At 35.8% G+C, this 65925-nt stretch overlaps 3 protein-coding genes across 6 annotated transcripts; 1 reads left to right on the top strand and 2 right to left on the bottom strand.

Moving 5' to 3' along the window:
* Positions 1-11251: 11251 nt before the first annotated feature.
* Positions 11252-13809, bottom strand: LOC149933413 (uncharacterized). Its single transcript, XM_090157292.1, has 7 exons — positions 13795-13809; positions 13088-13123; positions 12969-13019; positions 11998-12056; positions 11904-11929; positions 11729-11832; positions 11252-11666 (listed from the first exon to the last, which is right to left on the bottom strand). Exons 1-7 carry the CDS (start codon positions 13807-13809, stop codon positions 11553-11555), a joined length of 405 nt encoding a protein of 134 aa, XP_090013418.1. The 3' UTR covers positions 11252-11552.
* A 1171-nt stretch (positions 13810-14980) lies between these two features.
* On the bottom strand, positions 14981-19996 carry LOC149933412 (uncharacterized). The gene is made up of 5 exons (XM_090157291.1): positions 19902-19996; positions 19774-19840; positions 18455-19718; positions 15778-18169; positions 14981-15701 (listed from the first exon to the last, which is right to left on the bottom strand). The coding sequence occupies exons 1-4, from the start codon at positions 19994-19996 to the stop codon at positions 16353-16355; spliced, it is 3243 nt and encodes a 1080-aa protein (XP_090013417.1). The 3' UTR covers positions 14981-15701; positions 15778-16352.
* LOC149933411 (uncharacterized) lies at positions 19421-43444 on the top strand. 4 transcript variants are annotated; one of them, XM_090155833.1, is made up of 6 exons: positions 19421-20025; positions 34892-35116; positions 37564-37620; positions 38117-38276; positions 39873-40068; positions 40913-43444. In XM_090155833.1, exons 5-6 carry the CDS (start codon positions 40011-40013, stop codon positions 42715-42717), a joined length of 1863 nt encoding a protein of 620 aa, XP_090011959.1. In that variant the 5' UTR covers positions 19421-20025; positions 34892-35116; positions 37564-37620; positions 38117-38276; positions 39873-40010; the 3' UTR covers positions 42718-43444. The 4 variants fall into 4 exon arrangements, with proteins under 4 accessions (XP_090011959.1, XP_090011958.1, XP_090011957.1 ...); XM_090155832.1 differs by lacking the exon at positions 34892-35116; XM_090155831.1 differs by lacking the exon at positions 19421-20025 and having other exon boundaries at positions 34314-35116.
* The last annotated feature ends 22481 nt before the right edge of the window (positions 43445-65925 follow it).

Raw genomic sequence — 65925 nt, 5'->3', positions numbered from 1 at the left:
ATCTTCACGGTTAATTTGTTTATTAACTTTTTCAATTTTATAATTTCAATGGATTCACGCATAAAACTATTTTTTGCACTTTTGACGAGTGTGACATCCCTAGTATTGAATGTATGACCTTGCTGGTTGGCATGGTCAGCTACCGCTGATTTTTCAAGTCTTATCAGCCTAATATCGGCTTCGTGTTCTTTAATACGTGTCTTAAGATTGCGGCCTGTTTGACCAATGTACGCCATACCGCAACTGCATTCTAATTTGTATACCCCCGGTTTTTCCAGAAAATCCACTTTATCTTTTCGTGAAGGTAAAATTTGATTAATATTCCCTACACACTCAAAACTTACCGTTGAAAAAACAGCAAATACGGTTTATAATTTACAGCATGGTGCAGTTGAAGTGGGTTAACAGCAGTTTGTCGTGAAATTTACAGCTTTCTGCTGTATTTTGAAGCAAACATTAGCGACTGTAAATATTCATATTCGTACTGTTTTTAAAATGACAGTTATATTAAAACAAGGTGGCAAGCCAAAATATACCTCTCCTCGGAAGAACTGTCCCTAGTGGTATTAATTTCTCGAGACGACCCTTAAAGATATTTCCGCAATTCAGAGTTATTTACTTAAAACATAATCCCGGTTCAATCCCGCCCGGTATAAAATTTTAATTTTAATTAAAATAATTGAGACGAAACAACAGAGTTTAATTTATTCAGAATAATATAAATTAAGTAGTTACAACAGCGAGTTAGACGTACTAAAACAATGCACAATTGAATTTAACCCTGTTTACAGAAAAAGTTTATCAGTTAAATATAATACGAAGCAAATTTTAATGAAAGAAATATCTACAGAGGCTTTTTGTAATTTTCTCGCTTACGAAATACTTGCCGCATCTTTGACGCTCATTTTATTTCAACACTCGCCCTTGATGAAGATACCGTAGATATCTGGTAGTGGACGACTCGTAGACTTCCTGTTGACGTTGTGACACATACCACATGAAAAAGACCAATACCGTCCAATTTCCAATATCATATAATGACTCGCACACCCAGGAAATCAATGACTGCATTAGGAATCGTAGATGTCCAAATATCCACACCAATAAAAAATGAATTAACAAGAAGCGAAAAACTTACCATTCACAAAGCACAGAAAGCCACTTGACTAAACGACAGCTGATATATCAATAAATGACCGTAGACGGAATAGTTAGGGCTCTTTATAAATAAACACAAACGAACCAAATTGATGAACTGCATTAAACATCTTAATCAGTCGAGAAAACGTTTAAAATAAATTACGAAGTAATGACGACCGAGTTGAAAACCAGACCAACTCGATATTTTCGTCATAAATGAGCTATTACAGTTGAAAACTAATAGGCTAAATAAAAAAAAGACTGAAAAAACGAATTAAATTACAAAAAACTAACGGATTCTACCCTTTATCTTATCTGCTGACTGCGCTAAAACAAGATTTGACCTTTAAATTTTCATACGTAAAATATTTAGACTTTAACAAGTTCACAAAAATTAACAAGTTGGCAAGCCAAAATATACCTCTCCTCGGAAGCATTGTCCCTAGTGGTATTAAGTTCTCGAGACGTCCCTTAAAGATATCTCGGCAATTCAGAGTTATTTACTAAAAACGTAATCCCGGTTCAATCCCGCCCGGTATAAAATTTTAATTGTAAAATAATTGAGACGAAACAACCGAGTTTAATTTATTCAGAATAATATAAATTAAGTAGTTACAACAGCGAGTTAGACGTACTAAAACAATGCACAATTGAATTTAAACCTATTTACAGAACAAGATTATCAGTTAAATATAATACAAAGCAAATTTTAATGAAAGAAATATATACAACGGGTATTTGTATTTTTCTCGCTTACGACATACTTTCCGCATCTTTAACGCGCATTTTAATTCAACACTCGCCCTTGATGAATATACCGTCAATAGCTATATTCGACATCTGGTAGTGGACGACTCGTAAACTTCCTGTTGACGTTGTGACACATACCGCGTGAAAAAGACCAAAACCGTCTAATTTCCAATATCATATAATGACTCGCACACCCAGGAAATCAATTATGTCCAAATATACACCAATAAAAAATGAATTAACAAGAAACGAAAAACTTACCATTCACAAAGCACAGAAAGCCCCTTGACTAAATAATAAATGACCATAGACGGAATAGTTAGGGCTCTTTATAAATAAAACAAACTAACCCGATTGAACTGCATTAAACATCTTAATCAGTCGAGAAAACGTTTAAAATAAATTACGAAGTAATGACGGACGACCCAGTTAAAAACCCAGACCAGTATGTAAACAATTCGATATTTTCTTCATAAATGAACTATTACCCTTGAAAACTAATACGCTAGATAAAAAAGACTGAAAAAAACGAAATAAATTACAACAAGTTGGCAAGCTTGCCAAAATATACCTCTCCTCGGAAGAATTGTCCCTAGTGGTATTAATTTCTCGAGATGACCCTTAAAGATATATCTGCGCAATTCAGAGTTATTTACTAAAACCGTAATCCCGGTTCTATCCCGCCCGGTATAAAATTTTAATTATAGTTGAAATAAATGAGACGAAACAACCGATTTTAATTTATTCAAAATAAAATAAATTAAGTAGTTACAACAGTGAGTTAGACGTACTGAAACAATGCACAATTGAATTTAACCCTTTTTACAGTAAAAGTTTATCAGTTGAATATAATACGAAGCAAATTTTAATGAAAGAAATGTCTACAGATGGTATTTGTATTTTTCTCGCTTACGAAATACTTGCCGCATCTTTAACAACACTCGTAGACTTCCAGTTGACGTTGTGACACATAGCGCATGAAAAAGACCAATACCGTCCAATTTCCAATATCATATAATGACTCGCACACCCAGGAAATAATTGACTGCGTTAGAAATCGTAGATATCCAAATATCCACACCAAATGTATTTACAAGAAGCAAAAACCTTACCATCAACAAAGCACAGAGAGCCACTTGACTAACCGACAGCTCTTAAAGCAATAAATGTTAAATTATCGCCTTTGCATTAACACAACTATATATAGGTCGATAAGAAAACCCGTAAATAAATTACAAAAAACTAACAAAGTGGACCACCCACAGGGTCTACCCTTTAACCCTCTTATCTCGGCTTACTGCGCTAAAACAAGATTTGACCTTTAAAATTGCATAAGTAAAAAATTTAGACTTTAAAAACCATTAATATACTCTTCCGCTAAGCTGAGTTTATAATTTTCAAAGAAGCCTAATATCTATCGGTGGTTCAGAAGGGCTCGGGTTCGGAGAAGTGAAAAACAAAGTGCAATAAACAATATATACAGATATTTTATTCATCCGTTTAGTAAAAAACCCGCCTTATCATAATGGTTCCTTTACTTTTTTATTTACCCAAAGGAAGTCAATGGCTCGGCAGTGAACTATATGCGTTGAAACGATGCGCCCCGAGTTCAATTCCTGATCACGATCAAATTGTACATTAAAATACTAAAATATTTAATTAAATATAAGATTAATGTAATTTATAAATATTTAATTAAATATAAGATTAATGTAATTTAATAATATTTAATTAAATATAAGATTAATGTAATTTATAAATATTTAATTAAATATAAGATTAATGTAATTTATAAATATTTAATTAAATATAAGATTAATGTAATTTATAAATATTTAATTAAATATAAGATTAATGTAATTTATAAATATTTAATTAAATATAAGATTAATGTAATTTATAAATATTTAATTAAATATAAGATTAATGTAATTTATAAATATTTAATTAAATATAAGATTAATGTAATTTATAAATATTTAATTAAATATAAGATTAATGTAATTTATAAATATTTAATTAAATATAAGATTAATATAATTTATAAATATTTAATTAAATATAAGATTAATATAATTTATAAATATTTAATTAAATATAAGATTAATATAATTTATAAATATTTAATTAAATATAAGATTAATATAATTTATAAATATTTAATTAAATATAAGATTAATATAATTTATAAATATTTAATTAAATATAAGATTAATATAATTTATAAATATTTAATTAAATATAAGATTAATATAATTTATAAATATTTAATTAAATATAAGATTAATATAATTTATAAATATTTAATTAAATATAAGATTAATATAATTTATAAATATTTAATTAAATATAAGATTAATATAATTTATAAATATTTAATTAAATATAAGATTAATATAATTTATAAATATTTAATTAAATATAAGATTAATATAATTTATAAATATTTAATTAAATATAAGATTAATATAATTTATAAATATTTAATTAAATATAAGATTAATATAATTTATAAATATTTAATTAAATATAAGATTAATATAATTTATAAATATTTAATTAAATATAAGATTAATATAATTTATAAATATTTAATTAAATATAAGATTAATATAATTTATAAATATTTAATTAAATATAAGATTAATATAATTTATAAATATTTAATTAAATATAAGATTAATATAATTTATAAATATTTAATTAAATATAAGATTAATATAATTTATAAATATTTAATTAAATATAAGATTAATATAATTTATAAATATTTAATTAAATATAAGATTAATATAATTTATAAATATTTAATTAAATATAAGATTAATATAATTTATAAATATTTAATTAAATATAAGATTAATATAATTTATAAATATTTAATTAAATATAAGATTAATATAATTTATAAATATTTAATTAAATATAAGATTAATATAATTTATAAATATTTAATTAAATATAAGATTAATATAATTTATAAATATTTAATTAAATATAAGATTAATATAATTTATAAATATTTAATTAAATATAAGATTAATATAATTTATAAATATTTAATTAAATATAAGATTAATATAATTTATAAATATTTAATTAAATATAAGATTAATATAATTTATAAATATTTAATTAAATATAAGATTAATATAATTTATAAATATTTAAAATGATGTAGAATAAATTATAGTACCTAACGTTATAACTTTCTAAAGGACATTCGCCAAAGCTGTTTTTTAGAAAAACACCGTAAAATAACAAGCGTTGGTGGCTGAGTGGTTAGAGTACATCTCTTGCACGAGGCAGACCCGGGTTCGATTCCCGGCCGGCGCTTAAAAATCGTAAATTGATACTAAGACGAATACCGTGGAAAACCTGCCATTGGACGCTGAGAGGTTGAATAACAGTCAGCACTCGGTCCGTCCCAAAGTCATTAGGTAGGAGAGAAAACGCCCATACACAACAGTCTCAACATCCACAACCATCTTAACACAGCAAACTCAACACCCACAACCGTCGAAACACGAACTCAACATTCACAACCGTCACAACACGAATTCAACATTCACATATCCAATCAAACTGTATTAAAACTGTCGCGACGGTGAGCGTTGACGAAAAAAAGACCAACCAAACCAAACCGAACCGCAAATCAATTCGTTAACGCCCACCGTCACACGGTGGTTTTGCCAACCCTCCGAGAAACGGCGAACGCAGAAATTTCGAGAAACTGCGTACGCAATGATTAACCTTTGCACGGATAACGCGTTCGCAGGCATGACAGACAGACCCACCCACAGACAGACAGACACGGTGATTGTATAACCCCTCCTAGGGGACTTTGTCCCCTCGGAGAGTTAATTAACAATATGAAACCGTGGTTGACTTTTTACTTAAAAAATGCGTAAAAATATTTTTATATACTCTTTTGTATAAGTAGCATCCCACGCAAAATGCTATATTAATTACAACCCTTGTTCATCGTGTGCTTAATAATTTTAAACCAAGTCAATAGTTTACTTTCCATTGGTTTTCCCTATAACTCTAAAATACAAAGGCTCGAGCTTAACGTGATCATGGGCTAAGAAATGATTTATCATTTCTTAGCCCATGACGTGATCAACTAGAGTTGTAGTCCTTTTTGATATTTTCGATTAAATTTTGTTATTGGATTATGAAAATATTTTATCAAAGTTATTGTTATAATAATTTTAATAATTGATAAAAAATTTGATATATTTCTATCATGAATTGATTAATAAAATATTTGAAATGTTCTCATTAAACCAACGTGATAATTGTTTAATCCGAAAAAATTTTGATGACATTTTAAGGCTGTGAATGGGTTCTGTACTAAATACGTTAGATAACTAAAACTACGGCAAACACTGCAATTTTACTGTAAAAACTGCATGCATTTACTGTATTAAATACGTCTGGAATGAAGGTTAAATAAACACCAATACTCTGTAAATATAATTTTATCTTGCTGTAAATTTAACAGGAAGCATGACAATAAAAAAAAACAGTCAGAGTTGGTTGTGAAATTAACAGCATTCTGCTGGCATCTATGCTGACCGCAGCTTACTGTAAAATTTTCAATAATATTTTTCTGTGTGTAGTAACAACAAACACAAGGAGAACACAGCTACCCTTTAAACACGCTAACGCAGTGTTTTGTACAAATATCATTGGACGAGCATTTACGCTGAACGTTTTACGGGCGGGGGGGGGGGGGGGGTGGGGAAGATAATTTTAGAATTTTACCTTTCCGACGGCCGCAGGCGCTAAAGCGTCTATCTAAGGAAATTTGTCCTCAAGAAAATGCACGACTTTGGTTGGGTTGCGTTATCTTTGTGTGGGGTGCTGTGTTTGTTGCTCCTTCGGTATAAACCATTTTCGAACCCCACTAGTGACATTATGTGTATTTTCATTTCATTTATTTTGAAAGAAATTAGATCCGCTTTTTCGAGGAGAGGTTCTACCAATTTAGTCCGAGAACGTTTCCTAGAAAAATTTAGAAAGGCCGCAGTCAGGGTGGCCGAGGGGTTGATGGCGTCAGATTTAAACTCTGATCCTAGAAGGAGAGCGTGAGTTCGAACCCCACTTCGATAAAATATTATTTTCATTTATTTTATCCGCTTTTTCGAGGAGATAGTATACGAATTTGTCCGTCGTACTAGGGCGTCGCAAAAACCGAAAACGGCTCTTTCAACAAAGACCTGAGCGGAGCGAGTTGGAAATTCACTGGTGAATTAGGCTTAAGTTAATGATACCCTCACCCCAGCAGAAAAGGAAAAGCGGTGGAAAAAGAAACTTCCGAAATAAATTTAATTTAAAAAAATATGTTAACTTCCGAAATAAATTTCATTAAAAAAAATATGTTAACTAAACAAAATAAAAAGAATAGGCCTTTCAATAAAATAAGCCACGCTTGCTGAAATTGTTTTTATGTAGCTCATTCGTCATGAATACGTAGTTCAGTTACGTTTATGCTTAAAACAGGGTGCCTCGTCGAATTTACTCTTATGTCCAGAGTTTTTCTTAGTAAATCGTCATCGATACGTCACCCGTGACGCAGTAGCAACATCGAAACAAGAAGGCCAATGTTCAGGGGCGGATTAATCCTTACGGCACCTTTAGGCACAGAATAATTTTCCGCCCCTGGGCATTGTCTAACGGGCTGGTCAGCTAAGTAGGGGCAACCCACGTACTTCGAGCGTGGGGCTTTATCACAATTTTGGTGCCCCTAGAAAAATAGCGCCTTAGGCACGTGCCTACTAGACCTAATGGTTAATACGCCCCTGCCAATGTTACTTTATAGATAGGCCTATACACTCTTTTATTTTAAAAAGCAATGGAAGCAGCCATCTTGCCCGTGGGTTCAAGCATTAATAGTACACGTACAAGAGCGCCATCTATCAATATTTATAGCACTTTAATGGTTTATAAACGGTATCTTTTTAACGTCCGGCACGAAATTTACTTTTATCGTTATTATAGGTTTTTATTCTATTGCACTATTAATTATTAGTATATTAATTTCAGTGTGAAACGGTAAATAAAAAAATGGATAAAAGTAATTTTTCAGCCCTAATTTTTGGTAAGAATATCTTTTATTTGATAAGCCTTGGTAACTCCCTTATAATTAACCTTGTTAATATTTTGTTTTTGTCAAAGATGATCAAACTGTCCTTCCATATCCAAAGACAATTGGTGATGATTTATGGATAGATAATATGAAGTTATGGCCAAAATTGGATCAACCACATATTGTTTTTTACTTAGTTCAGTCTAAAGCATGTGATTTCAGAGAAATAAAATGTTACACAAGCCTTCAATCTGTGAACCAGCTAGAAAGTGGATGGGTGCAAACAGTTTATGTGTATGCTATTAGGAAAAACATACGATATTTAAAATGTTTAGTAACCCCCACCCAAGCTTTATCTAATCCTCCTCACAATGCTTGGGTATGCATACGCTTAAACGGTGAAAATGGTGAAATATTGAAAGGTGGGTGCTCCTGTATGGGTGGATTAGGAAAGACTTGTAGCCATGTTGGAGCGCTTCTTTGGAAGATTGAGATGGCAAATCAAAAGGGCTTTGTTGGTGTTGCCGCAACTGACAAAGAAGCAAGATGGAATATGGGCATAAAAAGAAACATTGAGCCAACGCTGCTTAAAAATATAAATTTTAAAAAGGCTAAACATGGTGATGAAGTTGCACTTCATTTGGCCCAAAATAATGATCGAAGCAAAACTTTTAATTTCAGTGGTCTCAACAACAGTAGCGGCGCTTGGAGGGGGGGGGGGGGCAGGTAGGCCACTGCCTACCTTAAAATTTGGAGGGGCCCCAAAATCCACCTATAAGGGGCCCCAAATTGATCTATAAAGGGTCTCAAAATTGTCCCAAGAGATAAAATTATTTATAAATAACAATAAAAAAAATTTCGATAATGTATTTAGACATTTTTTAGGTATATCATGAATATCCAACCCTACGATATAGCCCTTCTATCATGTCGATTTGATTTGGGTGGCAACTTTCGAGACCAGAGACGCGTTGTCAGCCAATCAGGAGACTGAAGGAAATGACGGCATGCTCCTCACTCGGTCGGAGCAGATGTGATTGATCACGTGACTAGATAAGCCCAACCCAAATTTTAGCGGGAGGTTAGAGAGGCTATTGCTATTGTATATTCATAGCTAGATATATTCATGGTATATCCTAGTAAATAAAAACAGCTCTGTTATATTTGGACTCGTTTTACTGATGTTAGAACTTTTTTGTTGATCATGTACATCACTACTTTATTTTATTGAAGGATTTCGTTGAGAAAAGGTGGGTCTCGGGTCGTGGGCCCATTTATTTGGTTTGCCTACCCTCGCGAAAATTCCTGGTGCCGCCACTGCTCAACAACCCCAAGTATTAATAATAATAATAATAATAATAATAATAATAATCAGCTAGGCTAATACCCAAGGCACCACCTTAGGCCTAAGTCATCGAGCGACTTTTGAAGCCTTTAATTCAGGTGGCCGGGTGAGAGAAGATAAGAAGACTACGAATAAACCTTTGCATGACCATTCCGATGTTGAAAATCTACCTCACTCTTGTCATTCATGTAATGAATATTACAATAAGTATATTAGCTTATCAAAGAGTAAAATAGTGGTGATTTGCAGAGAGACAGTTCAACAGGCTAAAGGTACTAGGTATCAACTTAATTATTGGAGTGAAAGCAGACGTTTGAGAATAACGGCTTCATCTGCAAGTAATGTCCCTAAACGTGCCCAGACTGACCCAAAAAATTTCTCTATCAGAAATTATATAAACCATTCATGGGTAATAAATATACCAAGCATGGACTAGGCGAGGAGGAAAATGCCATCATACATTTTGAAAAAATAACGGATTATTCTGTTCGCAAAAGTGGAACTTTCATTTCGAAGAATGACCCTTGGCTTTCAGCAAGCCCAGATGGGTTGGTTCACGATGACTATATATTAGAAGTTAAAAGTCCTTATCCAAATGGACGAGGAATTGAACTCTAAAAGGTGGATTTGAGAGAAGATGGAAATATAATATTAAACCCTAAGGGTGCAATGGGTTATTACACTCAAATGAAACTTACAATGTATTGCACTGAAAGAAGAAACGCCCACTTTTTTGTTTAAAACTCGACAGATCCTAGCGAATCTCATTGGATTGATTGTGAATATGATGAAAATTCAACTGCGGACATCTTAGGGAGACTTCGGTCCTTTTATTTTAGTCACATGCTCCCAAAAAATGGTAGATGATCATTATGTCAATCATCTAGTTATAAATCATAACTACAAAATGTTTGCTTCCCATAAATAAATTCAGTTTTTAACTTTTCACTCATTAAACTCATTTTATAAATCAAATTTTACTTGTTTCCAAAATTTTTGCAGCGTTTAAAATACTATACTTTTTTGGCCGTTAATTATGCTAGCCAGGTACACATTTCATGTTTAAAAAAATATTTTAATCCCTGTCCCATTTCTAACATGAATCAATGATTTAATGGTTTTTTTCCTTTAATCAAATTGGATTTAAGGTTTGATAAACTAGCGCATATTATTAATATATTATCAACATTATTTGCTAGTTTATTAAGGTGTAGCTCTTGTTTTAGAATTCTGAATTCTTTTAATCTTTTAATGGCTCGTTCAACATGTATTCGAACGCTGGGTATCCTTCTACTACTCACTACTTTCTGTTCGGTGAGTAGTTTTTTTCCTTTGGTGAATGAGAAGTGTGTATTTTATAAATTGTGAATCATTAAATATGAACTTATCACTGGCTCTTCCACCATAACACTTTGACAAGAACATGAAGAATCCATTGGGAGCGACTCCAACCAGAAATTTTACAGTATTATGAGTCTTATATGAACTGTATGTTTGAGCTCTTGCACGCAGAAGGGATGGCCGGTTAATAAAGATTTCTGAACAGTCTATGATGCAAGTGGTGTTTGGATAGCACTCTTTAAAGCAGGAGGGTAGAGTGGCTTGTATCCAGCGCCGGCCCTAGGGTAGAGCAAGCGGAGCGGTCGCTCTAGGCGCCAGGACAGCGGCCAGGTGGAAAGGGGCGCCAAAATTCCTTTTGAGAGGCGCGGGGCGGCGTGGCAACAATCGAAAAACAATCTCGCTCTACCCTGACCAAGGGCTAGGGACGGCGCTGCTTGTATCGACTCTCTAGGCATCCAAAACACAAAAGGTTTCAGCCTTTCAGCTAATACAGGCAACCACATTTGAATAATATTACATATCAATGCGGGTGAAAACCAGAATCTCCTTGCTAAATCCTCCAGCAGTAGTCCCAATATCAATCGCATTACAACAATTAAGAACTGATCACCTAAAGGCATTCTGAAATTGAAGTTTGAAACATACTTAGTTAAGTAGTTAAACAACAAAACTAATATCTCCAAAGGAAGACCAGTATAAAAAATACTGTCTGTATGAGACAAGGTATCATAAGATACAGTTGGTTGGTTAATTTGCATTCCTAGACTTCTCATAGTTTTTGCTTTTGTAAGTGATGGCTGGATTTCAGCGTAAGAGTGATCACGTATAAAGAAAATCTTCCCACTGAGTTGACATATCACGTTGGGATATTCCACACTGAGTTCATACACTACTGTGTTTGATTTCAAGGTCTAATTTATCACTGAAACCAGAATCCAGTAACATTTCACTTGGTTCCAATCCAAATATTGATTTTGAATAAGAATGGTCTAAATCCTAGAAATTTTAAATATTAGATTAGTAAGTGAAACTCGAAAGGAAATCTTAATTGATTATACATTTAAAGCAAAAACATTTTCCTCCAAGGCACTCTTTGGAGATTTTATCGGAAGTGGAAGGTTTTCACGTGAAATTGATGATTCCTCGCTTACAGGAACTCTATCTTTTAAAGATTGCGAAAATAACCGTAATTTTGTGAGTCATAAAACAATGATAAGGCAATCTTAAATATACCATTTCTGTTCTCAATGGTGTTGAGGCTGATGGTCCAAAGTTTGCTTAATTTATGACGTCAATTTTGGGTGTTAAAAAAAGTCTAACACGGGACCTTTGTAAGCGAGTGCTCTTGCTTGAAGTTACATGATCAAAGATGTTTAAATGAAAATTCTAGAACAATAATAGCAAACAAAATATTTACCTAAGCATCTTACGTTTCCATAGAAACTGAGTCTTAGGGTCTCAGGTCTGCAAAACTGGAGGCAGAAGCTAACTGATGTATCATATCACATCTTTAGTCAGTATTGACTAGGGGTACGTTCACTTACTCTAAACTGATAAACATTGATATCGAAAAATCCCGATTGCGATTTGACTGATGTCCATCGTGACGTCAGTCGCAGTTGTACACAATTTTTTTTAACAAAGATGAGCATTATAAGATCAGAAGTTACTGTACGATATTTTTAATCAGCCATGGTTTAGCGACATCTTTCAAATTTCAATGGCGGGGACAAATTTAGCCGGCCCAGAAAATATTACTTATTATTAATGAAATTGTTTTCAAAAGAGCGGTTGCATATGTACCATGAGCAGACACGCCACCGCTGGCCATCGTGACGTAAAAACCGGAAATACAAAATAGTGTACAGTACGGTTTTCTGATGCTCATTTTAGGAGTTATTGAATGTACCCTATATGATCTGGTCTCCAGTCTCAGAAATTGGAGACCGGATCACTGAAATGTATGTGAGACAATAGTACAGAGCTTTATGTGGCAAGGGCGTATCCAGGATTTTATTTCAGGGGGGGTTTTGAGGGAAAAATTTCAAGGGGGGGGGGGGTGCTGACGGAGGTTTCACTGATTTTTATTAGGCAACCCCCCCCCCCCCTTAAATAGGCCCTTGTTATGTGGGGCTAATTTATACTGACGTCGTGAGTTTCAGTGAGAAGTAATGTTAACGCTATTGGCCACAACCCTATCATTGGTTACTATAATATTAAATCATCTATGCTTACATTTCAATTTGGTGATAACAAGCTTATTGGTGTTACTGAAACCATATCTGGATATTTCTTTACCGAACAGGGGCTTTTATTAGCAAATGTTAATTCCGTGATAGTTTTTGCTGGCTAAAAGAAAAACAAAAAGGTGCCATAACATTTGTAAGACTTATTTGTCCCAAAAAATATTATCATACGCTTTTATCAAGTCTAGTATTCGTTTGGTTGACATCCTAGAAATTATGAAATGAAATGTAAAATTTGTTAAAATAGATCATTTTTTAAAAAGAGTTTACATTGAAATTTGATGATATTGTTCTGAGAGGAAAAGGAGAAGGTGACATCAATTCACATGGGTTTTCATTTGAAAACCTCAAAGCTGTTGAAGTCTTTTGTGGAGACTTATAAAACAGAAACCAAAAAACATGTAGCTTGGTAATTTCAAATTCATTAATATAATATCCAAACAGTATCAAATGAAAAAACGTAATGAAAATATAAGAATAACTGTACATTTAAACTCAATTCTACGGGTATTAGCTTTTCCGGAGACACAGAACTACTCACAATTTAAATAGAAACATTTAAAAATAAAATGTTAATTCACACTTAACACAGGTAAGTTAATGAGATAATACTGTACATTTTCGTTTTGTCTAAGATTAACAGTTGGAATCGGGTAACTTTCGGTCGGTTTCCCTTCTGGAAAATGTGTCCCAAAAACCTGAAAGTTTTCAATTCTGGGTTGTTCTCATAACAGCAAAATGTTATATGATACTACTTACCTTTGAATATTTAGATATATCATTATGGTTCAGTCCTATCGCTTTTAGTCAGAGGTTTTTTAAATGAACATCTTTCGGAAATGCATGTAGACCAAAAGGAACCAAGCATGGGCACTTACCTTGCGTATCCCCATTATGGATGTTACACAACGTATTCTTCCATTTAAATATATATCTTTGACTGTTTTTACATGTTTTAACTTTACAACATCTTCCAGAACCATTCATGGTTACCAATTAAATTGTTCCGAACGATTTATTTTCTTTTGCTAAGCCTAAAAATGAACACGGTCTCTTTGTGCTAAGCCTAGAAATACACATGTCGCTTGTAGTGACTGAGAGCAAACTCAGCTCTGATCCTCGAAAGAGGGCGTTGGTTCTGACAATATGATTATTTTCATAAAGTACAGAAATAATTGCAATTTACATACGGAGATAGAAACATCATCTAGAAAAGCGCAATTAAGTTAAGATATTACTTATCTTGTTTGATGTTTTTTAAATCTTAGTTTGTAATTAAATGTTTTTAGTTATTTTAAATTATTTGTTTAATTATTTTAAAATGTAATACAGAACATTTTTTACAATTAATTACCACCTGGTTGATTCATTTTGGAAAGACGGCCTTTTTGTTCTTGCGTAGGTCGGACACTTACAATTGTTAGTCAAAGAAACATAACAGCTAATTTATGAAAAAAATGCCAAAATAATTTCCCATTATGAATAAATCGTATGAAACCGCTGCGAAATAGGGTCGATTAAGTGAATAATTAGATATGTTGCTACCAACTTTTCTCTGTCGTTTACACTTTTGCTTAGTATAATCTATTTAAATGTATTTTTATAAACTCTTTTATACCTCCGCGAAAAATGCCTTAGTTTAAAAACCTAGAAAAATACAAAGAATTTATTTAATGGTCACAAAAATATTTTTTTAATCAATTTCTGTAAACTCAGAAATATTTGAAAAATATGAATTATTACAATTAATTAAATTAATTACTAATATACAAAATACACCTTATATATTAGCAGAATCGCAAAAATATCTTGACTTTACTGTAAAATATGTTTATGAAAAGATTTAAATTAACGTTTTTATAGTTAATCGAATTCATTTTTGTTTCATAAGGCTGGTTTTCGGTTACAATTTTTATTGAAATTTGAGTTTTAATCTGCATATAAGATAAAAACCATTAGTTCTTCATTTTTCCTTTGAAAGTCGCCAAAGATATTGGCTTTTGATTTTTCTTATTAGTCAGATTGATATCTGCCTCGTGTTGAAGTAAGATATGAACGACGTCTTTTTTATAGATTTCATTGGCCAAATGAAGCGGTGTTGATAAATCTTTATTTTGTAAATTAATATTGGCTCCGTATTCGAGAAGATTTTGGACTATTTCGGGGTTTATTCTGGAGGAAATATGAAGCGCTGTTTCGCTTTCTGAATTTGATTGGTTAACATGGGCTCCTTTCCTCAATAACAGATCTACCATCCTCGAATTACCCAACCTGGCGGATACGTGCAAAGGCGTATCGCCAGTAACTTCATCAACAATGCAGTTTACATCCGCACCCTTCCAAATTAAACATTGGACCATTTCTTCTCTTCCCTCGCTTACGGCGAGACGAATAAGCTCTGGTTGCTTCGATAAATTTTCTTCCGTGTTTTTATGCCATAAAATCGTTTGGAATATCTCAATGTAATTATACCGAATGGCGACACTAAGTGGCGTGTGAAATTCTGAATTAGCTTTTTCTACGGAAGCCTTTTTTGTTAATAATGAATCTACAATCGATTTGTGGCCTTCTTCGACCGCGTTTATTAAAGCGGTGTTGCCTTTATAATCCTGACTGTTTAAGTCAATTTCCTTTTTTTTTAAAATGGCCTCAACTATTTTCTTATGGCCGCCAGACGACGCGATATGCAGAGCATTGCGTTCAGAAACGAGTAGTTGGGATGTTACTTTAGCTTCGCCTGTATTTAAGATAAAGTTAAAAATGGGCTCGTGTCCACTTTCAGCTGCTAGTAAAAAGGCGGTATATCCGTCATTATCGGCTTTGTTCATAATGGTCTTATCAGAGCTATATATTTTGCTTACCACATCCGAGTGTCCATTTTCCACGGCCCAGTGAAAAGGCGTACGACCGTGTTTGTCAGCCATAGAAAGAAGTTCGTTAAATGAAACACGTTGAAGGACGTCAAATAAGTTCGTTATTTCTGTAGTCGCTTTCGCGTCGCTCTTCGTGGCAGAAAGGGCTCGAATGAGGCAAAGGGATAGGTCTCGTACATCGGCTAAATTCACAAAATGTTTAAATAGTTCAAATCGTTTGTGGTTTAAGGACGTTATTGTTTCAAATCTTTCGGCATCTTCGCCAATAAGTTTGGGACTAATTGAAACAGCGCCAGAAAGAATTCTGAGGTCGTTTAAAGCCGCTTTCTCTCTTTCAATTTTTTCTCGCGTGTTTATTAAGAGCATTATAGTTTCGTTTACCTTACACTGGAAAATGTGCGGATAACATTTTTGTTTCGTCACTTGTCCTACAATTCGGTTTTTACTCTGGGCCAAAGGTGAGTTTTGATCTTGTCCATGGTGTGATGATATAAATTCGTTTCTCGTAGTAATAAGCTCTTCAATTTTCAAACTATTTGGATTACTCGATCGCAATATAGCTTTCATCTGTCTATGGTGTTTTTTATTATGTCGATTGTTTTATCTATTTCTTTGTATTGGTCTAACGTGAACGCGCGAGGGGGTCTCCCAGGAGGATGGTGAAGTTGTAACGCGAAAGAAGATTTAACGCACTCCATTATCGCCAAATGACCCGCTCGTGCCGCTTCGTGAAGCACCGTTGACTCGTCTATATCGATCGCGAAAAGGTCGACTTCGTTTTGAAGTAAGATTTGAAATGCCTCAGTATTTCCGTGTCTCGCCGCTAGATGCATTGGTGGGACGCGATGACTTCCATAACTACAATTAATTGAAACTCCGTTTTTAATTAAGTAATTAACGGTTTCTTTCCTGTGATATGTAACGGCAATGTCCAAAGCGTTGCGATGTTGATAATCTACTTGATCAATATAGCTGGACAAACCAGGGCTGTTCATTTCTTCAAATTTTTCTAATATAGTACGGCTAATATCTAAATCACAAAATTGAGCGGACAAATGTAGAGCACTCTTTTCGTCCTCCGTTGTTGCCGTAATATTAGCATTTTCACTTAACAAATATTTAATAACGTTATTTTGTCTATGTCTCAAAGCCAAGTATAACGGAGTATACTTATTTTCATCTAGGTTTTCAATATCAGCGCCTAAACTGATTAAATATTCGACCATTTCCAAGTGACCCAATGAAGAAGCCACGTGTATTGGTGACCTCTCATTGCCATCTTTTACATTAACGTCGAAATTTACGTTATTTTTTATCATGCATTTAACTAATTCCTCTAAAACGGAAACAACTCCATTCTTGGCGGCTTCGTGAATTACGTTCCATATTTCCGAAGCTGAAGTTTTTTGCAATGTTTTGGGCGAATACGTGGTTACTGCGTTTAAAATTTCCGCGACAACCCCTTTGTTACTATTGGAAATCGCAAAATGTAACGATATCTCTTCGATTCTGTTTGTGTTCAGGAGTAATGTTTCGTTCAAAAACAGTCGAACGACTTTAAGACTATTCGATCTTACAGCAGATTCAAAAACCGTCTGACGAAAAGAATCCTCTTCCTCTAGGTCTGAAGTATCTCGTAAGCATACCTTCTTCAAAAGCTGATCTCGGTCCCCCTTTGCGGCGTAATGCCAGACATTTTGCTTTAGGAAGTCCGAACCAAATTTGTCTTTACTTTTTATACTACCATTTTGGGCAGAGCTAAAATATTTCTGTTGAATGGCAATTTTTTCGTTAAATTCTTCGACAATCGCGTCGCAATGGGTTTGCGACATAATGGGAGGTTGGTCATATTTGATTCGATTTCGTTTTTTCACCACCATGTACACGTACCTAGCGTTGATATACAGCTGCATTCGGGAGTACCCTTTGAAACTGTCAATTAGACAACTCCCGTGCGCTAGGTAGTTTCGTAAAGCGAGTCCTAACAAAGTTGGCGCTGGTCGGACTAAATATGTCTGATTTGATAAGATATCCTGGTTCCGCTTCCATACGACGAGCATGTCAATTAGAATATTTTCTAGAGCAAATTTAGCAGCTTTGCGTCCTTTGAATATTTGATATCCTTCTCTTATATCGTCAAGCGTAATTTCGGGAAAAAGGTCGTGCATTAAATCCGCGTTTTCATCAAGCGTCCTTGTTATTTCTTCGTCTTTACGGGTTAAAATTCGTTCGCACTTCTCCAGCAATGATTGTTTCGTTTCCGTTGGAGGACATATATCGGGCAATAAGTTTACGTAAAGGCCATCGTGAAGAACAACTTTAGCGTACTTGTCTTTTAATTTACCAACGTTAACATTTAGGTCTTCTTTGATTTCGTCTTCTAAATGTTTTATAAAATATCGCGCCTTTAAATCTTTTTTAAATATTTCTTCTATTTGTTCTTTAAAAACGCGAATAGCTGGAGTATTCTGATAACTTAGTAGATCATGAGTGCTGTCGCGGGATTCCGTGCCTGTAGGTTCTTCCACTGTGGAACTACGCTCTAAATATTTTAAACTTTGAAAAATGTCTAAATATGTTTGAAAAAATGTATCCTTATTATTATAAGTGTTTTTTTGGAACGTTTTGAATTCAATGGAATCGAAAGAATGTCGTTCAGCGGCACTTTGTATAAATTCTACGTCGTATTTTAATTTCAGTAACAATTCATTTATCTTCTTCGTTTCGTTCGCTACTTGATTGAGAAAAATGTCACAAACGTTATTATTTTTGTTATTGATTGATGATATTAATGAACAAATTTTAATTTCCGTGTAATCAAGTACATTTTTAACATCAGTCTCAAACGCTTGAAACGAATAAACACCAATCCATTGTTTTACGTGTTTAATATTGATATCCGAAGATACGTGACTAATAACTCTCTTTAAAGCGTCGTGTTGTACTTCTATAGAGACGTATGTCATGGCCAGCCTAATTTTTTCGAGATCTTTTCTAATGCAATCAAAGTTATTCTCCCTTAAACACAATTTAGTTAACAGATATTCGGAGTGGCTCAATAAATTCCTTAACGAGGTAATTGTGTCTCTAATCTTTACGGGCCACGTACGCGATAAACAGTTAATCACGCATTCGTTAATGTTTGCTGATTCTGGCGAGGTGTCGCCATCTTTCAAGTTTTCTCCAAGCACTTGAATCGCTCTTTCTACGAGCAGTTTTCGTACGGTTTCGTTTTCGCCGTTACTCTCGGAAAAAGCGAGATCCATGTACTTTATTATCTTATTCATCGAAGCGACATTTTTTATTAGTCCGACTGTTTCGCAAACGTCGTCCTTTACCGATTTATCAAACACGTTTTCGTTCCTCATTTCTTTCGCTAATTCTCCCAAATAGCGCAAGAGCTTACGTTTATTTAATAAGAGAATGCATATGCCGGATTTTCGAGGATTCGCCAGTGCAAAGATATAATAGTCCAGATAGTATTCTACCAATTCCCACGTTAATATATATTGAGCCTTAATTTTCTTTACTCGTTTGATGATATGAACATTTTTCGCTATTAAAGTAAGCGTGTAAATGAATAGGTTTTCTTCTTCAGTCATATCTAAACTGTCCATTTCGTTTATTTCAGAAATATGAACTTTGCTCAATTCGTCCATATTTAATTGGTTCAGTTGGAAAATCTTCGTCATTTGCGCGATTACAGTCTCGATTTTTTCCTTTACATCAATTTCTGGACTTCCGTTCTTGGCTTCTTGGTATCGGCAGTTTAACAAGTAGTCTTCAATCGCGAGTTTCACGTTATCCGAGATACGTATATTTCTCAGCTTAATCGTTTCGTAAGCTTTCGCTAAGTCAAGTTCCTTATATCCACCTCTTTCGAAGAAATTGAAGTCGTCGGAACAAATCGCATTATAAATGTGTACTTCCTGAAAGTAAAACAATTTCGTCAGTTGTCACTCAAATCTTTCAACGGTATTGTACCAAATTATATTTAACGTTAGCCAGGATTTCCAACTGTGGACCAGTTTCACCCTTTTGCGGCTCATCACTACAGTGTAGAAATTCTGGCTTTACAAAGTCAGCCGGTAATTAAGTTAACTTATACGTACATTTCACGAACGCAATGTCGGACATTGGACAATGGACGAAGACATTCGAGGACGCCGTGGGGTACTGTGACAGTCACATTGAACATAAACTGCATGGAATATCTAATGCGTGTTCTCTTTATTAGTAAGTTTGATGTATTGTTTGGTTACGTAGAACCTGAAGAGAGGGATATATATATATATATATATATATATATATATTAGGGATTCAACGGATAACCGGAACCGGAACCGAGAAGAACCGAGTAAATTCTAACAACCGTAACCGAAACCGGAACCGATAATATAAAAATTTGATAACCGTATCCGGAACCGGAACTGATATTTGTAAAATAATGATAACCGAAACCGGAACCGGAACCGAGTTTTTCATTATTTTAAACGGTTCTATAACTTTATTTATCAACATTTACCGCATGTTGAAATTTAGTAATTAAACTTCCTAATTTACTATTAGTTTTTCATATAAGCTCATCTTTATCCTATCTCAGATAACTCTATGTGGGTTTCTACGTAACTGTCAACTGACACACCCTTACGTATTCTCAATTGAAAATGGGCTCTTCCTCCAAATGTTTGCTTTAAAAACTGGCATAATCCGGAAATCCGGGATAGTTTTAGTTTTATTTTCTTCAGTCGGAAAACTCAACACAATTTCACAGTAACACATGCATTCGGTGAAGCTACACTCCTTTAAAAATTCAAAACCATTCTCATTTTATAATTGTGGATTTGTGTATCTGAAATTCATAAACGACTATAAAGACTTAAATACACGTCGTATGATAACTGTTGTTACTGTTAATGCCTTAATGACATTCGCGACCGATTACTCACTCTACATCGGGGGCTAAGCTCCCAGACCCCCGTTTCGTTTCTCTTTGCCCCCTCCAACTTCTTAAACGTTCCCACGCCCCTGAAATGAGGAGCGGAAAGGAAGGCAATGTCTCCCCAAAACTTGAAAGTACATCATTTGCCAACCCCCTCCATCTTGAAACGATGAAACCGTGGGAATTTTCAAACAGAAGATTTCATTTTTACTCTACTTTATTGAATAAACAAATAACGCGCTTACGTGAGTTCCCTACGAGAGAATAGTAGCAATATTTTTTTTTAATTATTTTACATTAAGTCATCTAGATCATGATTCTGGTTGGACTTGGGAGTCTGAACTCCAGACTTCTAAGATCTACCAGAACCTTTGTTTTTAATGCTCCAGACGCTGATTTATCTTAATCGTTTCACTTAGGGCTTAAAGCCATTTTTAAGCGTTTTATATATTTAACATGCAAGTACGTGTTAAATCTAATTGTAGAAGGCGATACATGTTAGCCCTAACTCTAGATGGCCCTAATGATTATAAGGGACCCCAAAAACAGTTTCGCGGGAGGGCCCCGAACCCATAGCTACGTCACTGAGAAAGCTACTATTTTTAAAATATAATTTATCAAAAACAAATTTTATTATCTAAATAAATAAATGTGGTGGATTTTATTTCTCTTTAACTTCATTTCTATTGCTTGTGTATTTAACTTTAATTAATACTAAACACACTGGAACCGTATAGGAACCGGAACCGATCGGTTCTAAATGTTGAGAACCGGAACCGAAACCGGAACCAAAAATTTAAGAACCGGATCCCTAACCGGAACCGATAAAGCAAAAGTTTAGGAACCGGTACCGGATCCGGAACCGAGATAGTCCAAAAAAGTGGAACCGTTGCATCCCTAATATATATATATATATATATATATATATATACATATATATCTCTCTCTCTATCTCTTAAAGACATACAAAATTTTGATGGTTTGGTAATCATGCTTGTGGACACCTTTTTTTAAAACCTCATTGATTTCTAGCTCCTAGTGATAAAAATACTTTTTTGAAAACTGTGAAACAAATTTCCATAAACACTATCCACCGGCATGATAAATGGGTTAGCTATTAAAATACCACCGTGGTTCGTGACCTTGATATACTTACTGACAATCGTTTAAATTATTCATCGCACACCTTAACTATCAGTAAGCGTATTAATTCAATCACTGGCTTAATTAGCACGACGAATTTGTTATTTTCAGTCATAAACTCTCACGCGAACTATATATTGTTCTTTAACTCTGCCTAATATAATGTCAACGTTGCTTCTGTGGTATGGTCTCCCGCTAGGGCTGGTAACAATAAAACCGAAATTACGTTCTCAGAATTAAAGATCCAATGGTGTGACATCGCATTACCAATCTGGTTTACGTATTCGATTTATATTTACGTTTGTAGAAAATTACACTAACAAAAACTAAAAAAAAAAATTTTGCTGTATAGATTACTGTGTTGTATATGTGTAACTAAAATTGTATTTTATTTAATTGATGTGTATAATTTTTATTTTATTTTTTTATTGTTTGTAAACTCATTGAAAAATTTTGTATCTCGTATTGTATTTGTGATTTATGTGATAAGTTCTTTTTTTGTAAATATTTCTTTATTTTTAAACCATTGCATTCCGATTGTAGCGAAATTGGGGAAGGCCCACGAAAGTTCCCAGAATCCTGGGACGGAGAGTTTGGCGCCTGACACCGTAGGTGTCCGAAAACTTTCCGTCCAAAGGATGGTTATTTCGAAGGGGGGAAACAAAATTTGAGAGGGGTTTCCTGTTTCGGACACGTATCTTTCGATTTGGACATTAAGAAAAAGAATCGAGAACCCGAACGGACATGCATGTAGTAGTCGCTGACGAACCCAGCGTTATAGTATAGTAAAAAAAAAGAGTTATAGAATTAAAGAATAGTTTGAAACTAAAAACCAAATTGAGTGTTATTCATTAAATTAAGACCCGACCATCGATAGATTAAAACTTTCCCAAAACAACAGTCTAGTGAGCGTTAAAAGAAAAACTTAGCTCTCCCGGTTTTGTAGACCCGGATTAAGAAATTCTACAACGTTCCCTGAACTCACGATGTCATTATCAATTTCGTGAACTTTTCGTTTAAACAAACAATCTCTAAGAATGCAACCGTATTAAAAATAGCTCTACAAGAATTAGGCTTAGAAGGACCAGGGATATCTCAATCGAAACGATATATAATGCCAGTAGCGGCGCTAAGGTTTTTTCACGGGTGGGCTAAATATTTTGTGGCCCCTAAGAATTTTGTGGCCCTTACCATTTTAGTTACCCCTTATAATTTGGTGGCAGCTGTGGCTTGCCCTCCAATATGTCTCTTATAGCTTCTACATATTTAAAAATTTGAAAATTTAACTCAAAGTATAAATTGCACTCTTCTCTTTTTTTACTAAACTCGTCAACACCCAACAAAGGATTGTCTCTTAACCTATTAGATAAATCTCTATTTATAGAGAGCAAGGCTAAATTTGTTAATCGATTTTCAGACGTTGTTCTTAAAAATGATTCGAGTCTATTAAGTGTACTAAAACTACGCTCTGAAATAGTATTAGCAACAGGTATGCATAATACAATTTGGAAATATTTTACGAGATCTGGGAATGCCTGCTCGTATGTCAATAAATATTTATAGCAATCGGAAACATTTTGCAAATTTTGAGGTTTAAGATATTCATTGGTTTCAAGCTGCGTTTGCAAACTTTCTGTGTTTATGTTTTCACCGCTTTTGGTACTAAATAACATTTTAGCAACGTTGACCTGATTTTTCAGAGACTCCATTTCAAAATTAAATCTTTTATAGTTTTGACAAAACGCAGTAATTTTTTCAACGTTCAAAAACTCGCTCGAATTTGGGTCTGATGCGCAAAGTTCTTCATAAATAGAACAATTTTCTAACAATCTTTTTTTCATTTCTAATACGAATCTATCTAAAATTTCAAAATAAGTTGCTTTAAGTTGGTCGCCAATAGTTTTGAACTCCGTTTCCCGACTTCCTATAGTACCCGTTATTATGGTACCTTTTAACCTTTTGTGTTGAATAATTTTTCTTTTCATGGGTACTTTGACGGAACTATTCTTTTCTGGTACTGGAATTGAGGCTGAGAGAGCTAATTGTTTCGCAACATCCCAAATTTGATCGAATCTTTCAGAATTTCGGTCCGTTTCTAACTTTTTTATTGTGGCACCGCAAATTTCTACACTGCAAATAAATCGTTCACCTTAAGATCACTATTGTACACATTGGTAGCACATACATGTGATCTGTATATGTTTTACAAAGTGAGCCCATGTGTGCTTTTACGATCTCTGAGTGTTCACTCTTTTGAAAATATCGCTTATAAGTGATCTCGGTTCACCTATCAGTGATCTTAAAGTGATCAGGGTGCCCTTAAAGAACGCATAACACATTTAGAACACTAGTATCAATGGTTTGGGACACTAAATTATCACTTTGAGGACACCACGTTGTAAAATTTGGTACACCACATAATCTCTTTTCGAACACTTTAAATTTTTAGTGCCAATTGGTACACTAAGCGTAACATCAAATGGTTTATATATATCATCTTAGCAGACGCTAAAGCTTGAGCGTCGCTGCGCCACCTAGTCTAATTTCGGTAGCGAATTGAAATTTCATACTTTTGTTTTATCCCCATTAGCTACTGAAAACTTTCGTTATGCCCCCTTTCGGCGGCCATCCACGACATGTAGAGGATACAAATACGTAATGAAGTCAAAGCTACGAGAACAGGGGGCTTAACAGACGTTTGATACACGGTGATCCCACTTAGCAGAAGCTAAGCAAAAGCTTCTGCGTCGCTGGCGCCACCTAGATTCGTTTCAGTATGGCTAATACACTTGTTTTCAAACACGGACAGTAGGCGCCGACTCTTATTCCTGTTTTTCTACGCACGGCGTCTATAGGCCCCGTGCATGAAAAGAGAAGATACAAGTAAATTCAAAATCGTCTGCTTAACTTTTAATTTATCCAAGGACTATAGTGTAAATTTAATAAAGCAGACGAAAATGAGAGCCACATGTGGTATTTTTCCTCATTGCGGATAGCTTTAATGCTGCCAGATATCTAATCTACGCCAGGGGCCTATTGCCTTACATATTTATTTCCTACCCATATCGGTAAAACCAAGATTTTTCAACGCATGGGATCTAAACTATTTTTTTAGATATATCTGTAGTAGCAGAAAAAGATACTTATATTATTCACGTTAATAAATTGCAAACAAAAATAATGCCGTTCAATATTAGAGCACTAAATGATCACCTGTGCAACGAAATTGGCTCACCTGTTCACTTAAAGAAATAAGGGAACACTACTGTTTAAATGTTCTACTGTGTTTCCGGTGTGTTCTTTAATTGAACAAGTGAGCCAATTTTGTTGCGCAGGTGATCTTTTAGTGCTCTATTTTGAACTGTTTTTGAAACACTTTCAGAATGCCAAAAAACACTACAAGATCACTCAGGAACACTAAAAACACACGAAAAAACACTTAAACCGTAGTGTTCTCTTATGTGTTTGCTAAATGTGCTTTAAGTGAGCAAGTGAGCCAATTTTGTTGCGCTGGTGATCTTTTAGTGATCCACCTGTACACACTTTTGAATTGCTTAAAGAACGTATTATTCACGCTTGTAGATCACTATAGTACACTAGTTACACACACACGAAGTACTAAATTCCAAATGTGATCTCTTGGTGTATAGTGATCCGATTTTGTTGCGCACTTTTAGCGTGCTTTTAGTGATTTACTAGTGAACCTTTTTTTTGCAGTGTACCTTTGGATTTTGCAAATATTCGGACAACACATTTGTTACGCCTAAAATCTCATTTAATGCTACGACCATTAATAAAATGCTGAAATTTTGAAGCTGGGAATGGTACCCTCTACATTCGGCTGCTTCCTCAGATTTGCCACTTTCAATTAAGTTTTCTAAAGCTAAAACTACAGCATTATATCTAGTTCTAAAAAAATGTATACATTTTTTTTTACTGGACCATCTAGTGTCACAACTCTGGGGTAATTTTAATATTACATCGTATTCAAGCTCTTTTTGGGCCTCTTGAAAATACTCACTTCAAAGTGACGAATTACTTTGAAATGTATAAATTGCCTGTAACAAACCAAGTGTTTCACGAATTATTGGTACATTCTTACAGGTATCCACCAAAACTAAATTTAGGCGATGGGCGTAACAGTGCACATATGGACACATCCCACCCACAGCATCGTTAATCCTAATGTTCACCCCCGACTTACTTCCACTCATTACACTCGCTCCGTCATATGTTTGATATTTTTAACCCATTTGATAAAAGAATATTAATAATCGCGGAAGATAAAGATTCAGCGTCAAATTTATGTAAATCAACAAAAGACAAAAACCTTTCAAGAACATCTCCCTTAGTGGTGGTAAATCGAACACAAACACTTAGTTGTTCTACACCGCCTTTGTCCCTAGTTTCGTCAGCAATTATTGCGTAAAAACCACTCGAATCATTAATATCCTGAATAATCATTCTTTGAACAAGTGCACCACTAGTGTTAATAAGCTCGTTTTGTATTGATCTGTGGGTATATTTTGCTACATTGGGCATGCTATCTACTTTTTTCTTTAAGTCAGGTGAAATGCGCTTTAACAATTCTAGGATTTCAATGAAATTTCCACGATTTTGCTGATCGTCGTTCTCTCGATGCCCTCTTAACGCGATATCCTGTTGAGCGCATGTTAAAACAATTTGCACATGGGCGGATAAAACTTCTCTGTTTCGAATAGTATCTAAACGGTGTTGCTTATTTATCTGTGAAGTTATAGCTCCTCGTTTCTTAGACTGTAAAAAATGTATGTACTTTGTTTCCGCTAATTGGTGGGTCGATTTCTCGGAAGTAAAATGTTCGTGAAATTTCTCATTAATATTTTTCCAATTTTTAAAACCAGTTGTGAAATATGTTTTTTTACCACTGCTTGGAAAATGACGGCAGCAAAAACAGTATACCATGTCATTTTCTACAGAATATTCCAAAAGGGATATTTTACATAATAAATACTATTGAAACTTCGTTTTTGACCCCTAATAATCATTTGGAGAAATGATAAGAGCCTTGGTTGAGCGAATGGAGAATCCATGTCGATACTAATGTCAGGAATAATTTGAGTTGCATTTAAATCAGATAGAGCAGGAGTTAAATGGTGCACGATACTGCTATTCTCATGGAGTTCTCGGGAATTCCTGGAAGCGACAAATGAAAGTGCAATGTCATTTGAATTGTTTGATTCACTTTCACTAGGAGCTCCTATTAAGATATTATCAATAACTGATTCTTCAAGCCTTCTACAACTTTATCGAAAACATTTTGACTCGTTTGCAACATAAAATGTTTATTTATAACATCGTTCGATTTATTAGTTGAAAGATTACTTTCAACATGAACCCCTATAGCGTCCTTCAATAAGCTTATTTTATTGTCAGTACTATTTTGTTTTGGTTCGGATTCTAGCGATTTGTTTTCGTTGTGGAAAAGTTGATTTTTTAAAGATTCAGTAGTGGTTGGTAAGTCAAGTTTGTTCGCAATTGCATTTAATTGAGTTTGTTCTAAGACTGGAATTGATGTTTTGAAGTACTTATTTAGAGCCCCTTTTTGAGAATTTAAAAATTCTTGACTGGCTTTTCGCTTTTTGCGACTTTGGCTTCCGGACGGAAATTTTCTCCCACTCATTTCTACAATTTTTTTAATTTGTCAATACTTAAATAGTTAAATTTACCGGATATAATTATCTAAAATGTATCTCTAAAATCCTTCTAAGTTTCTAAGATGTTAGAAAAATAACTAATAATAGTAATTTGCCTTGACAAAGGCGGTTTTGGAAAATATATATCTACTAATAGTTAGCTAGCCCTGAAAAATGCTTTTTGGAAAAATTAACTATTAATAGTTAATTAGCCTTTAAAAGGCTGTTGAAATAATTTGAAATAAAATCAAACTATCAACTAGTCATTTAGCTAAGTGTTTATATTTTAAACAAGCGCATTAGGGCTTCTTTAAACCTCGAGGAGGTAGAAGTCCGCTCTTGCTAAAATATTAGAACAGAAAAGACTAAACTACTTATAATTCGAGAAAGACTTTCAAAATATATATCTACTAATAGTTAGCTAGCCTTGAAAAAGGCTGTTTGGAAAAATTAATTATTAATAGTTAATTAGCTTTTAAAAGGCTGTTGAAATAATTTGAAATAAAAATAAACTATCAACTAGTCATTTAGCTAAGTGTTTATATTTTAAACAAGCGCATTAGGGCTTCTTTAACCTCGAGGAGGTAGAAGTCCGCTCTTGCCAAAATAATAGAACAGAAAGACTAAAGACTTAAAATTCGAGGAAGACTTTCAAAATAGACCTGACTCGTTCTGGAGCTCAAGACGAAATGGAAAGAAATGTTTAAAAAAAAAGCAGCTTAGCGGTCGAGCCTGGCATTGACCATATTTCGCAAAAGATGTGAAATCGAAAAACCGCAGAATTTTCCAGGAAGCGAGAAGAGCAAGGTCGTTTTATTGTTGTGGCTATCGTCGCGTTTACTGGACCCCCTTCTGAGCTTGTATCCCAGCGTCGGATTCCGAGCATTGACGTGCATGCCCGCTGGGGTATTTCCCGAAATTCCCTCAAGCCCCTTTCTTTTCATTAAATTGTTCATTAAACTTTCTCTCCATTTCCGCTCCCTTCGCCTCCCGAATCTATCTGTTTATGGTCTACTATCTTTTTGAGTAAACGAATTGATTTTTAAAGATTTTTCCCCCCGAAAAACTTTACTTGGCAATAAAAACATAAATAAATTTCAAATATGTGGCGTCTTAAATATAAATATGTGGCCCTTTTAATATAAATATGTGGCCCCTCTCAGAAATGCAGGGAGCTTGACTTACCAACCACTACTGAATCTTTAAAAAATCAACTTTTCCACAACGAAAACAAATCGATAGAAACCGAACCAAAACAAAATAGTACTGACAATAAAATAAGCTTATTGAAGGACGCTATAGGGGTTCATGTTGAAAGTAATCTTTCAACTAATAAATCGAACGATGTTATAAATAAACATTCTATGTTGCAAACGAGTCAAAATGTTTTCGATAAAGTTGTAGAAGGCATTGAAGAATCAGTTATTGATAATATCTTAATAGGAGCTCCTAGTGAAAGGGAATCAAACAATTCAAATGACATTGCACTTTCATTTGTCGCTTCCAGGAATTCCCGAGAACTCCATGAGAATAGCAGTATCGTGCACCATTTAACTCCTGCTCTATCGGATTTAAATGCAACTCAAATTATTCCTGACATTAGTATCGACATGGATTCTCCACTCGCTCAACCAAGGCTCTTATCATTTCCCCAAACGATTACTAGGGGTCAAAAGCGAAGTTTCAATAGTATTTATTATGTAAAATATCCCTTTTGGAATATTCTGTAGAAAATGACATGGTATACTGTTTTTGCTGCCGTCATTTTCCAAGCAGTGGTAAAAAAACATATTTCACAACTGGTTTTAAAAATTGGAAAAATATTAATGAGAAATTTCACGAACATTTTACTTCCGAGAAATCGACCCACCAATTAGCGGAAACGAAGTACATACATTTTTTACAGTCTAAGAAACGAGGAGCTATAACTTCACAGATAAATAAGCAACACCGTTTAGATACTATTCGAAACAGAGAAGTTTTATCCGCCCATGTGCAAATTGTTTTAACATGCGCTCAACAGGATACCGCGTTAAGAGGGCATCGAGAGAACGACGATCAGCAAAATCGTGGAAATTTCATTGAAATCCTAGAATTGTTAAAGCGCATTTCACCTGACTTAGAGAAAAAAGTAGATAGCATGCCCAATGTAGCAAAATATACCCACGGATCAATACAAACGAGCTTATTAACACTAGTGGTGCACTTGTTCAAAGAATGATTATTCAGGATATTAATGATTCGGGTGGTTTTTACGTAATAATTGCTGACGAAACTAGGGACAAAGGCGGTGTAGAACAACTAAGTGTTTGTGTTCGATTTACCACCATTAAGGGAGAGGTTCTTGAAAGGTTTTTGTCTTTATTGATTTACATAAATTTGACGCTGAATCTTTATCTTCCGCGATTATTAATATTCTTTTATCAAATGGGTTAAAAATATCAAACTGTGTAGCGCAAACATATGACGGAGCGAGTGTAATGAGTGAAAGTAAGTCGGGAGTGAACATTAGGATTAAGGATGCTGTGGGTGGAATGTGTCCATATGTGCACTGTTACGCCCATCGCCTAAATTTAGTTTTGGTGGATACCTGTAAGAATGTACCAATAATTCGTGAAACACTTGGTTTGTTACAGGCAATTTATACATTTCAAAGTAATTCGTCACTTTGAAGTGAGTATTTTCAAAAGGCCCAAAGAGAGCTTGAATACGATGTAATATTAAAATTACCCCAGAGTTGTGACACTAGATGGTCCAGTAAAAAAAATGTATAAATTTTTTTAGAACTAGATATAATGCTGTAGTTTTAGCTTTAGAAAGTGGCAAATCTGAGGAAGCAGCCGAATGCAGAGGGTACCATTCCCAGCTTCAAAATTTCAGCATTTTATTAATGGTCGTAGCATTAGATGAGATTTTAGGCGTAACAAATGTGTTGTCTGAGTATTTGCAAAATCCAAATGTAGTTATAACTCAAGCCGTAGCAATTTGCTGTGCCACAATAAACAAGTTGGCAAGCCAAAATATACCTCTCCTCGGAAGTATGGTCCCTAGTGGTATTAATTTCTCGATACGACCCCCAAAGATATCTCCGCAATTCAGAGTTATTTACGAAAAACGTATTCTCGGTTCAAACCCTGCCCGGTATAAAATTTTAATTTTAATTTAAATAATTGAGACGAAACAATCGAGTTTAATTTATTCAGAATATTATAAATTAAGTAGTTACAACAGCGAGTTAGACTTACTTAAACAATGCACAATTGAATTTAACCCTTTTTACGGTACATGTTTATCAGTTGAATATAATACTAAGCAAATTTTAATGAAAGAAACATCTACAGATGGTATTTGTATTTTTCTCGCTTACGAAATACTTGCCGCATCTTTAACGCTCATTTTATTTCAACTTCCAGTGGACGTTGTGACACATACCGCATGAAAAAGACCAATGCCGTCCAATTTCCAATATCATATAATGACTCGCACACCCAAGAAATCATTGACTGCGTTAGAAATCGTAGATATCCAAATATCCACACCAAATATATTTACAAGAAGCAAAAACCTTACCATCAACAAAGCACAGAGAGCCACTTGACTAACCGCCAGCTCTTAAAGCAATTAACGTTAAATTATCTCCTTTGAGATAACACAACTATATATAGGTCGTTAAGAATACCCGTAAATAAATAACAAAAAAAACTAACAAAGTGGACCACCCACAGGGTCTACCCTTTAACCCTCTAATCTCGGCTGACTGCGCTAAAACAAGATTTAACCTTTAAAAAAAACCAGATTAGGCCTTCATAAATTCATTAATAAAAAAAGACTTTATTACCTATTATGCTTACGATGCCTGTCTTAATTTCAGTGAATCTAAGCAGCTATCGGTGGTTCTGTGGTAGAGCGCTCGACTGCCAAGCCGAATGGTCTGGGTTCGAAACCTGGGTGGCGCATTTGTTTTTAATCAATAGAGAAACGCTAAATTAGAATTTCTTCGATGCAATAATTTCAATTTCAATTCTATTTCAATTAAACCAAAATTTCGTACTCTATTAAATACGCTTCCGATAAAGCTGAAGGTCTAATTTTCAATAAGGCGTAACAAGTGTCGGTGGTTCTGTGGTAGAACGTCCGCCTGTCAAGCAGGAGGTCTCGGGTTCAAATCCCGCCCGATGCGATCGCAAATTGATACTAAGACGAATACCGTGTACAACTGGTGGAAACCCTGCCATTGGACGTTGAGAGGTAGCATTACACTCAGCACTCGGTCCGTCCCAAAGTCATTAAGAAGAAGTTGGAGAGAAAACGCCCATATAAACACAACAGACTCAACATGCACAACCATCAGAACACAAACACAACAAATTCTACACTCACAACCTACGCATAAACATTACAAAAACGTAATACACCAAACCGTCACGACGGTGAGCGAAAAAACACCATCCAAACCAAACCGCAAATGAATCCGTTAACGCTCACCGTCACACGGTGGTTTTGCCAACCCTTTGAGAAACTGCGTACGCAGTGATTACACTTTGCACCGAAATACGAACGCGTTCGCAGGCCTGACAGACCCACAGACCCACAGAAAGACACGGTGGTTGTATAACCCCTCCTAGGGGACTTTGTCCCCTCGGAGAGGTAAAAAGTTAGAAACAGACCGAAATTCTGAAAGATTCGATCAAATTTGGGATGTTGCGAAACAATTAGCTCTCTCTGCCTCAATTCCAGTACCAGAAAAGAATAGTTCCGTCAAAGTACCCATGAAAAGAAAAATTATTCAAAACAAAAGGTTAAAAGGTACCATAATAACGGGTACTATAGGAAGTCGGGAAACGGAGTTCAAAACTATTGGCGACCAACTTAAAGCAACTTATTTTGAAATTTTAGATAGATTCGTATTAGAAATGAAAAAAAGATTGTTAGAAAATTGTTCTATTTATGAAGAACTTTGCGCATCAGACCCAAATTCGAGCGAGTTTTTGAACGTTGAAAAAATTACTGTGTTTTGTCAAAACTATAAAAGATTTAATTTTGAAATGGAGTCTCTGAAAAATCAGGTCAACGTTGCTAAAATGTTATTTAGTACCAAAAGCGGTGAAAACATAAACACAGAAAGTTTGCAAACGCAGCTTGAAACCAATGAATATCTTAAACCTCAAAATTTGCAAAATGTTTCCGATTGCTATAAATATTTATTGACATACGAGCAGGCATTCCCAGATCTCGTAAAATATTTCCAAATTGTATTATGCATACCTGTTGCTAATACTATTTCAGAGCGTAGTTTTAGTACACTTAATAGACTCGAATCATTTTTAAGGACAACGTCTGAAAATCGATTAACAAATTTAGCCTTGCTCTCTATAAATAGAGATTTATCTAATAGGTTAAGAGACAATCCTTTGTTGGGTGTTGACGAGTTTAGTAAAAAAAGAGAAGAGTGCAATTTATACTTTGAGTTAAATTTTCAAATTTTTAAATATGTAGAAGCTATAAGAGACATATTGGAGGGCAAGCCACAGCTGCCACCAAATTATAAGGGGTAACTAAAATGGTAAGGGCCACAAAATTCTTAGGGGCCACAAAATATTTAGCCCACCCGTGAAAAAACCTTAGCGCCGCTACTGGACCTTGAACCTCAATCATAACGAAAAACCCCGCGGTTATTCGACCAGTTTTCAAACTTTTCGAAATAACCAGTATTTCAATCCCTCTTTTCGAATATTCGACTATTTGATCAGGAAAATCGAATATTCTCAGACTTTATTCGATTCGACCAATCAAATATTCGATTTGACATTCGATCAAATTATTAGATGCTATTACTATAAAATAATTGACTATAAAATAAATACCTGTAAAATAATTGACTATAAAATTAATAACTGTAAAGTAATTGACTATAAAATAATGGACTATAAAATAATTGACTATAAAATAATTGACTATAAAATAATTGACTATAAAATAATTAAAATAAACATAACATAAACAATTAAAACCAACATACTAAAAATAATTAAAATAAACATACCATAAAATAATTAAAATAAACATAATATAAAATAATTAAAATAAATATACTGTAAAATCATTAAAATAAATTGTAACTATAAAATGATATCATTCGAAAAACAAGGACCATAACTTTTATCAAAATTTAAATTTTTTAATATGTGGACCATATAACACCGCGAAAAAGCGAAGAGGTATACCATTTAAATATTTTTTTTTTAATTCAAACAACAATTCCCCGCCCAAAACACGTACAATATCTATACCAACCGCGGTTTTCAACACGTACGAATCTAAGCTACCCAATATACTTAGACGTAAGGAGAGTTTAGGCTTGAGCATGCTGAAACATAGGGTGACGTCATGCTGCCAAGTCCCTTGTAATTCTTTTTAATTGTATCTTTAAATTTAATTAATTTAATTAGTACCATTTGAATGTTTGGCCAAAATAAAATTAAAGGCCTAGTATTCCTTCTGCCGGTCACCCTTGAAATTTTCTTACCCACGATGTTTCTCCTTGCATTTACGCTTCCCGCAAAACACGATCGGGACATTTTCTGCCTGCCAGTTAGCGCCCCGCTGATTTTCGAAGGAGGAAGCTCGATCTCCTATTCTTTCGACAATTGACCATTGCAATACGACTTGCCTTAGCGTTAGAGTCATGTCTAAATAACTTCAATATAGATTTTACATTTACTAACTCGTGTCAATAGTCGCTTTCGCTACGAGGTTACTTAATTATAAGTAAAATTTCGACTATTAATAATTATAATTAAAATGTTTTTGATGATTATTAACCATTTAGACCAACATAACATAATAAATAAATTTTACACTAAATCTTACTGCCTAATAAATTCTTAATTACATAATATGAAATGAATGTTGTTTTTGCATCAGGGTGGCCAAGAACGGCCTTAACTGAAAAATTAGGGTTTCACTGGCAGAAACCTAAGATCAACGTTATGCCGAAAGTGGTTCAAAGAAGAGTGAATACTTTACAAATACCTCTTTGTTATCATCCGGTAAATTCATCTTCAACTATTGGCTAATTTCTTGGTACACTAAGTGTTAAATTCAGTAAGACTTTGATAATTTTGGATAAAACATAATTGGTATAATATCACCGTCCCAACGAACAAGATGGGAGGAAAATTTCAAACTGTAGCGATATAGATAATGAAAAACCACGTCATTTTGTTATACCATAATACCTATACGCTTATTACGCATTCGGAGGGCAATCTTCAGCGTTGTTAGATTAGGCTAACCTTTTTAATAGCTTTTGCCAATAAATTTTCTCTTTTCCTATCACTAGCGTACCCTGCTAAATGGCGACTCAACCATATCCGAATCCAAGGGGAGTTCGTACGAAATCTCTATATAGATTCTAGATAGTCGCCGCAACGCTAGCTGTTTGTTTCAAATATTTTATGTTACACGTACTATCCAAAATAGAGATTAGATAAAAATGCGCCCTTATATTACAATTTTTGTCCTTTATCGCGTCAATTCGTCGCTATTTGTGGAGAGGACGCTGAAAGTAAGTACAGCTAAAGTATTTTACGTTTTTTATACTCGATTTTGGTCAAATTCATTTCTGAATTAAGAATAGAAAATGTATGAGAAGAAATATGTATGAGAAGAAATACGAAGGTGGGGTGGCGGAGTGGTTAGCACTTTGGCCTCGCAGCAAGAGGAGCCGCGTTCGATCCCAGCTAGTGGCACTGGGTGAAAATCCGGAACCACTCCTTCTGCGTAGAGTTTGTAAGTTCTCTCCCCACTGCTTAAAGAGGTTTTCCCCCGAGATCTTTGGTTTCCCCTTCCCATAAAAACTTGCTGAGGTTAACGGTAATAGTTAGTGTAGGGAGCTGTTGGCTCGCGTGGCATGAAGGGCTTGCCACCACCCTCCTACGCATTGTAACCCGGCCACCTGTTACTTGATCACGCACAAGCAACATTGCTTATGTGGTCGAAGGTGGTGCCTTGGGTATTAGCTCTATTTAAAAAAAAAGTTAACAGCTAACTCCGGATCTTAGTGTGAAAATGTCGCCAGCACATGTAGGATAAGGTTTCCATAAGGGAAGATTCAAGTTGCCTTGTAACAACTTTTGAGCGTATTTAAGATTTTATTTGAAGAAAAATATGAACCAGGCTGATTTCCACAAGGTGTTCAAGACATACTATCGTGAACCGGAATAAGTCGATTTCTTGTCTGTCATGGCGGCCATTACCCAACAACATAATTTTCTGGCGAAGTGTCGCGCATGAGCGTTAGGTTGAACCTTCTTTACACGAAGCTCAGGGCGACTCGTGCGCCATCTTTAAAAGATAATTTTGGCTGGGGTGTGAAATAAGGACTTCTCATTTAACGATGACGTTACTCTCTCTACTAAAAATATTTATCCTTCAAAATTAAAAATTATCATCCAGTTTAGCATGTAAGGCCTGATATTTTATTTATTTTATAATTTTATAAAAGCTACGTTGCCACGACTTAAGGCTCAACTTGTAGGCATACCATTTCTATTATTTCAGATTTGGTTCAAAGTCGGGCGTAATGTAGACCTATATCAGATATGAAATTTCCCAACCGAAAATGTTTTCGACCACTTAAAACAAAAAAAAATCCATTTAAAAAAGCATGGGATTTTCTCGGTTTCACAAGGGCCTAGTTACGAAAATTTTCAAAAAATTCTATAATCACGAAATGTATAATTTGAACCACATTTAGGTAAATCTCATCAAGTTTGGGTAAATTGTAACCTTTTTGGGGTAAAATTGTAAAAAAGTTTGGGTAAGATAAGGAAAAAATCCTATTTTCTACAGTAGCTACAGTAGCTAGCAGATACAAGGTCACGTCAAGCTTTATTATCGTAGAAGCGTTCTTGCTAAAGTAAATTAAATTCATTATTTTGGAAAGCATATTTAGTGAAGCGCTGATCGCTTACGACCACCTAACCCCTATAATATCTCATTAGACAGATTCCGAAAGCCAGTGGCTGAAAATTTCGCCCTCCCAATCTCCCAAGTTGAAGGCAAGACGACGGAACAGTCGTTATGACGAAGGACAGAGTTTCCCAACATGTGTTTCGCGGAACTATTTGAGAAAAAATATAAAGTGCTAATAATCCATGTAGGGTTTTAATAAATCCGCAAGTTGCGCTAATAAATAGTTAAACTTTATTTTAAACATTAAATCCGGGGGTTTTTTCGCTATAAAAACAAAACAAAACACGGATTTGCGCTCCCCCCCCCCCTTCTCCATTCGGGGGTCCACGGATTTTTTTCCAGATACAAAAGGGTTGCGCCATTCAAAAAGTTTTGGAACCAATGATGAAGGGGGGGGGGAGAGAATTTCCACCATCTTATCAGCTTATCCGGAATTTAGAATTTAGCAATTTTAGTACTACTTCTAGATCTTCATGCGCAGTATCTGTTGAAGATCAAAGACTAGTATCTGTTCATAGATTAACCCACTCGCATAGAGTGGAAGGCCCTATGGAAGCGCATGAAACATTATTCCTAACGGGCCAGCTTGTTTTCGAGGCGTGGATAAATATAGTCCGAAGAGCGATGGTGTGGTTTTTACATTTTTTAGAATATAAATTTACTTTTTTATCCAGATATTGTACATTAACGCTAGGCCAACTTGTTTATTTTATGCCTCGAAAACCAGACGTGGCGCATGAAAAGTGTTCAGCTTGAACAAAAAAGAGGCTTTTACTATAGTCTTCCCCCTTAAATGAAACATTATATTGAAAACCTTGTGGGTTGGCCCTCCCAAAAAAATGGTCTCAATCGAGTTAGTCAAACGTTTTGAATCACACTTATTGGTATCTTTTTCTCCCGCATATTATTAACATTGACAATATAATTCTTTTAATTTCGTTATTGTTTTATATTTCGACCTAATAGCCTCTTTACTCTTTGTACGATCAAATCTAACCTATTTGTACAATACAATATAATATATTTCATTTAATTTAGATCAAAAAGTCGTCGGTACATAAAGAACGAATAGTAGCGTTTCGCGTGGGAGATAAGGTGAGTAAAACACAAAAGAAGTATATTATTTCATGCTTTAACATCATAATCATTAATTAGAATGTAGTTCCTGTTCTTTTATATAAATAATATATGTCTATATCTTTATTTAAAAAAGCCGAGGCTTAAAGTTCATTAAATTAGTTTTCTGCGAGGGGATAACCACTCTTAGAAAATCTGTACACCGGATTACGCTTAGATTACCACTGCCAAAGGCAGGGACTTCAAAGATTACGCGTAATCCCATTAGTACAGTCAAAGGTACGGCTCTGTACACCGATTACGCGGAGTGATCAGCCCCTCGGTTTTCTGATGATAATTGAATCAACTTTAAACCTCGGTTTTTTTAAATAAAGTTATAGACATGTTCGAATTTAACAAAGTTGTAAAAGACTATTATTTTTTAAAGTCCTGTTTTGCCAAGAGGCAACTTACTTATATTTTATTACGTGAGGATCAAAGCCACCTATTAATTATTGATTTTAACTAATTTCAGATTTAAGTGTCATCGGTGTATAAAGACCGAATAGCAACGTCTGTCTCTGGGGATACCGCCGTTGCTATTCGTTCTTTATATTCGGGGTACCACGATCTTCAGCACTTCCAATTCACTGAGAGAGAGTAAACATTTGCGAACATTCCCAGACGTCATCGAGGTAAAATATTTTGGTGGATTTCTCATTTGTTTTATTGTTCCAGGTAAAAAAGATTCGTACCATTACTACTGGATGAACGGATTTGTATATTTTAATACGTTCGTCGTATTTAAAGTATAAGTTAACCGATTAGAATTAAACTGTTAAATGACCACCACCGTCAAAGCTTAAAGTTTTAAATTTTGTATACAATGGAATGGGTTCTCGAATGGCGGTAACCACGTCCCAAAATATTAAATTGTAATTTTGTAATTAATTTTGAAGTTGGGATTTATTGAGGGTAGAGCGACAGATGCTGCTGCTTCTGAAATTTTGACCAACATCACTTAGCGTCCTATGATCCTCGTCTGGAGCCAAGGCCACCGCCCTAAAGCACACGCTAGCCTCGTTAACTAATCTAGATAGTTTTTTTTTTAATTTTCCGTCGTGTGGCTCTGCGGGTAGGTAAAAAAATGGCCGCCAATTGTTAATGCTAAAGATAGAAACCGAAATAAAAGTAAAATTTTTGGAGCGTTTAAACGCATTTGATACTTATAAAAGGCTTGATCAATTTTTAAAACGCGCACGATTTGATATTTGGAATAGAGTAGAACTGGTTCTTCAATGTAGCTATGTCTACCGAAGATCCGAATCGCCAGCTGATTGACGTAGTTAATTTATAATCCATCACGTGAAAAATAGTTTTCATATTTTGTCCCAACTTAAATAACAAACTTAGTTTCGAAGTCTCAAAGATAAAATACTGCGCAAACTGTAAAATAAATCGCAGTACATAATATGTAATTTTAATCTTCAGTCCATAGTCTTGCTACGTGTATTTCGGATAGAAAATGTAAACATCTCTTAAAATACATTAAAAGATATGTTAGATCCAAGTTTAAATAAACTATGTTTTATAATGTTTATCCAAAATTGAACTCTAAAATATATTGTTGTCTAGGGAATACCTATCACAAGATGAGGTCGAATAATACAGCGTGTCGTAAACTCTGGGGCGTGTTATTTGGGTTCTAATTAGTCAAAAATGTCGAGGGAACATGGGTTCTTAAAGGGAATACAACCTCAGGTTTTTTGGTGTGGAACACCAACACTTCGACCATTTCCCGCTCCCTCCTATGGCTTCAGATATTTTTGGCGCTGGTTAGTGATTTCCAGCCTAAATTGTTAACATAAAAAACATAAAAAAAACCTTAAATAAAGACTTGAGGTTATATTCCCTTTAAGAGAAATGGGCTCCCAAAATCCTACCCCAGAAACCGGTACACTTCCATGAAAACTGGCCAACCATATTCTTAAGGTCTAAGGTTCAGCTTTAAGGAAGTGTACCGAGTTTTGGGAGCCCATATCTCTGTAACGAAGCACTTAAGGACCCACGTTCATTCGACATTTTTGACTAATTAGGATCCAAAGAACACTAGATTTTACGACATTCTCAGTGGCGCATTTTCCGTAAGACTGACTAGGCTGACGCCTAGTGACCAAGGGGGAGGTAGTGTCGAGGGGCCCAAAGCAGCTCAAAGCCTAGGGGCCCTGCCATGAGTTATTACGGCGCTGGACATACTTATCGGAAACATCATGTATCATTTTATTTTGTAGGTGCAAAAACTGTCATTTCAAAAAGCTCTATAAATCAGAAAACTCGGTAGAGGAATTTTTGACAATTTCATTCACTGGAAGAAACCGTCGCTAACTTAAGAAACGATTTTTTCTAATCAACTTGGGAAGGTCCTCAAAATGGCAAATACTGCTACTGTTATGAGAAACCCCCTAAAAAGAAGGAAATGTGAAAAAGGTAGTCAAAATTACATTTCATTTGGAAAAATGTTCTATATAGTTAGTAATGCTCTGAGGAACGATCAGTTTTAAGCGCATAAATAACGTATTTCCCAATTGTTACTAAACGTTAGGTCCAGATTAATCTAACAATTACGCATAATTATAAAAAATCTTAGAAATTTTTTATGTATTTGAAAAACTACATCCTGGGACAGTTTAGAACTAGCACTCCATTAAAGATAAACGCTATTTAAGATCAAAATTAAACATAAACGCTATTTAAGATCAAAAACTGTATTTAAATAGATTGCTTACACATACGCCCTTTATAAATTTTATGAAATTGTGTTTCACTTCTCTTGGCTTGATAAATAGGCAGTAAATTTATATATTCGGCTAAAATTTAGCCAGCAAATCGCTCTGTACACCGAATTCGCCGCTTTTTGGGGATCATCGGTATTATGTAGGATTTTGACAATTATTAGTATTGTGTAGGATTTTGGGGACTTTTAGTATTATTCAAGATTTTGGGGACTTTTAGTATTATTTAAGATTTTGGGGACTTTTAGTGTTATTTAGGATTTTGGGGACTTTTAGTATTATTTAAGATTTTGTGGACTTTTAGTGTTATTTAGGATTTTAGGGACTTTTAGTATTATATAGGATTTTAGGCATGTTTAGTATTATGTAGGATTTTGGAGACTTAGTATTATGTAGGATTTTTGGGGACTTTTAGTATCGTGAAGGATTCCTGGATTTAGGTATTGTGCCAGTTTGTTTTTATACATTTGATAATAATTTTGTAACTTTCAATTATTTTCCAATTATGAGAATACATTTTGAAAATATAATTACTTTAGGTAACCCAACCTGTCGTTCAAATGAAGGAAGCTCACCCGTAAAGAGTTTACCGAAATCGAATAGCTTGGTACCTATTCAGTCGGATGGAGTTAAAATAAATGATCATCTAAAGTTGGCGAAAATGGTACAATTTGTAGCGATGATGATCAAGGAATGCTACGAAACCACCAACAAATTTTCGCCGGATAAAACGTTGACGAAAAACTCAACCCTTGTTTTTGAGAGTCTAAATAATCAGACAGGCAAAAGAGTTCCCGTAATTGTAAACTACCTTTATTTCAACAACCAACAGACTGAAAAAGAGGATATATTCATCTTGAGCAATAGAAGTTTCTCGGAATTGCCTGAGCTGTTATCGTTTAATATTCCTTTAGTTTACGAATTTGCTAAAATATCGATGAAAAACGGAAATATGTTCGTGTACACGAATCAGATGACCGACTCACCAGTAGATTTAATTTTATTATCGTCCGTAGAAAAGCTCGCTAATATCATGCGAGAGCAAAGGGCAATAGAAAGTTCTTTTTCCGATTCTAATCTGGTCGCTAAAATAGAAAAAATCGGGGAAAGATCGGGAGAGACCCTATTCCATTTAAATTTTCACGATAATTCTCGTTTTCTACACGAAAACTACCAAACACTCGAACGGCTATATGAATGGATGGTAACAAATTTAGTTGATGAAACGGGTGAAACATTTTTATTTCGAGCAATCCGAGTGGGTAATATGACAATTGTAAGATTGCTTCTTGAAATAGGTTTTAAAACTAACTCGAGTAACGCGGCGGGTGAAACACCCCTCCATTTGGCTGCTTTAGGGAATAAAGAGAGGTACTTGAAAATTATAGAGTTGCTTTTATCAAAAGGCGCTAATATTAACGCCTTTAATCTTAAAGGTGAAACGCCTTTGCACTTAGTCACCAGAGGAAACAGTTCCTCGCTAGTTCAAACTTTGATAGAACACCGAGCTAATGTACACGTTTTCGATGAAAATGGGTATACACCTCTTCATATTTCGGTAAGGAAGGGAAATTTAGCCTTTGTTAAGCTTCTTCTATCTGCCAAATCCTCAGTAAAGGCTTCTGATTTTCAGTACATGACACCGCTGCACCACGCAGCCTTAAATAACCTCAAAGATATTTCACTCGAGCTAATAAAGAGTGACGCGCCCCTACACTTTCGTGATATCCGAGGTCGAACCCCTTTACACTTAGCCTGTAACGAAAATAACGTCGGCGTCGTTGAGCGTTTGGTAGAAAGTGGAGCCAATGTGAACGCTAGAGATTTATCCGGTGACACCCCTTTAAGTCTCGCGTCCGAAAAAGGCCATTACGAAACGGTTGAGTATTTGCTTAAAGCCAAAGCGGATGTTAACTATCAAAACAAAGATTTCGAAACCCCTTTGCACAAAGCAACTAGAAACAACCAACTTGCCGTAATTGACTGTCTACTCCAAAATGAAGCTTCAATTGACTTCCCCAACAAAAATAATTCAACTCCCTTACACGTAGCTTTGAAAAAAGGAAACCTTGAGTTGGCAAAGTTCCTAATAAATAAGGGCGCTACTGTGCACCTTGAGGACAAATTCCAAGTGTCGCCCCTTTTTATATATATAGAAAAAGGGTTGAAGAATAAAGATAGAGATAACGAGCTTTATAATTTATTGAAGATGAAGGGTGCTGTTTCTAAAAACGAATATTTCATTAGAAGAGAGCAACGCCACGGCCCCGAACGACGGAATAAAATGGCTGAAAAACTGTGGCAGAAAATAAACAAAATGAAAAATAGTTGCCCAGCTTCGTAATTCCTATATATCTGGCTAAAAACGCTATAATGTGACAGACTTTGTCTATGAGTGAGTTGAGCGAAATCTTTGGCTAGAATAGCAAAGACTCGGTGAGACGTCCAACGAATTTGGGCCTGCTCGGTGGATGAGCGGGCTCAATTCCAGCTCATAGCGAGCAGCTTCGTGCCAAGTTGCAATAACAAGAGGAGTGTACAAACCGAATCGAGCACTGGCGGGTTACGACTCAACTCGCTCATAACCTACTGCGCAGCCTAGCGGTCAATTTCGTCTCGTAATTCCTTTTTAAACTATTTTGACATAATACACGGTTAGAATTTAATTTATTAAATGATTACAATTGAACAATCGAACAATTCTTTTGTTATCATTTATTAAATTTGTTAAAACGTTTAGCGGAAATAGCACAATTACAAAATATACATACGAAATTCGACACGATAAGCCCTTACAAATGCACCAAATGTGATACAGTTTATATATTTATTTAAATCTTGTAATAGACGATTTTCGCCTTTTTTAGCCATTTTAAAAATACAAAACGAGGAGAACTTGGCCGCTAGAGTTTGCGATTGTTAACTATTTTAATTTAAGACTAATTTTATTTTGGATAATTGAAATATCTAAAAAGTGAATTCTGTATATTGTATACTTGTAAATATGTTTTGAAAAAAGGAACATGTAATATCAAATTATGTTTGTAGACATTTTTAGTTGGTTCAGACTTTACAACAAAGTATTTTTATCACTAGGAGCTAGAAATCAATGAGGTTTTAAAAAAAGGTGTCCACAAACATGATTACCAAACCATCAAAATTTAAATATTCGGTCGATTATAGTTTAATCAAAAAAGCCCTGTATGTCTTTAAGAGATAGAGAGAGAGAGAGATATATATATATATATATATATATATATATATATATATATATATAAACAATTTGGCTCAGTGCAGAATACCGTTCGTACATTTGAGCGATTTTAGTTGTTTTAGACGGTACTTTTGTGGGGCCATATCTCTGAAACGAAGCATTGTGGGACCCATATTTTTATACATATTTTCAACTCATCTGCACCCAAAGAACACGCCCTCGAGTTCACGACATGCTTATCCGAAGCACCCTGTATAGTCATAATTTATGGAATTGTGGAACAATTCCTTTTCTGATTTGTGACGGACAATATCTCTTGGGAAATTAGGTGGATTTGCATCTCTTTCGTTTACAGCTCATTCACGAAATACCAGCAGTCGTAATGGATTTTAAGCCATGAGTAAATTCATTTGAAAAATGGTAGGTTTTGGACATTTGTTTATCATTTTCTGTACCCGGTTTTAATATAGGCCTACTCTGCTTTATGAAGCGTAGATTTTATGGGCATACAGAACTGAAAATAAACTTAACATTCGAAACCGGCCCTAAGCAATTGCCAATTTGGCCTAGGCCAACACACGGCCCTACAAGAGTACCGCCGAAATATTGGCATAGTAAATCTAAGACTAAGGCACGCCTACTAAATTGAGAATACAATAGTAGTTAAGGACCCTCTTTCTGGATACGCGTGGGGGGCGCACCGTGCTTTCCCCCACGCGTCCACAGCTGCGTGACGGGGGGAATGAAGCAGAGAATCGCGATTCCGCCCCCCCCCCCTCGGGCGCGTGTGTAAATATTTTTACCTCTCCGAGGGGACAAAGTCCCCTAGGAGGGGTTATACAATCACCGTGTCTGTCTGTCTGTTGGTGTGTGTGTCTGTCCTGCGACCGCGTTCGCATTATCCGTGCAAAGGTTAATCATTGCGTACGCAGTTTCTCGAAGGGTTGGTAAAACCACCGTGTGACGGTGAGCGTTAACGGATTGATTTGCGGTTGGGTTTGGTTTGGTTGGTCTTTTTTTCTTCAACGCTCACCGTCGCGACAGTTTTAATTTAATAACAGTTCGTTATTGTAATGTTTATGTGTAGGTTGTGAATGTTGAGTTCTTGTTATGACGGTTGTGGGTGTTGAGTTTGTTGCGCTTGTGTTATGATGGTTGTGGATGTTGAGTTCGTGTTATGACGGTTGTGGGTGTTGAGTTTAACTGATTTAAAAGCTGAACTTCTAAACTCAAAGCCAAAAAAGTACCCGAAGAAGAATTCCGATTCTTCCTTAATGCTAGATGATAGCAATAGCTCCTACCTCAAAGAAAACTGTGATACATGTAACACCTTAAACATTTTAACACCTGCCAAATCTACATCTTCTAAAAACCGAGAAACCCTAGACCCGTCCTTAACGATTGATTATAATAATAGTTCCAAAAGAAAACTGTGATAACAGTTTAAACATTTTGACACCTGTCAAAAGTAGATCTTTTATTAACAGAGAAAACGTATTTGAAAAAACTATCAATTCTCCGTTAACTACTCCTAAAAGTTCATGTCCAGTTTACCTAACGGTCATTTTCAAGGTACACCAAAAATTAATAAGGAAAGTGCAATATCTCCAAATCCCCTAGAAAGCATTTTGAGTAATAAACCAAAGTCAACTTCTCCGTTATGTAAAAAGCTAAAGTCAAGTCAAGATTAATGATTAACGACACTCCGAAAGGTGTTCGCCTTAAAAAAGCCACCAAAACATAATAGCTTATCAAAAGGGAAGAAGTTACAAATATTTAAATGCGGAAACTCATATTGAGTCAGAAGATTCCGGTATTAACTGTAACTATGATTGTGAAGCCTTACATATATCGCTCAAATTGTAAGTAGTTAAGGACCCTCTTTCTGGATACGCGTGGGGGGCGCACCGTGCTTTCCCCCACGCGTCCACAGCTGCGTGACGGGGGGAATGAAGCGGAGAATCGCAATTCCGCCCCCCCCCTCGGGCGCGTGTCACGCGCGCGTGACCTGAATAATTAATGAGATTAACAGGTGTTAATTAATTAGTTGACCTGTCAATCAAGTTCACTAGAGGGCAGGTGTTCAAGGTCAATTAAAAAAGGGTGAATATTAATGAGCGTGCCAAGTATTGTTTTACCGTTAGGGGTCATTGACCTGTTACATGGATAGTATAGTAACATGTGTTTGGTAAGCGCGAAAAGGATCAATGAACAAGTGGAGGGGAGGTAAAGTTTGTATTTACTAGTTATAAAGTTTGTACCTTTATAATTAACCGTTAGGGGTATTTGATCTGGTAGCTATTTGGTTAACAACTCATTAGCATTTTTTGCGTGAATTTAACATGTGTTTTGGGAAAGCGACGCGAGGATCAGTGAACAAGTGGTTAAACTCTATAGGTCTATTACATGTTTGACATGATTTTGGCTGGGAAACGGGTATAGATTGTACTCTATAGGTCTATTACATGTTTGTACCTTTATAATTAACCGTTAGGGGTAATTGACCTGGTTGCTATATGGTTGAACTGTTAAAGTTTTGGCGGGGATTTAACATGTGTGTAAGGATCAACAAGTAGTTACACTTGTTTATTATATGTTTGAATATTAATTTTTAGCGGGAAAGTGTAAGCGTCGATCAACAAGTGGTTAAACTCTTTAGGTTTATTATATGTTTGAATATTAATTTATGGCGGGGAAACGGGTATAGTTTGTACTCTATAGGTCTATTACATGTTTGTACCTTTATAATTAACCGTTAGAGCTAATTGACCTGGTTGCTAGATGGTTGAACTGTTAAAGTTTTGGCGGGGATTTAACATGCGTTTATGATGATGTAAGTGCGAAAAGGATCAATGAACAAGTGGAGGGGGGTAAAGTTTGTATTTACTAGTATAAACGTTTGCATGGTTTAATTACCTGACAACGGTTAGGAAGCGTCTTTGGGATTATGGCCCTGAACAAGTGATCTCTTTTAGTGGATGTTATATGGTTGAGCTTTTAGCATTATGGCGAGAAAATTATTTAACATGTTCTGAAGACGGTTAGGAAGCGTCTTAAGTAATCTTAAGAAGTAAATATTAATGAGTTTTATAAGCTGTGTTTTAACGTTAGGAAGCGCGGTAAAAATGATTCATATTTACGCTAACAACACATAACGGGGTAAAGTTTGTAGGCTGGTTTCGAGTGGTCTCTCTTTTAGCGGTTGTTATAAGAACTCTTAGTCATTTTTGACTTGAAAATTCTTTAACATGTGAAATGATTAGGGACAAAATGTATCGACCAATTAACAAGTGGTGTCTTGGTTGAACTCTTAGGAAGAAATTGAGAGTTAAAGGTATAATAAAAGGTTACATCATAATAAGCTGTGTTGTAATAACCGTTAGGAAGCGTGGTAAAAATGATTCACTTTTAATGACTGAACATAACGGGATAAAGCTTGTATCGTGTTATAACCTGTCATTCGTGGTCATCTTTATAGTGTCCCACCAGGGGTGTCTCATTGGGTAACAAGTTGTCCCTATATGGTTCGTTAATGATTATAGCCGCGTCACGTGACACGCACCATCTTATTTACGGTAATTGAAATGGGTCTTCCATAAAGATTGCTGGTGAAAGTTTAACATTTGTCAATGCTTCACCACAAGACTGGTATCTTTGGATTCGGGTAGAAGTTTCAAATATAAGTCACCCCTAATACGGGCACCTTTTTAACGGTTTTAGGTTATTAATCTTTATGCACATAAAAAGTATAGACTCTTAAACGCGCCTTCCCGAAGCGCGGTAAAAATGATTCATATTTACGCTAACAACACATAACGGGGTAAAGCTTTTAGGCTGGTTTTAGCGGTTGTTATATTCACTCTTAGTAATTTTGGTTGGAAATTCATGTGTTTTGGCCGCCATCTTTAATGATTCATATTCAAACGGGTTCTGTGTATTGAAAAGGGTGGCTATCTTTGTTATTTTTTAGGAAATTTGCCATATTTACTTTATATCATGATCAAGCTTGTTTTGAAACAAGTTGTCCCTAAAGGATTTTTATATATATATTAACATAAAACGTCGCATTAAAAGTCGGTTTTGGGTGTAAGCTGATAAATATTATGACAATGCATCATGTATTAATTTCATATTACCGTTAATGAGGACGCGCGAGAAACATTGTGCATTACGTGGTAAAGTTTTATTGTTAAGCCTGGCCATCGTGAATATTAAGCCTAAAATTTATGAAATGTAAACTGGGTATTCAAGGTTATTTTTGGGGTGAAGAAATTAACTAGGGAGTTTTGTTTATTAGTGGCCATCTTGGATATTTCAAGTTTTTAACATAGTCAATACGTTAATGACAGTAAAGATAGTATATCCTGTCGTCCGTTAGGAAGCGTGTTTGGTGTCATCTCACGTAAACATGTGTTGAAAAGGGTGAATTACATAATGCCAAAAGACATTTCAATAACTCGCGTTTCGGCGTGTATAACAAGTTTTCCCTATATGGTTCGATCAAAAAGCCGCGTCACGTGATCATCTGATTTATGGTTAATGAAAGGGGTCTTCCATAAATTAAATTATTATAATCATGCAATGCTGCCATTTTTCGCCACTAGGCTGGTATATATGGATTCGGGTACATGTTTTCAAATATAAGTCACCCCTAATAGGGGTCCCTTTTAAAGATTTTATAGGTTATTAATCTAACATTGTCTTTAAGCACATAATTCGTTTTGTCTTACACAGTGTATTCAAGGGTATTTTTGGGGTGAAGAAATTAACTAGGGAATTAAAGTTTTTAGTGGCCATCTTGGATATTTCAAGTTTTTAACATAGTCAATGCGTTAATGGCGTCTTACATAACGGGGTAAAATTTGTATTACTTGTCGAGCGTGGTCATCGTGAATAATATTTTTAATAAGCCTTAGAAAACTAAGTTCAATGTTAAATTTGTTAACCTCGCAGTTTGAAACAAGTTGTCCCTATATTAAGAATAAGCTTGGTATTATTAACAACGTCTGCAGCTCTGGCCTTATAAATGTTTCACTGTATACAATGTCTTTACGCACATCGTGTACATTTTCTTCAAAAATATTAGTTTACGTATATCCGTAACATATAAAATTTTAGTTTTACCAATCGGACATGTTTTAGTTATGGGACAATGATAGGAAACTATCGTCTTTAATCATATAATAAACTAAGTATTAACTCTTAGGATTAGCCAATACTTTAAGGGCGCGGGGTCAAGACTTTTGTTATTATCTGGATATGTTACTATTGAAACATTAACGATTCTTTATAAATCCGTGTAAATATAATGAATGTATAAGTTCGTGTATACAAATTATATATAATGCATTTATAAGTCCCTGTATACAAGTTATAGTATTTTTAACATGCAATGCGAGGCTGGTATCGAATAGAAACCGTTACTTAAACAAGTCGCCCCTATATGAACTTTTAAACGGTTAATGATGACCCACACGCGCCACGATGACTTGCCATATAATGACCGAAAAGGTAGAAACGGTCAGAATAAAAAGGGGCAACATGCTAACCATTTTAAAGATAATACACTTCAAGAATAAAACTCGGACCAAAGAGTCAAAAAGCTATAACTATTATTGAAAACATTAACAGTTACGCTTTGTTATAATTAGAGTATTATAATTCACCCTTTTAACGCATACTATTATTATTTTATCGTCACAAGATTGACTTAGTTATATATAACATGGTCGTTGGTATTTCATAACGTCATGCTTCATGGAATAATTTACTGGCAGGTGTTTCAATTTTTAAAAAGCGTCGTTTTTACCCGAGAGGTAATGGACATGGTTGAAGGGAAATATTTAAAACGATATAGTTTCAACGATAAGTATGACCAAAGTCAAAAAGCTATAACTACTATAAACATTAACAGTTACACTTTCTGTTATAATTAGAGTTTACAAATATCTTAAAGTATAATTGTTAGTTTATTACCCGTGTTTTTAATGTAAACATCCTATATAAAAATTAATTGCTTGACAAAGTCTTCGGATAATTTAGAGGGGTAGGTGTAAAAAACCGTTACAAATTATTACACATGTGTTATAGAAGTTCCTAAGCGTCCCGCTAGGGGATTTTACTTTATTACGAAAACTTACGCATGTATTAATAAAAAGCGTTAGATAAATTAGCATGTGTTATAGAGTTTCCATAGCGTCCCGCTAGGGGGTTTTGCGACTATAAATAGAGGCGTGCGTTGATTTGTATTTATTTCTCAACTTGCATTCGACGCAAAGAAATTGTAAGTACATTTTAAAATTTGGGGAATTACATTTTTTTAAATGACCGTTTATTGTTATTATTTTGGCACGATGGAAGTTGACCGAAGAGTAATAGATTATTCAGTCTGTTTTTATTGAATTTTAGAAAAAGTTCGTGCATTGCACCGAAACACCCAACTGTTCACCAATAAAAGCGAATATAAAGACGAAAATTTAAAAAGCTTTTCTACAAGAGGTTCTCGACAACCCATCTAAACAATCACCATTCAAACCAGTTGATGCGCCACCCAAAAGCACCCCATCCAAGCCAGGTCCATCTAAGCAAGTAGACGACTGCTGGAAGGATATAGTCGGGATAAAAATTGCCAGTATAACAAGTTGGCAAGCCAAAATAGAACTCTCCTCGGAAGAGTTCACTGAAGCGTAACTGTATCCGTGGTTCTGCGGTAGAACGCTCACCTGTCGTGCAAGAGACGTCTATAAAAATCGTGGACGTGCCTACGAAAAACTATTAAACTTGCAGAATTCCGGCGAAGTTTACGACAACGATTCAAACCGTATTAAATATTTACGCAGGACTTTAAAAACACCATGGCCATCGATCTTAGCACCCGTTTCAACCCTAAAAACTTTTACTCAATAGATAAAATCATTGCCAGTTCTTCTCGAAAGTATAGGTGTAAATCTATGCTATTCGAGTGTAATTTTAAAAATTTAGACCAATTAAACCACGCGGATATCAGTAACCAACTGACCCGTATTTTCCAATCAATATTAGATAGAATTACGGCCGATAATTTAGGCTACACGCGCGTCAGGGTGGTGGTAATTTCCGATGAGCTGCAAGATCCGATAAATTTCCAATTAATGAATATTAATGAGTTGACAGCTGAGAGAATTTTAACGGGGATTGAAAAGGTAGCGCAGTCCGTAAAAACCATGTATCTAGATTCACCCCTCCGATTTGACCTAATATTTCTTCAAGATACCCCTATGAGAGGTCCGCCTCGCAGCGTTAGAACAAGAAGTTATGAATGTCTAGATCAGTATATCAACCAGGGTAACACATTTATCCCCATTAGAAATACGGACAATTTATGTTTTACGAGAGCCCTAGCGGTGGGAAGAGTTTTGGCCGACTATCAGCATTTGAAAAGTTTAGGACAGGGTGCTAATTTTAACGAATACCAATTAAAGACAATTAGAAACGGGAAAAAACTTGAACAAGAACTCGAAGCCAAAAAATTACACGCCCAAGCGGTGGTTCCCGAAGGCCCCGTAGAAATAATAGACATTAATCGATTCCAAAATATATTACCCGACTACCAAATTATATTAATCTCGGCGGACGATAATTTCGATAAAGTGTTTATTGGGCCCGTCAAAGAAAAACAAATTTTCCTCTTAAAAATTAAAGACCACACCCTCGTCGTTCGATCTTATTCGGCCATGTTTGGGGCAAAATATTATTGTAAATATTGTCTAGTCCTTTTTTATTCTGACAAACAAAAAAAAGGTCACGACTGCGGACCCCATCTTAAATGCCGCCGATGTCGCGGCCCCGAATTCCACCCCAGTATAGAACAGGTTACCCGTTGTAATGACTGTAATCGGTATTTTGCCGGACCAAATTGTTTCTCCCAACACGTAGAACTAGGGACCTGTCAGGTTTTAAAACGGTGCTTGAATTGCGGGAAAGACTATGAAGGCAATCATAATTGCGACAACAAATGCGCTTTTTGCAAAATTGAGCATCCCAAAAACGAGTGTCACGTCCGCCCATTAGAAATAAAATCAAATGAGAAACGGCTATGCTATTTTGATTTTGAAACCATAACGACTGACACTAAAATTAGACCAATTTTAATCATTTCCGCGATGCAAGAAGCGCCATTTTCGACCAATTATGATTACCGACAATTTCACGGCTTTGATTGCGTTCAAAATTTCCTAGATTATTTATTAGCATGCCAGGTGACAGTTAATGGTCGCAAAAGAGTTACGCGGCCTCTCTTTGAAAACGTCATATTAATTAGCCATTTCGGGAGTGGTTTCGATACGCTCCTTATTCTTAACGGTCTATTAAAGCGAAAGATTAAACCCGAGATAATTTATACCGGTTCCAAAGCCCTGGGTATGTTTCTCGCCCAATTTAAAATAGCCTTTATCGATAGTTTCATGTTCCTACCTACAGCCCTTCGAAATTTCTCGAAAACTTTTAAGATTGTCCAAAAGAAAGGTTATTTTTGTTATTCATTCGCTACGGAAGACAATTTAGATTACAGCGGCGCCCTCCCCGAGAAAGAATATTTTGGTATCGACAAATTTACGGACGAGGAAATCGTAGAATTTAATCAATGGTACGATTCCCAACGTTACGTCGTTTTTGATCTAAATAAAGTTTTAACCGAATACGCGATCGATGACGTTAAACTTTTACAGAAAGGATTCGATAGTTTTAGAAATTTATTTTTAAAAACCGTCGATTTTGATTTGTTAGGGTCAAACGCCATAACGTTGCCGGGAGCCGTAACAAATTTATTCCTTAGTAGATTTGTCGAACCAAACACTATCGCGATTGTTCCGGGGACGGGTTATAGGAAACGCCATAGTGTCAAGGCCCTAAAATGGTTAGCTTATTTGGGGAAAAAACTCAACGTGACATTTCAAACGGCTCGATCGCTAGGTGGAGAACATGTAATTTACCCCTATCGATTAGACGGTTATTGTTCCTCGCCCGAAATAATTGCTGAATTTTACGGCTGTCATTACCATAAATGCCCACTACACACTGACCACCAGGCTTACGATAAACAGTTAAAAGATTCAAATTTAAATATTTATCTCAAAACCCTCGACCGCGAAAATTTTTTAAAAAAGGAAAGGCCTAATGCGCAGTTTATTAGTATATGGGAACACGAGTATGATGAGTTAGTAGAAGACCCAGCAATTGCGAGTTTTTGCGATTCCCTACCCTTTACCAAACCGATAGGAGCGAGAGACGCCATTCGCGGGGGGAGGGTCGAAAACTTTGTAATTTACGCCGAAGCCACTCCCGATCGACCAATCAAAGTCGTGGATTTCAATAGCATGTACCCGTCCGTCCAGATGAGTTCCTATAAATATCCAAAATCGAGCCCCGAAATTATAACTTGTAACTTTAATTTTTCCGTTAACGCTTATTTTGGTCTAATTAAAGCTACGGTGCTGCCACCTACCGATTTAAACCTCCCTATTCTCTCAGCTAAAATAAATAGTAAAATTTATTATACTCTCTGCTACAAATGTGCAGCTGAACAATGTTTCGAATGTACCCATACTGATCGAGAGCGTAGCATAACCGACGTGTGGACGAAGTACATCATTATCAAGAGACATTCGATAAAGATTGTCCGCTATTCGATGACTATATTCGGCTTTTTTACAAAATCAAAGTTCAAAATTCGTCGTATCCAAAAGACATAATTACATTAGAACAAAAACTTAATTATTTACGAGACTTTAATGAAATTGACGGGTTAGATTTAAATTTAGACGATATAACCGATAATCCCGCTTTAAAGGCTATTGGTAAACTTAGTCTAAACAGTCTGTGGGGCAAAAATTCCATTAATTTAAATCGAGGCCAAAGTGTTTTTATTAATTCTTATAAGGAATTAGTCGAAATTTTGGCCGATAAAACCAAATAATTAACGGATTTTAAACTACTAGACGATGATATAGCCTTATTCACCACTCGTTTTCGGGAAGACTACGTTCCAACTTATCGGAAAGGGTCACCAACGATAGGCGCGTTTGTATCTAGTTACGGCCGTATTAAATTATACAAATTAATGGCTCAAATTGGTCCTAATTTAAATTACGTCGATACTGACTCTACTTTTCTTTATATGAGTAAAGATTTAAATATTCCGCTAGGGACTACCCTAGGTACATTGGCTGACCAGTATCCTAATGAAAATATAAAAGCCTTTGTTTCCTTGGGATGTAAAGCCTATTCAATTTTATTCGAATCTGGAAAGATTGTCACTAAACTTAAGGGCATTACATTGACTAAAAAAAATCAGTCAATTGTCAACTTTGAAGCTTTGAAGGACCTCGCTACACGCAACCAACAATTGAAATACAGCGTCGAAGTCCCATTTAACGTGAAACGTTTAAAAACGGGGCAGCTATTCCAAAAACCTGCTGAAAAACTCGTTGGATTTACGTCTAACAAGCGAATCTTCAAGAGCGACGGTACCAGTATCCCTTTGGGCTACAAAAATATCATTTAAAATTAATTGTATCTATAAAAATATGCATTGGGGCCGCTGAATAGTGTCGAAAATGATTAGTTTCTCTTAAAAAGACACTGATCAAAAGGCTGGGACAAGCTGGCGTGTAAAAAGCGAAAGTTGTTGCCGTTCTAGCTCTATACGTTAAACGGCCGCTCTCCATCCGCCCTGTCTAAGCCCGCAGGATATCTCGGCGCTGGTGGTTTGGCGAGAGGGAAGACCAAGGGAGGCGTTACGCACGCGGTAAAGTTATTCAACACACACATTCCTCATTCTACGAAAAAAACGTTTTTATTAAAATATCTCACAACCGTTATATAAACTCTAATACAATTAGAGCATCGGTTTTAACATCGGGGGGGATTGTACTTAAATGTCCGTGACATCCGGAGGAATAACAGCTCATGAAAAACGTGATCTGAATATCTCATTTCGGATTTTTATTCTTTTTATAAATAAAACTTAGTAGGTGTTGGTAATAAAAAATCGCGATTGGTTTAGTATAAAAAATAGCCGATTATCAACTCGTACAACAAAAAGTAATACAAATCGTAGACCTAAACAGATTTAAAACTTTGTAAATATCTGATCACCGTAAACTACTTGAATTTGTTATAATATATTTTATTAATATTTCTGGTAGAATATGAACTTTCAAAAACAATTACTTAGAGCTATTTTTATAGTATCCCAAATAGATTGAATTCATATTTTATATCTCAAGTTTCAAAAACTTCAAAGCTAGATAGTAACCTGTCTTAAAGTTGAAAAACGTCACGTAGTGTTCTATATCAACCATGTACTTTTAGAATTTATTTCCATTGCCATTAAAAATATTCAATGTGCTATTAAATTTCATTGGAATAATTTGAATACAGACACATCGAAAACATAGATTAAAAAATTATGATAGATAGGTAGTCGTAAAACACAACGAATTTTTTTCTTATTCGCTTTTTATACTAAGAAACGTATTCTTAACCGCAATATGTTTATGAAATCTACTAACAAAAAAGTCCTGAAAGATTAAGAAACTAGTATATTAAATAATAGCGAGGCTAAAACCCAAAGCGCCACCAAATCATGAAGCGGCTTTAACATTAAACAGGTATCAAACAAAAAAACTTGTGTTTAAGTTGTTGTATAACTACACATGATTTTCTGTGAAATGAACCTAAAGTTTAATTGCAGCAATATTAACTAAAATATCAAATTGATAGGCTGCTAATTGTTTGCATGTTTCGTTAAAAATTAACTTGATTAACTGAGTGTTATATTTATAATCTAAATAAAATAATGTTGTATTTGTGTTATGTAAAATTTTGAAATTCAAACAAGCTGTACTTTTTCCAAAAATATTGTACACCTATATGTTTAAAAAGATAACAAATCACCCTCTAAATAGCTCTGTATTTGACGTAACTTAGAATGTCATACTTATCGACTTTCCGCAACTTAAATATTTCCTTTTAACCATTTCCATTACCTCTCGGGTAAAAACGACGCTTTTTAAAAATTGAAACACCTGCCAGTAAATTATTCCATGAAGCATGACGTTATGAAATACCAACGACCATGTTATATTTAACTAAGTCAATCTTGTGACGATAAAATAATAATAGTATGCGTTAAAAGGGTGAATTATAATACTCTAATTATAACAAAGCGTAACTGTTAATGTTTTCAATAATAGTTATAGCTTTTTGACTCTTTGGTCCGAGTTTTATTCTTGAAGTGTATTATCTTTAAAATGGTTAGCATGTTGCCCCTTTTTATTATGACCGTTTCTACCTTTTCGGTCATTATATGGCAAGTCATCGTGGCGCGTGTGGGTCATCATTAACCGTTTAAAAGTTCATATAGGGGCGACTTGTTTAAGTAACGGTTTCTATTCGATACCAGCCTCGCATTGCATGTTAAAAATACTATAACTTGTATACAGGGACTTATAAATGCATTATATATAATTTGTATACACGAACTTATACATTCATTATATTTACACGGATTTATAAAGAATCGTTAATGTTTCAATAGTAACATATCCAGATAATAACAAAAGTCTTGACCCCGCGCCCTTAAAGTATTGGCTAATCCTAAGAGTTAATACTTAGTTTATTATATGATTAAAGACGATAGTTTCCTATCATTTTCCCATAACTAAAACATGTCCGATTGGTAAAACTAAAATTTTATATGTTACGGATATACGTAAACTAATATTTTTGAAGAAAATGTACACGATGTGCGTAAAGACATTGTATACAGTGAAACATTTATAAGGCCAGAGCTGCAGACGTTGTTAATAATACCAAGCTTATTCTTAATATAGGGACAACTTGTTTCAAACTGCGAGGTTAACGAATTTAACATTGAACTTAAGTTTCTAAGGCTTATTAAAAATATTATTCACGATGACCACGCTCGACAAGTAATACAAATTTTACCCCGTTATGTAAGACGCCATTAACGCATTGACTATGTTAAAAACTTGAAATATCCAAGATGGCCACTAAAAACTTTAACTCCCTAGGGTGCCCGTATTAGGGGTGACTTATATTTGAAACTTCTACCCGAATCCAAAGATACCAGTCTTGTGGTGAAGCATTGACAAATGTTAAACTTTCACCAGCAATCTTTATGGAAGACCCATTTCAATTACCGTAAATAAGATGGTGCGTGTCACGTGACGCGGCTATAATCATTAACGAACCATATAGGGACAACTTGTTACCCAATGAGACACCCCTGGTGGGACACTATAAAGATGACCACGAATGACAGGTTATAACACGATACAAGCTTTATCCCGTTATGTTCAGTCATTAAAAGTAAATCATTTTTACCACGCTTCCTAACGGTTATTACAACACAGCTTATTATGATGTAACCTTTTATTATACCTTTAACTCTCAATTTCTTCCTAAGAGTTCAACCAAGACACCACTTGTTAATTGGTCGATACATTTTGTCCCTAATCATTTCACATGTTAAAGAATTTTCAAGTCAAAAATGACTAAGAGTTCTTATAACAACCGCTAAAAGAGAGACCACTCGAAACCAGCCTACAAACTTTACCCCGTTATGTGTTGTTAGCGTAAATATGAATCATTTTTACCGCGCTTCCTAACGTTAAAACACAGCTTATAAAACTCATTAATATTTACTTCTTAAGATTACTTAAGACGCTTCCTAACCGTCTTCAGAACATGTTAAATAATTTTCTCGCCATAATGCTAAAAGCTCAACCATATAACATCCACTAAAAGAGATCACTTGTTCAGGGCCATAATCCCAAAGACGCTTCCTAACCGTTGTCAGGTAATTAAACCATGCAAACGTTTATACTAGTAAATACAAACTTTACCCCCCTCCACTTGTTCATTGATCCTTTTCGCACTTACATCATCATAAACGCATGTTAAATCCCCGCCAAAACTTTAACAGTTCAACCATCTAGCAACCAGGTCAATTAGCTCTAACGGTTAATTATAAAGGTACAAACATGTAATAGACCTATAGAGTACAAACTATACCCGTTTCCCCGCCATAAATTAATATTCAAACATATAATAAACCTAAAGAGTTTAACCACTTGTTGATCGACGCTTACACTTTCCCGCTAAAAATTAATATTCAAACATATAATAAACAAGTGTAACTACTTGTTGATCCTTACACACATGTTAAATCCCCGCCAAAACTTTAACAGTTCAACCATATAGCAACCAGGTCAATTACCCCTAACGGTTAATTATAAAGGTACAAACATGTAATAGACCTATAGAGTACAATCTATACCCGTTTCCCAGCCAAAATCATGTCAAACATGTAATAGACCTATAGAGTTTAACCACTTGTTCACTGATCCTCGCGTCGCTTTCCCAAAACACATGTTAAATTCACGCAAAAAATGCTAATGAGTTGTTAACCAAATAGCTACCAGATCAAATACCCCTAACGGTTAATTATAAAGGTACAAACTTTATAACTAGTAAATACAAACTTTACCTCCCCTCCACTTGTTCATTGATCCTTTTCGCGCTTACCAAACACATGTTACTATACTATCCATGTAACAGGTCAATGACCCCTAACGGTAAAACAATACTTGGCACGCTCATTAATATTCACCCTTTTTTAATTGACCTTGAACACCTGCCCTCTAGTGAACTTGATTGACAGGTCAACTAATTAATTAACACCTGTTAATCTCATTAATTATTCAGGTCACGCGCGCGTGACACGCGCCCGAGGGGGGGGGCGGAATTGCGATTCTCCGCTTCATTCCCCCCGTCACGCAGCTGTGGACGCGTGGGGGAAAGCACGGTGCGCCCCCCACGCGTATCCAGAAAGAGGGTCCTTAACTACTTACAATTTGAGCGATATATGTAAGGCTTCACAATCATAGTTACAGTTAATACCGGAATCTTCTGACTCAATATGAGTTTCCGCATTTAAATATTTGTAACTTCTTCCCTTTTGATAAGCTATTATGTTTTGGTGGCTTTTTTAAGGCGAACACCTTTCGGAGTGTCGTTAATCATTAATCTTGACTTGACTTTAGCTTTTTACATAACGGAGAAGTTGACTTTGGTTTATTACTCAAAATGCTTTCTAGGGGATTTGGAGATATTGCACTTTCCTTATTAATTTTTGGTGTACCTTGAAAATGACCGTTAGGTAAACTGGACATGAACTTTTAGGAGTAGTTAACGGAGAATTGATAGTTTTTTCAAATACGTTTTCTCTGTTAATAAAAGATCTACTTTTGACAGGTGTCAAAATGTTTAAACTGTTATCACAGTTTTCTTTTGGAACTATTATTATAATCAATCGTTAAGGACGGGTCTAGGGTTTCTCGGTTTTTAGAAGATGTAGATTTGGCAGGTGTTAAAATGTTTAAGGTGTTACATGTATCACAGTTTTCTTTGAGGTAGGAGCTATTGCTATCATCTAGCATTAAGGAAGAATCGGAATTCTTCTTCGGGTACTTTTTTGGCTTTGAGTTTAGAAGTTCAGCTTTTAAATCAGTTAAACTCAACACCCACAACCGTCATAACACGAACTCAACATCCACAACCATCATAACACAAGCGCAACAAACTCAACACCCACAACCGTCATAACAAGAACTCAACATTCACAACCTACACATAAACATTACAATAACGAACTGTTATTAAATTAAAACTGTCGCGACGGTGAGCGTTGAAGAAAAAAAGACCAACCAAACCAAACCCAACCGCAAATCAATCCGTTAACGCTCACCGTCACACGGTGGTTTTACCAACCCTTCGAGAAACTGCGTACGCAATGATTAACCTTTGCACGGATAATGCGAACGCGGTCGCAGGACAGACACACACACCAACAGACAGACAGACACGGTGATTGTATAACCCCTCCTAGGGGACTTTGTCCCCTCGGAGAGGTAAAAATATTTACACACTAAAAATAGGCGAGGGGAAGGAAACTAACGTTTTTAAATAAGATAAGGTGAAAAATGGGGCAATAGTTAAGGTTAACCTAAAGGCAGCTCTAGTTCCTCAAAAATCCGCCAGGGCATTGAATTTGTGAAAAGCGAAAAACCACATTATACATGGGAAAAAAGAAAACCTTTCTAAATAGAAAAAACCAATTTATACATGGAAAAAAACCACTTTATACATGGAAAAAAATAAACACTTTAGATATTAGGGGTACGGGAAAACACGTATGCATGAGAATATACATAAAGGAAACGATACATTTTTATTGTGTACTTTTTTGCTCTTACGTGAGTCAGATTTGACGGGCCGTTTTGGGGTTGGTTTTTATAATTCAAAGCTTGTATTACATAATTAGCTTCCCGAATTTCCAAACTTCGGTGGCTACGCGGGTCCACCAATTCGGACAAGAGGCCTTGGAAATAAAATCTCGATAGTTTCTCCTTCATCTTCGTATCCCAAAACTGTTGATCGAACGGAATTCTTTCCACATGAATTTCATTGGGGCTCCATAATACAAAATCGCAGAAATATTTACCTACTATTTTCATTTGTCCTTGTACTTGATAGTAATAATTATGAGTCCGTTTCAATTTTAAATTATTGGAATTCTAATCAAAAACGCTACAGAAGTCGGCACCTTCTTCAATTATTTTTTGAAATGTTTTATTTTTAGCGCGTTCGGGGCACTTTATTTCAATGATATCACCTGTTTTTTCTAATATTCCATCTAAAGTGGCTGCCAGATACCCCAATTCCAGATCTACAAACAAGCCGTTTGACGTTACGATTTCACCGGTCTTCGTTTGGTAGTCAGCTAATGCATTAGTCTCATTCAAACGTCCATATTCCATAGCTGATGATGATATTCTACCCCCGTACAAAAGTTGTTTGACTAACGGAATGACCCAGGTCGTTTCTTTCATCTTACAAACTCTTCCGAAGTTTGAAGCTGTGATTCTGGGTCGTCGTTTTGCAAACCAAATTTCGTTATCAGATCTTTGACAAATATGCTAGCGAGGAAATCGTGTTTGGACTCTTCGTAAGCCCCTTCGTCCATGTCGGGTTGCCGGGCATTCGGACCATAGTCCACAGATTCTTTGGGCGTTGACGAAATTTTTAGATGTTTTCTTTGCTTTTTCGCTTCGGGAATTGATAAAAGTCTACGAGCTTTCTTTCAATTCTCGAAGCGTATCGCTTCAAAACCATCGAAGGACTCCTTTTCAGTACTTTTTTTCCAGGTGGACTCTTGCCATTTGGCACCATTCACCATTATGTTATATGAGCCCCGACGGGACCGGCAAAACTGCTTATGCCCAATGAATATCAAAACGATATTCATGTACGTCTCCGCGGCATTGCTGCCCGGGTAGCAAAATCTCGTTGATTAACCGTTTTTAAACGGTTGATAATAAGCTGTAAGGTAAACGTTGATAGTACATAGCGCGATGACCGGGAATTAGACGTGTTTTGTAACGTATAATAAAACGTTAATATATATACAAAGAATAACCAATTATCAACGTTATTACCATAAACGTATTTGAAACGTTTATAACCCAACGTATTGAATACGTTACAACAACGTATTTAAAACGTTTTCTTTACTAAATATCAACGTTTTAAATCACGTCTAATTAACAATTTTATCTACGTTTAATTAACCATTTTATCTACGTATAATTATAACTAAAATTATCCGCGTTCAAATGAATCCTATCCATTTAGTTTGTAATGCCAGTTTCTAAATAATAAGACCAGAATGCCTTAGAAATAACTTTATTTTTATTTACAAAAAATATTTTTTCTTACAATATTTTCAAAATCAGGTTATTTAAATGACTAACTTGTAACTCTGTTGTGTTTGTAAATAACCAAAAACTGATATTTAATGGATACTTATTAACATATTACAAATGATATAAATTGGGAAAGATCTAAAACGCGAGCACTCAGTCTGGAGTCTGGAACAAGGATGCCAGCCCCCGATTTCCCGCACGCGCTTGACCCCCTATCTATCTGAGCGCCACCTAACGGTTTTGGTAGGAAGTGCTCTAGACTTTTTAGGGTGAATCATAACAATACCTCCCTTTTTTTTAATGCAATTAGTCCTTGTAACGAGCAGGGGTTCGTCTCTGCCTTGCTGGTCTTGCCTGTGTGATAGAGGTTTTAGTGTTCTGCGACAGCGGCTGTACTGGGTGCTCAGATGTAGGGACTGATCGTGATGGTGTGGGTAGAGGTGTTGTTGTTGTGACGTCCTCTATCGCGAAAGTGAGTGTGTTGGCTAGGTTTGTTGGATCGGATTCGATTTACCTGTCCTTGTTTCGCTGTGTCATCGGACTTCATCTCACCAAGGCTGCGCTTGGAATTCTCCATTGCGAGAAGAATGGTTGTCAGCGTGACCACCTGTTTTTCATCTTCTTCTGCCACAAGCTTCTGGTGCATTGCATCGTCATTGATTCCAAAGATGATTTTGTCAACGATCATCTCGTCTCGGTTATCGAACTTACAAATGACAGATAACGCCTGTAGGTCGGCGATAAACGTCTCCACCGATTCGCCTGGCTGCCGGTTTCGGCGGTGAAACCGGAGACGTGCAATACAGCGAAGAGGCGTGGGGTTGAAATGCTTGGATAGGGTGCTTACCAGTTGATCAAATGTTTTAGACGCAACGGTGTCGGGACGCAGCCGATTTCGTAACAAGGTGTAAGTGTCCGGGCTGAGAATCGTTTGTAACAACGCCTTTTTCTTGTCAGCATCGGTAATGCCATTTGACGCGAAGTAAGCGCCAAGTCGTTCGGCATATTGATCCCAAGATTCCGTTTTGTTATCGAAAATGTTTAAATGCCCGATCATAGCCATATCAGATTGGATAAGACACGCGCGGCGTGGTTCAAGTTGTGACGCAGCGTTTTGCGCGTTTTTACCGCGAAAAAGCAGTTAATGTTTCGGTAGAAATAGTTCTTGGGTAATGACGTCACTGAATATGCGCGTATTTTCTTTTTACTTCCGTATCGTTGTTAGATGTAATCGGATGAATTTGTACGTTACCGCGATCCTTGTCCGTCGTTCGTTTTCTGTCCTGGCGGCGCGTTAAGCCTTGTCGTCAACGTGCGTGGTTCGATCGCTGAATCTCTTCTAAAATTACAGATGTCTTCTGCCGTTTACTTTAGTGTTGAGCTCCCATCCCCGTCGCCATTTTGTTGTGTTTGTAAATAACCAAAAGTACTTCGTGAACTGATATTTAATGGATACTTATTAACATATTACAAATGATATAAATTGGGAAAGATCTAAAACGCGAGCACTCAGTCTGGAGTCTGGAACAAGGATGCCAGCCCCCGATTTCCCGCACGCGCTTGACCCCCTATCTATCTGAGCGCCACCTAACGGTTTTGGTAGGAAGTGCTCTAGACTTTTTAGGGTGAATCATAACAAACTCCCAAAGAGTTAAACGTTATGTAACAATTTTAAGCAAAGAAGTTGTTGACGGAGAGTTGAATTACGAATATTTCTACTGAAGGTGCTCCTGCAAGCTGCTGTATAGCAGAACCCGTCTTAAAATATAATCCTCTATTATATTTTAAACTGAGTTCTGTTCGCAGGAGCTCCTTCAAAAGAATTATTTATAATTGAACCCTCCCTCAACTACTTTTTTAGCTATTGTCATTATCTTCCTGTATTATATATACTCAGAAATTTGCATTTTACTTCAAATAAAAAAGGCAAATTTTAAATATTGGTAAAATTTGGATTATTTTACCCTAAGCTGACAATAATTTAAGAACTTGGAATTATGTTTCAAAAAAAATGTTTAGAATTTTGGCTCAAGGTGAAAAAAAATATTTAATCTCCAACTTCAAGTATATTTCCTCCCGTTTCAAGATAAACATAAAAGGTAGATGGAATATTTCTGGACCAATTTGACCATCTCCTATGAAAGCTTATTTTACCCTAACCTAACATTAATTGAACCACTCGGAATTAAATTTCAAGAAAAATGTTTAGAATTTTGGCTCAGGGTGAAATTATTTTTTTAATCTCCAACTTCAAGTATATTTCCTCCCGCTTCAAGAAAAAGGGCAGCAAAGACCCACAGACTAGCTGTTATTAGAGGAGCAGATACTAACTCTGTACGAGACCTCTGGTTTGCCTATAAAGCCGCAAAAGCCAACGCGAAATACGTAGTATCACGTGAAATTAGACTGGTGAACTTAAAGGGGCTCCAAAGTTCGGTGGCAAAAAAAAAAAGAAAATTGAGCATGCTTTTCATTCCCCCCAACCCCTCACTCGGCCTTGGCAGAGGCGGGCAGAGTCAACCGTAAATTTCGCACTTTACTGACTTTACACACATTTTGCCACCGAACTTTGGAGCCCCTTTAAAAATGGAATGGGATATCGAAAAGGCGGCCAAAGACAAAGGAAAGAAGTTCTGGCGTTACGCGAAAAAATTGAGGAAGCAGGGGGTGGTGGTAGAAAAGGCTTTTAAATGAGTTAGAGCGAAGAATGGGTCCCTCTTGTGGGAAAAGAAGGCGGTGGCTCTGAGAATCACAGAGTATATCAAAGATCTAGAGAATGAACTACTCAGCCCCACAGTCGGTCCCACCACTCTGGCCCTCTCAACTAGCTGCTCAGGCACTGAAGCGAAAGATCCCCTTTGTGACGATGAATTCTCAGTTATGGATTTAAATAAGGTGCTTATTGGTACTTTAAAAACGGGGAAGGCAGCAGGCCCGGACGGGGTCTACTCTGAAAGTCTGAAATCTCTGGGTCCTAACGCTCGCCTGTCTCTGTGTAGTATATTGAATTCTATTAAGAGAAGTAAAGTGGCGCCACTATCCTGGCTTTGTGCACGAGTGACTCTAATCTATAAAGGGAAAGGCAAAAATGCTCTTGAGCTCGACTCCTACCGCCCAATTGCTGTCACCTCAGTAATGTATAAGGTGTATGCAATGGAGGAAAATAATATAATTTGTGAGCCCCAAGGAGGTTTTCGAAAGGACCGACGAATAGGCGATCATTTGTTTGTCATCATGCAATTAATTGAATTGACCATGAAAATGGCTCTACGCCTGGAAATTGCTTTCCTGGATCTGAGGAAAGCTTATGACAGCGTGGATAGGTCTAAACTGTGGGATTGTCTTTCCTCCAAGGCTATTCCTATTACCCTGAGATCAGAAATTGAGAGTCTGTACAAGGAATGTAACTACACATACTATCTGGAAGGGATTGCGACGACTGAATTATCGAGTAGGGTTGGTTTACGCCAAGGCTGCCCGTTATCTCCCACCCTGTTCAAAGTATACCTTGATGACCTAGCCCAGTCACTACACGTTTCTGGGTATGGAGCTATACTTCCTGGGTATCCTCCAAAAAATAAGGACCTCTGTGTGTTTTGCCTTTTTAATGCGGACGACATTGTACTCTTCGCAAATCACCCTGACGACCTACAGAAGCTACTTGACATTTGTTCGGCCTTTGCCAAGTGTAAGAACTTACTATTCAGCATGGATAAGTCAAATACAATGTCCTTTTCTACACAGCCTGTTGATGAGTGGTCGTACCTTCTCGACGGGAAGCCAATGGAGAATGTGAACAAGTACAAATACCTGGGCATTACCATTGATAGTACTGGTCCTTTTTTGAGTAACATGGAAAAGATAGTGGCTGGAAAGGGAAACGCGATGCGGTGGGTAGTTCGTAACCTAGCCGAGCAGTCCTACAACAAATACTCGGTCAGCCGTACACTTAGGAAGAGTGTAGCCGTACCAACAATGACGTATGCAAACGAGGTCATTTGTTATTCAGACATGGCTAGGGAGAGGCTGGAGAGATGCCAGAGAGCGGTAGGCAGAACGGCTCTAAATGCAGGCCCATTTGCGGCTAATGCCGCTATAGATGGTGAGATGGGATGGAGTACAATGGCAACCAGAGAAGCTTGCAACAAATTGAAATTTCTGGGACGCCTCAAATTTATGGATGCTAGAAGGATAGCTAAGAAAGTATACACATACATTCGAGACAATGGCTCTAAAACGGACTGGTCTCGAGCAATAGAAAGAGTGGACCGGCAATTATGTCTGAGCTCAAAGAGAGACAAGGCTACCTCTTATAAGGAATGGGTAACATGTGTGGAGAAAGAGGTACAGGAAGCCGCACTGATATCATGGAAGTCCCAAGTACGTCAGAAAACAAGCCTCGGCTATTACAAAGCTAAAGAAAAACCGATGAAAGAGGCATGTTATACTGGGTCGTGGGGCAGCGGTTTACTCTTTCAAGCTCGAACGGGTGCCCTACTAACAAGGGAAC

The sequence above is a fragment of the Leiobunum rupestre genome, chromosome 8, assembly GCF_980474605.1.
Source record: "Leiobunum rupestre chromosome 8, qqLeiRupe1.1.hap1, whole genome shotgun sequence".
NCBI classification, from domain to species: domain Eukaryota; kingdom Metazoa; phylum Arthropoda; class Arachnida; order Opiliones; family Sclerosomatidae; genus Leiobunum; species Leiobunum rupestre.
The sequence above is the reverse complement of the archived record's forward strand: the minus strand, read 5'-3'. Positions and strand labels throughout refer to the sequence as shown.

What these genes read in the sequence shown, in the direction of transcription:
- LOC149933413 (XM_090157292.1), bottom strand. An exon ending in CTAATAAAAGCCCCTGTTCG is followed by an intron (nt 12,057 to 12,968) that starts GTAAAGAAATAT and finishes TTATTGTTCTAG; the next exon opens with AATTTTCATTTAAACATCTT. An exon ending in CACCATTGAGAACAGAAATG is followed by an intron (nt 11,833 to 11,903) that starts GTATATTTAAGA and finishes AATCTTTAAAAG; the next exon opens with ATAGAGTTCCTGTAAGCGAG.
- LOC149933412 (XM_090157291.1), bottom strand. Translation starts at nt 19,996, where the DNA reads ATGCAGTTTATGTTCAATGTGACTGTCACAGTACCCCACGGCGTCCTC. An exon ending in CTAACGTTAAATATAATTTG is followed by an intron (nt 19,719 to 19,773) that starts GTACAATACCGT and finishes TTTTACTTTCAG; the next exon opens with GAAGTACACATTTATAATGC. An exon ending in CGACGTAGAATTTATACAAA is followed by an intron (nt 18,170 to 18,454) that starts GTGCCGCTGAAC and finishes TAAAACATTTAG; the next exon opens with AAGACGAAATCAAAGAAGAC.
- LOC149933411 (XM_090155832.1), top strand. Translation starts at nt 40,011, where the DNA reads ATGGCAAATACTGCTACTGTTATGAGAAACCCCCTAAAAAGAAGGAAA. An exon ending in AAGAAGGAAATGTGAAAAAG is followed by an intron (nt 40,069 to 40,912) that starts GTAGTCAAAATT and finishes TAATTACTTTAG; the next exon opens with GTAACCCAACCTGTCGTTCA.